Source organism: Babylonia areolata, chromosome 8 (genome assembly GCF_041734735.1).
Source record: "Babylonia areolata isolate BAREFJ2019XMU chromosome 8, ASM4173473v1, whole genome shotgun sequence".
Classification (NCBI taxonomy): Eukaryota; Metazoa; Mollusca; class Gastropoda; order Neogastropoda; family Buccinidae; genus Babylonia; species Babylonia areolata.
This window is the reverse complement of record NC_134883.1, coordinates 4,109,200-4,166,699: the sequence shown is the minus strand read 5'-3', so window position 1 is coordinate 4,166,699 and position 57,500 is coordinate 4,109,200. Positions and strand designations below refer to the sequence as shown.

Genomic DNA, 57,500 nt, shown 5'->3' with positions numbered 1-57,500 from the left:
AACTGGAGAAATTTAGTCAGGTGCATTATCACAACATAGACAAGTAAACAACATGGGGACCATAACTGTAAAAGCCAACAACAGCCCCAACAAATATTACGAAGATACAAATGTAAAAAATATCACGTACATCGTTTCATACATACATCCACACACTGCAGGTAATAACTAGTATTCTTAATGTAAAAACAGAAAGAATTAAGAAACATTATTTGAATATAATTATAAACATAGCCTACTATACTGCACATTGATTATAATAGACAGATAAGATAAGAATAAAGATGAATTGCGGAAAACCACAACCAGATAATCAGCACACACCCGCACCGCACCCCCCCTCCCCCCCCCCCCCCCCCCACACACACACACACGCGAATAACTTGATCAAACAAGAGTAATAAACATATGTTCTCAAATAAAAGCATTTCACATATTCGCTTTTAAAAACATTGCAATTAATTATTACATCGTAATTATTAAACAGAAATATATTTAGAATATGGACGTTAGCATTAGACATATTCATTGTACATTCATCCTGCATATTGCACATTATTCTTCCTACATATTGCACATTCATTATAACCAATTGTCACGTTTTAAGCTCAATAAACACACACACACACACACACACACACACACACACACACACACACACACACACCACAACTAGAACAAGGTACAGCCTATCATGCACGGACTTTCACACGTCTCACATGAGAGTGCGCGCGCGCACACACACACACACACACAGTTCTCAAGAATTTAAAAGGTGGATTGAACGTGGAATAAAAGTCTTCAGAGCTCTGGATTTCAACTTAAAAGTTCTGTAGCGTCGTCCTGATGGCAACAGCTCATAATACTTTGCTAAAATATGGGTGTCGTCAGTTGCTATCTGCCTGCTTTTTTTAACCACTCGACTTTCATACAGCTCTTGCATACTAGCTTGTTTCACTCCCACAATTTTACTGCATACACTCATGACATCGTTCAAAACACGCTTACTCCTCACTCCCAAACTTCCATACCAGCACATAAATGAAACTGTAAGCACACTCGATACAACATCGATAATAACTTTGAAGAATATTTGAATTTATACCAACATTTCTAAGCTTCTGTAAACAAAAAATTATAGATTGACATTTCTTATGAATGGAATCAACATGTATGTGGTCTGGGTTGTTTTTTGTTTGTTTGTTTGTTTGTTTGTTTTTTTTGTCTTGTTGTATCGATGTTTGTTTTTGTTTGAGCAACCAGAGGTAGATTAAGGAACATAGGTGCATAGACAAATGTACCAGGAAATAAATAGTAAATCGTAGACAAACAAACAAAATAAAACGTTTAAATTAATAAACTGATTCACAAATACAGACCGTCGATAGATCAGTCAGTATGCAAGTGAGTGAGTCAGCCAGGCCGTCAATAGGTCATTCAGGTAACCCATTTTCTCAGATTCACCACACCCCTTCAGGTACACTCTTGAAACGATCCCTCCACCATTTAAAACTTCTTAAGTCTAATCAGCTAATTCCCCATATTTTTTGTTTTTTGTTTGCTTTGTTTTGTTTAATTTTTAGCAAACGCAAACTAAGATTTGAACGCAGCCATCAAACGGAACAGAAATTGTTTAATGTAGGATCAGCTCCACCGACTCGGCAAAGCAAGTACAAACCAAGAGCTGTCCGTGATCCTACATCGTTATTATCATACCAGCAGGCCCACCGGGTTGCGGTTCTTGATCCTGGCCTGTTTGGATGTACTCACTTAGTAACCAGTAAATCTATGAATGAAGACATGTACACACAACAACGAAAACACACACACACACACACACACACACACACACACACACACACACACACACACACACACACACACACACACACACATCTGAAAACCGACTAAGTGCCGAAGGATAACTCATTTTGAATAACACAGATTTAGCAATTAGAATGAAATAACCAGATAGACAATATTATCTTTTTAACAGATATTTCAAAGACCCTTTTTATTGGCGAAATCCATTTTTTTGTGTATTATAGATGGGTGATTTTTTTCGTTTGCTTAATTATCTTTCATTGCTTTATACAAAAAGGGAAGGAGACACACACACACACACACACACACACACACACACACACACACACACACACACACACACACACACACACACACAGAGAGAGAGAGAGAGAGAGAGAGAGAGAGAGAGAGAGAGAGAGAGAGAGAATTCGGTTTTTGTTTGTTTGTTGTTGTTGTTTGTTAGGGTTTTTTGGTTTGGTTTTTTGGGGGGTGGGGTACAATTTGGTATTGGAGTAGGAGTATTTTCAGTTCAGGAAGATAGCGTTTAAAAGCGGGAGTATCAAGATTTGGCATCCGCATGGGCAAAATCAGCTACGTTGGAAATATATGAGATTAAATGATACAGTGGCGATTACTTTGCGAGACGGGATGGTGGTAGAATAGATTAATAGAAATGATAATCATAGTCGGCATGTGATATAAGACGGTAGATCTTATCACAGCCTCTCCCGTCTCCTCAACTTGCGAAGCATGAATATTGAAAGGCCTTTGCCAGAAAGTTCCACCGAGATCGATAACGGGTAGGACCTGATCACTCAGCACATTGCATTCAATGTCTCGCTGCAACAGAGCCTTGACTGTACCCTGCTCACTCGCATTCTTTTGCTGGCCTGTTTCTTTTCTCCTGTATCCAAGAACTGGCCCCAATAATGTAAGCACTCTCAGCTTCCTTGTTCTCCAACACCATCCATGTCAGCTCACTTTGGATGTGTGTAGAGTGGGAGGGGGAGAGTGTGAGGTGGAGGGGTTTTTGAAAAAGAGTGGTCATGAATGTTTTATGTAACTTGTAATATTTTTCTTTCATGTAAAGCGCCCTGAGCTCTTAGAGAGAAAGGGCACTGTATAAATGTGCATTATTATTATTATTATTAAGTATAGGTCCGGTCTGTAGTGTGTGCTTGTATGTGAGAAAGAGAGACAGAGAGAATTAAAAACATTAAAACAAGAAAAATATGCTGATGTTAGGATGAGACTTTGGTCACCCCCTTCCCCCTCTCTGTGCTTGAACCTGGGATCCGAATACCGTCTGTGCGACGAAGCGAAAAGAGACACACTTTGTGCGCATCGTTGGGCACTGGGGTCCAGAGGACGCCTCCGACGGTCCGGTCCGCGCAGTCAGTGCCGGGACGGCGAGATGAACATTGGGGTAGAGGTGGCCGCGGGGAAACCAAGTGGGCGTCCAGCTCAGAGGTGTAACATTTGGAACTTCTTATCTCCGTGTCTAATTCACTACTGTGGGCACTTTCAGTCAGGCTGTTTTAAATGGCACGAGGCCAAGTTCAACTGTCTGGCCACCATGGGATTGAAAATTGAACAGATACATTATTATACAGAGAAAGAAAAGGGCTTTAATGTGAAATATATTTGATTCTTTTCTTAAATTAATATGCAGAGGGGTCGTGGTTTGACGCGGCTGTCATTTTATTATCATTATTATTATTGCTTGTGTGTGTGTGTGTGTGTGTGTGTGTGTGTGTGTGTGTGTGTTATGGTGGTAAGCTCTGAAGCTCTGATATAGCATGGTGCGGTGGGCTAGGCTGTATACAGAATTATTATCCGCCAAATATGCTTTTTATACAAGCATTAAGTTGTTCAAGGATATTCATTTAACGAGTAGTCGGAAAGTTATTTTATTTTGCTTCGTGCGAAGCAACAGCAAAGTCTGTAAATCAAGCACATGGAATTCCCCCCCACACCACTTCACAAAATAAAAACATAATATATACAGTTTCCCTTTTTGTGGACGTAGCTTTCGTTCAGCATAACTTGGAAAGATCACAGCTGAGACATTACTGGTGTCCTTGATATTGTGTCTCAGGATCCGTGGGCTGGCTTCTCAGAACACGAGCACAGCTGTCAAACAAATGCTCTGTGTTCTTGGCACACAGAATTTAATTTTCTTCTTTTTATCTTTAATCATTCCGGGTCAACATTAACCTTGTTATCTTCAGAATAGTTTTCAGGTCAGCAATCCCCTGCCCAGCCACAACACCACAAAACACTCCTCACACACACATTACATCACATCACATCTCCATGCACCCATAACGTGCGCGTGCATAGTAACAGGCGTGTCAGACAGAGAGAGGATGGGGTTGGAGGGCAAAAACAGAGTGAGTGAAACAGACAGAGACAGAAAAGACAGGGGTGTAAACGGACGGGTGAAGAGCAAATTAGACGGCCGACTGACCGGAGGAGCATTTTTGCCGTGCTCCGGACTAATCGCGTCACCACGGTCCGCCGCACCCTGTGACGTCACCCTCATACGGGTCTTTGAAACTGTGCTTCCAAGCAGACGACAAAACAGCTGTGCAGTGACCCTCCCTTATTCCCTGTCTTTCCTCGCCCTGGTAGATGGGTGAAGAACAAGACACTGGAAAAACAGACAGTAATACCTGACGCCCGAGTGACAATGATCTCCGTCGAGGCAGTTCAGCTCACTGCGTTGATTTCCAAGGTGACTAACGCATTAAATCAGGTTGAGCACTTTGGCGCGAAAGAATACGCCTAATTCTGCTTTGCAGGGTCCTTTGCTTCAAAGGATTGGTAAAGTGGCCATCAGAACTGTTTACGAAAGGTAGCTTTACACCTGTCTAAACGGTGGTTTGAAGGATGGTAAATGAAGTGTGGCCTTTGGGAGGGACGAGATGACGTGTCGTGCAGCGGTATGCCATGCAGTGCTTTGTCATGAATTGTCAGTGCAGAGCGATGCAAACATCATCAACGTACATAATAATGCGCAAGTAGGCCGGGTAACTTAGAATGAAGACTTCACACACACACACAAATTGAACAGTTCGTATTCGGTGTTAAGGTGTATAAGCGTCTTAACAGCCTTGGATTCGAACACCATCAGAGGAAGAAATACCGTTATTGGTCTTTTCAAACCCGGTCAGTACCACACATAGTCGAGTGTTCCATGGGCCCAGCGAGGAAAACTGCATGGACAACACCACCGGGGTGTCTTCCACTTCACGAATTTGTCCTTAAGAGGTTGATTAATTTTCCTTACCGCCACTGCAGGTGAATGAACTTCTGCGGCCTGTTTGACGCCATGATAAATTATGACAGGACCTGTGGAATACAAACCAGAACGGATTACCAAGGCATCACGATCATCATTATTGATTACCACCACCTAAAAAAAAAAAAAAAAAAAAAAAAAAGTTATGTGGCCCTTCTTGCGATGACTCTTTGGTTTCAATTTCTCCAGTCCACTACTTCCAAGCCTGTTGTGACTCCGTTTTGAAGTCTGCAGAGTTAGCGGATTAGTTGGGACTGTCGTTGAAGGGACCTGGCAGCAACGGTCTCAGACTCCAGAGGGGCACTAGCTCAGTCTGGCTCCGTGACAAAGCAATAACGACTGGCAGATGTTCCGCGTAAACTGCCTCAGAACAAGCGCCTCTAGATATTAATGAAATGACTGAGCAGCAGTGCCGAGTCTCTTCTAATGGGTGACCTTTTGGCGACAGAACATGCCTGTGCATGATGGAGTGGACGTGGGCATCGTGGGCGTCAGGACATTCAGAGGGAACGGGAGGCGGGGCAAGAGAAAGTGAAGTAGATAACCCATTTTTCTCATATCACTAATAGAATTCTGAGAAGAAACGAACAGAAAATGCCGTTCCCGAAATAATTTGAGTTGGCCTATTATGCTTGAGTTTTGTCAAAGGTTCTTTTCCAGCATTACCTCTAGAATCACAGTTGTGTCTTATCATGACGTAATAAAAAAGGCCTGAAAAAAAGAGACTAATTAAGAACATTTGTAACGTTATTGCTCTCTCTGTGTGTGTGTGCGTGTGTGTGTGTGTGTGTGTGTGGACTTTTGTAAAAATACTTTCTCAAGGTCAAGATACAAAGCACAGTATAATGTCACTTGACATAGACCACCACCCAGTCATGGAATGGTTTGCAGTCCGGGTTACACAAGACCGTCTCAGTGTGAACCCCAGTTGACAACACATGCAATTTAGTAATCAAGTGCTCACTTAAAGCATCTAAAATTATAGCCTTGCGTAAAATCGACTCCACATCAGTGAGCCAGACTTCTATGTAATTTCAGGTTCGTTTCTTTCTGTCTTGTCTCCCAAGTTGGTGTGTGTGTGTGTGTGTGTGTGTGTGTGTGTGTGTGTGTGTGTGTTCTAATACGTTTCTGACAGCCAAATTTTAAACGATTTTTAACATGATTCACTTCCTAATGAGTACATGAGAGTACGTGCATAGTGTATATTTGTATGTGCGTGAAGTGTGTGTGAGAGAGAGAGAGCAGGAAGGGATTTGGGGCGGGGGGAAGGAAGAAGTGAGGAGCAGGGCAGGGGGAAGAGGGGGGTGTGCGCGCTATTATGTAGAGTCATATAAGTGTGTTTTCACGACTGATTCAGGTCAAATAAAGGGCATACCGCTGATTCTCTGAAAACACAAACTCGTGATTGTACCTTGACAATGTATAAATAACCATAATCTTCCAAGACTGAAACCATTTACAGTGGTGGCGAATACGCCCGATATTGACGTATGCCAATCACGAACATAAACATTGTCATTGTGCTTGTGAAGAATACTAGAGCACCCAGAGTCCAGAGCGCTAACAATAACTTTTTATTCCTACCACTCCTGCTTCCTCTCTTTTCTTTGCCCGATCCAGATTCTCCCTCTCTCTCATTCGTTTGCTCGTTCGTTCGTTCTCACTTTCAAACGCACTAGTACACATAATGAGGAAACATATTTATTTTGGGAAAAAGGAAGGGGTTTAAGAATTTCAGTACGTGAGCGTACACATGCCTTCTAATCGTTTGTGAATGCGTTCGTGTGTGTGTGTGTGTGTGTGTGTGTGTGTGTGTGTGTGTGTGTGCACCTGACTGCGTCTCAGTGCTTCAACATTCCCTGTTCAGGCTCATTCTGTTGATTACAAGGCACATCTGTTTATTTGGTGTAAAAAAAGACCACACAGCTTCTGCGTAACATGCATTATAATAATCTGAAACATAGAAATTAAACATGAAAATATCAAAAACTTGTCCACAGTCCGCCAAAACAGTACAAAGCATGTTTTGTTTATGGCAATTTATCTCTGATTATGCACTTTTACGATTATTCGAAAATATGAAATATTTCTAAAAAACAAAAAACTAAAACAGCTTCTGCGTAACATGCATTATAATAATCTGAAACATAGAAATTAAACATGAAAATATCAAAAACTTGTCCACAGTCCGCCAAAACAGTACAAAGCATGTTTTGTTTATGGCAATTTATCTCTGATTATGCACTTTTACGATTATTCGAAAATATGAAATATTTCTAAAAAACAAAAAACTAAAAAACCCCAAAATCAGCAGTACAAGCAAGGCACAAAGACGTGCAAACTGCAGAAACTTTGACTTCAAACAATGATCAAAGGAATGGAAAAAAGACACACCATCCGTGGCAAAGTTATCAAAATAGTAAAAACAAAAGTTGGACGATTAAGTCCACTCACATACATCAATTTAAAACCAGTGAATATATAATTTGGATTTGTTTCTCTATCTGTTGGTGATAACATGTCAATTCAACTTTCATCACTTCACACAGAAGTTATGCACGACTTAAAGAATTCATAATTGTGCCTTGTATGAAACACTGTTTTGCTTTCATGTTTGATAACTATGCCACACACTGCAGCAATATCCTAAATGTTGCAGTGTCGGAAATGTGATGGTTTCAGTTTCTCAAGGAGGCGCGCTGCGTTCGGACAACACCATATAGGCTACGCCACATCTGCTACGCAGATATCTGACCAGGAACAAAACCTAATGCACTTAGACAAGCCTAAGTGGATTTCTTCGTCACAATATTTCTCAGAGGACAACACTTTTGTTGTCATGGGTTCATTTTCAGTGCGCTAAAAGGCTAAAAGCGTACTGCACACGGGGCCTCTGTTAATCATCTCATCCGGATGACTTGATGTCCAGTTTGATTTTCCAGCTAAACTTAGGAGAAAGGGCGAGAGCGGGAATCGAACCCAGGCCCTAACGAACACTGTAATGGCGGATAAACATCTTAACCAGTCTGCCACCTTCCTCTTAATGTGATGTTTCATGAAAAAAAAACCCACACATGAACCTTCACTGCAGAAAAAAACAACAACAGCAGTACAGTCCAGATGTTGTACTCATCAATATCCTTATCATTCTGCACAAACATACTGTCAGAAATAGATTCACAGAGCTTGAAAAATATTGATGAAAAATAAAACTTTAAAAAAAAGAGAAGAAATCAAAATGTCATGTGAAGTAGTATGTTAAGGGGGAAAAAAATCGGTATTGTGACCGAGCACTTGCAGAGCAAATGCATTGGCACAGAACGCCTTCATCCAGAACTTTTCTGATTTCCATGAGGAATATGACGTCAAGGAATATGACGTCAATCCAAAGCGCTGAGCAAAATGGCGTCATCACGAACACCAATGACGACTATGCGGCAGTGACGTTGGCCAGAGCGGGAATGATCTGCTGGTAGATCTGGATGCCTCGAAGGAAGACCTTTTCGTTGAGGAACTCGTTGTGGTCGTGCAGCAGGATTGGGGTGTTGTTCATGGGCGAAAACCCATACACTGGGATCCCCAGCTGGCAGTGAAAACATAACGATCAGGTGGATAGGGAGGGGTATGTGGTGGGAACAGTTCTCACGTAAATTTCAGCGTTCTCAGTCCAGCGTTGGCCAGCACACACACACTTACACACACACGTTCATATCAACATTCCTTTCCTTCAAAAAAACAACAAAAAACAAAAACAAAAAAACAACTGTTCATCAGAACGTTCGACTTGGAAGCAGATTCTGAACTCCTTTATGAAATTCTAAAAGTACATGAAATGTACACTTAACAATATGTGGACCTAACGAAACCATTTCCACATAAACACATTTCATCTTTTGTGGAAAGAAAATTAATGTTTTTCGACCAGTTATACTACAAATTATATCATGTATTTATAAGCATTGTTAAACTGAAAAACACACATCCCATTCAATAGACCCCACCACCACCACCCCAGCCCCCGCACCCAACTCTCTTCCCTTAACTATTATTCATTGTCTAAAGTACAAAGGCATGCTATCATCACACACACACACACACACACACACAGGGGAAGTGCGTGTGTGTGCATATGCTTGCTCAAGAAATACAACATGTGACATCCAGTTCAAAATGACATGCATTAAAACCGTTCCCTCCTCTTCCCCACTCCCCACACCTACCTTTCGAACGAAGCGACCGTCAGTGCCGGCAGGGAAGATTTCCTTCTTCACCGTGAGTCCTCTGTTCAGACATAGCACAGAGCAATCTTCTGTCAGAGTAACCAACATTTCTAAATATGCACACTAGAATGAACGATGCATTCACAAAGGATGTTTATACTTCCCTCACAACCCTCTCTCTGTTTCTGCCGCTCTCTCTTTCTCTTCCTAACACACACAAACACACACACACGCGCGTACGAATACACACACACGTGTACACACACACACACACACACACACACAAGCAAGCACATGCACACGCATACACACACATACACAGACACACACACATACACACACACACATGGACCATATCTGAAATGTTCACACAGAAACTAGAATGCATACTGCATGCAGGCAAGCACACACAAATAATTCAAAAGAACAAGTACACACAACAAAGGAAAAATACTCTCCCAGAGTTTGTTGTAGCAAATCTCAGCAGACTCTGCCGATGGTTAGATTTTTGTTCTGTTCTTGACTTTGGCGTAGGCATAGAAGGGAAACACAATCAGGTTTTAGCTTTATGTATTTGCTGCATTCACCGCTTTATTTCCCTTCGGTTTAATGATACTTACAGTTTCTGCACTGCAGAGTCAAAGGCGACCCACCAGGGTGAGCTGCTGTCCACAGGAGACTGGTCTGAAGTGTTACTTTTCTGTGACAACACATCATAAGATAAAGGATTGACAACAAAAGCGTTAACTTGAAAAAAAAGTGTACTCATGCACAAACACATACACACACAAACGGGCGCTCGCTCGCACACACACACACACACACACACACACACACACTAAAACATAGCAAACTGAATCTAGCCATTTTTCAGAGCTTGATTAGAATCAGAAAAAAACCAAAAAGCAAAAAAAAACAGCACAGATGTATATATATAAAAAAAAAAATTACACACACTGGAGCAGTCTAAATCGAATGACTGCGCTCATTCTCTCTCTCTCTCTCTCTCTGGGGAAGACCGAGGGAGAGAGAAACAGTACTATTCAAGGAAATAAGCAACCCCCACCCTTACAATAAAAACAACGAATACATGTCTAACATACAGGTGATATAGAGGTAACTTTATAAGCAGACGTTCGGAACACACACACACACACATACACATACACACACACCCGCGCGCATGCCCCATCACCTGATGAAACTCCATGGTGTAGCCGTCATCAGGGCTGGCCTCCGTGCACCATTGACGTATCATCTCCTCAAACTTCACCAGGTCCTCGTCCACAGCAATGCGAACGTCAAAAGCTGCACAACACTTCAGGTTAAAATAGGATACACTAGGATCAGATAAAAATAAAAACAGGAACAGGAATTTACGTCAAAAGCTGCAAAACTCTTCTGGTTAAGATAAGATAAGCTGGGATCAGAAAAAAAAATTACATCTAAAGCTGCACAACTCTTCGGGTTACGATAAGATACACAAGGATAATAAATTTAAATCTTTTTATAGACAACAGTTTACATCAAAAACTGCACAACACTTTAGGTTAAGATAAAATGCACAAGGTCAGAAGAAAAATAAGTTATAGACAGCAATTTACGTAAAAAGCTGCACAGCACTTCAGGTTGATGTAAAATACACTAGGATCAGAAAAAAATGTATTAGAAAGCAATTTTCGTCAAAAGCTGTACAGCACTTCAGGTTAATATAAGATACACTGGGATCATTTAAACATTTTATTGACAGAAACGTACGTCAAAAGCTTCACAACACTCCAGGCTGATATAAGACACACTAGGATAAAAAAACAAAAAAAACAACCAAAAAAAACAACAAAAAACAAAAAAAGACCCCAAAAAAAACAAAAAACGTTACAGACAGAAATTTACGTCACAAGCTGCACAGCATTTCACGTTAATATAAGATACATAGGATCAGTAAAAGAAAATGTAGTCGACAGCAGTTTATATCAAAAGCTGCACAACACTTCAGGTTAGTTTAAGATACACTAAGATCAGAAAAAAAACCCACTATAGACAGCAGTTTAGGTCAAAAGCTGCACAACACTTCATGTTAATGATTATAAGATACACAAGGATCAGAAAAAATGTTACAGACAGGAATTTACGTAAAAAGCTGCACAAAACTTCATGTCAATTTAAGAGACACTAGAATTAAAAACAACAACAACAACAAAAAAAACAAACAACAACAACAGAAATTGACGTCAAAAGCTGCACAACACTTCATGTCAACATAAGATACACCAAAATCAGAAAAAAAATGCTATAGACAGCAATTTACGTCAAAAGCTGCAGAACACTTCAGGTTGATAAAAGATAAATTAGAATCAGAAAAAAAGTGTTATGACAGAAATTTACGTCAAAAGCTGCACATTTCAGGTCAGTTTTAAATACACTAAGATCAGACAAAAAATGTTACAGACAGAAATTTACGTCAAAAGCTGTTGAACATTTCAGGTTAATATAAGATAAACAGGTTAAAACAGGATACACTGGGGTGAGAAAAAAAATGTTAGAGACAGAAATTTACATCAAAAGCTGCACAACTCTTAATGTTAAGATACGCCACGATAAGTAAAAAATGTTATAGACAGAAATTTACGTCAAAAAGCTGCACAACACTTCAGGTAAAGATAAGATTTCTAGAATAGGATCAGAAAACAAAAATGCTAAACTCATACATAGAGAGAAATAACTTATTACGGTGAGTAGATGTCCATTGACATTACACTACCTTCAACTCCAGTCTCCAGTTTTTGTAGTTGCCGTTGTGTGGATGACGAGCGCGGGAAAGAACTTAGGCCAGAGGGTGGGGGGAGGGTCGTGTGGGGAAGGAGAGGGAAAAGTGAAGTTGGACGAGAGCCTAAAACCACGATTTTTCGGGAGGGGGTGGGGGTGGGGGGACATCTTTATCTGTCGGTCTTTTCCCTACTCTTTCTCCCTCCCTCTTTATTTCTCTGTCAGAGTCTCTGTGTGTAAACATCTAAAGATCATCAATCATTAATACATTATTGATTAGTTATTTTCATACCCCCATGTGTCTCTCCGTCTTACTTTTGTCGCAGTTCTGATAATTATGATTATGAAGGTTGTGAGCGCCACAAAATTGTAAGAGGTGTCTGTCGATCAGGAACCATGGAGGAGGGGGGGGGGGTAGAAGAAGGGGAATGGGGGATGGAAATGGTCACACTGCCGTTGAAACATTTGATGTATCTCTCAGACGAAAGTGAGTCATGTCAGGCAAAGCACGTGTCTTTTCCCCTCGGGGAGGATCTGTGGATCCTAGGTTGCCGTCGAGTAAGGGTCTTCTTCTTCTTCTTCGTCCGTGAACTGCAACTCCCACGTTCACTCCATGTTCACGAGACGGAGTGGGCTTTTACGTGTATGACCGTTTTTACCTCGCCATGTAGGCAGCCATACTCTGTTTTCGGGGGTGTACATGCTGGGTATGTTCTTGTTTCCATAACCCACCAAACGCTGACATGGATTACAGGATCTTTAATGTGCGTATTTGATCTTCTGCTTGCGTATACGCACGAAGGGGATTCAGGCACTAGCAGGTCTGCACATATGTTGACCTGGGAGATCGGAAAAATCTCCACCCTTTACCCACCAGGCGCTGCCACCGAGATTCGAACCTGGGACCCTCAGATTGAAAGTCCAACGCTTTAACCACTCGGCTATTGCGCCCGTCGAGTAAGGGTCTGACGTTCATGCTGTCCTGTTCCTCCTCACCATACCTCACTTTCTTTTTAAGCATCTTTGCAGAGCCGTTTACATTGAGACGGAAAGGTGATTTGCCTGCGCTTTTCCTCTCAAACTCTCTCTCTCTGCGTCTCTGTCTGCCTGTCTGTCTCTGTTTCACCTCCCTCTCTCTCTCTACCCCCACCTTCTCTCTCTATTCAAAGTCTATTTTGGAGGGTCACTGTATTTTTTCCACATTGTGTATCTCCGCAATTGATTTTCTCCATGTTTCCTTTTCGTTATAATCTCTCTGGTGTCATAAAAAAAAAAAATCAACGTCTGTTCATAATACATGAAACGCTTTGCACGACACGTACCAGATTCAAATTTGACATGCGATTCGTGATAACACACAAATTCCTCTTCAGAGAGGTGGCTAATTGTACGCATAAAAAAGAGATGGTAAAATTGGGGAACTCGGTGTGAATAGGGAGGGAGGGAATAAGACAGAAGGAAGACAGAGGGAGAGAAAAACAGCACCGCCCCCCCGGGGGTGGGGGTTAAGCAGACTAAAAAAAACGGGAAAAGAGAAAAAGAGAGAGAGAGAGGGGGGGGGGGGGGGGCGTGGGGGCGTGAAGGGGAGCAGGGGAGGATAAGAAGACTAAAAATCAGGAAGAGAGAGAAGGGGAGGGGGGGCAAGAAGGGAGCAAAGGGGGGGGGGGTGTATAAGTAGACTAAAAATAGTAAAAGAGGAGGAAGAGGGGCAGGGAAAGACAGGTATTCCAATGTGAGAGAAAACAAATCACATCATAATTAAAACTGGCAACGAAACTGTGACAGACATCACTCACTTGCTGACATTTCACTGGGCACGACGTTATGCTGAACTCCTCCCTGACAACACACACACACACACACACACACACACACACACACACACACACACACACATCTGGATTGTACTCATATCGTAACATGTTTGAAATGAAATTACTGTTCAAGAAAAAAAATCACGCATAGAAAACCAAACAATCCAAACACTTCACAGTTGGTTGCGATCAATCATTCTTTGGCAATCAAAACTGTGATCATTTGGAACAGAACAACGCTCTCGTTATGCATCGATTTCCCTTGTCCACTGATGAGCAAGAGGTGTGACATGCCCCATAGTAGTCAGAGCGTTCTCGCTTCCCTCACGATTTCCCCCACCTGGAGGGCTATGGCTGGAGATTTTTCCGATCTCCGAGGTCAACATATGTGCCGACCTGCCCGTGCTTTGACTCCATTCACTAGTGAATATACACACGCAGAAGATCAAATACGCGGTAATGATCCCTTACCCTATGTCAAGGGTTGAGAGGTTATGGAAACATGAACATACCCAGCATGCACACCCCAAAGAACGATGTATGCCTGCTTATATGGCGGGGTAAAAACGGCCACACGCGTTATAGCCAACTCATAGATCCAGATACGGATGATTGCGGGAGCTTCAGCATATGAACGCAGAATGAAGAAAGAAAGATATATAATGGTATGGACACACAGGGCTCAAGTTCAAGCACCTAAGGGTCAGATTCTACACGTTCTTGTGCAGTTCGTTATCATGGCGACCGGTGTCAAACACTGGAAAACTTGAAAATTGGCCAAAATCTTGGTGCACTAAAAAAAATACATTGAATAAGATGACTTTGACCACCCGCTCTCTCTTGCTCACTTCCTCATTCACATACACTTGCAAGCATGCACACATAACGTGGATTTGCATGCATACTTAAAGAAAATTCTTGTAACGTTTCTTTCTTACATATAAGATATTCATTTAATGACTATCCTATCCTAAAAAAAAACAAAAAACAAAAACAAAGCAAACAAAACCGAAACAACCCCATCCCCCAAAACAAAAATAAACTGCACATAAAGAAAATGAAACTTAGAAGACAAGAAACACCACCACACCCAACCCTCCATATGCTGTAAAAGCCTCACATGTTAACTTAATAATTCAAAGAAGATGAATACTAACCTTCAGAATATTGATGTTCAATGTCGTGACATCCCCGAGTTTCATAGTCTGTGAAGAATTCAGTCTGCAAACAACACACCAACATTCTTTAGAGGTTTCTAAATAATAATAATAAAACTATTTGATTAAAACGTTAAAAACGTGATGATTTTTATTTCATTATGTCTCTTTCACTCACACACACACACACACACATCTCTCTCTCTATGTGTATATGTATGTGTGTATATATATATATATATATATATATATATATATAGAGAGAGAGAGAGAGAGAGAGAGAGAGAGAGAAGCGTGCACACACATACATATACAGGGAAAGTGGAAGGTATTTTGAAAAAGAGGAAGGTGGGGAAGGTGGGAAGAGAAGGGGGAAAAAGAAGACACACACCTTTTTTCTTGTTCGTCACGGTACTGTAGTGCCTTGTTCATCAGTTTGTTCTGCACACACACACACACACACACACACACACACACACACACACACACACCGCACAATGTTTTGTGTTGCTTATGTTTATGTGTGTATGCACATGTGTGTGCGAGCGTCTGACACGGAGAGAGAGAGAGAGAGGGCTGGGGGGTGGGAGAGGGGGAGAGTGACTGTGAGCATAAAAGTGTTTCCTCCTTTCAAGCTTTGTCATTTGGCCAAGAGAAAGTGTTGGACTTGACATTAACTTAATGCGGAAGGTGAAATCTGTAGGGCTTTCTTTACTGAAAGCCATGTTACGCACGTGTGCTTGCACCACACGATATCTGTAAGCAAATCAGACTAAACGCTTTTTTCCGCAAGAGTCTGAGATTGACAAAGAACTCATCTGAAGGATATTTCATCTCCAGACCTTTGACTTTCCTGATCAATGCATCAGTATCAGGGGCGACCACCCACAACTCAGCGGGTCGCAGGTTGCGGATAGCGGACGGCCTCTCAATCAGGTAGCCCCGAATAAGCTGGCTTGCTAGTGAATAAGGGGTCCCGGACAAACTGGCAGTGTTGTCTACCAGGACGGTGTGAGGCTTCAGGTGGCACTGTCCCCTTTATAAAAAGCCCAATATGTCCTTCGTACATAAGTCACAGCTTCAACTTGTAATCAGGGGGCAGACTGTGGCTTCTTGATTAGTAACAGGTCACTGCTTCTACCATGACCAACTAGTTCATTAAATTTGCAGCTGTGGTTTCCATTACGAGACATGACAATGAATTAACGCTCAAAGCTACAAAGCTGGTCACCTGTGTCACTGATGAACGACTGACATCAAGATCCACCAAGAGGAAAGGTCTAAAACTGTGACTGTAGCATTAATGTATAGGTCATTTTGTGTTATTATTATCAGATTCTGCACACAGGAAATGGAGAAATAGTATGGCCCATGCTTCTTACGAAACAACGCAATCTGACAAACTTATGTTGCGCTATGGGACACAAACAACACACACACACACACACACACACACACACACACAGTGACACAGCTGCACATGTTCGAACATACATTCTGTCCATCTCTCTCTCTCTCTCTCTCTCTCTCTCTCACCCACATACACACAGACACACACACATTGATGCACATGTTTTAACTTACATTCTCTCCATCTGTCAGTGCAGCGCGCTCACACACACACGCGCGCGCGCGCGCACACACACACACGCACACAGACGTGCACGCGCGCACATGGAAATCACACAAATACTCGTTCACTCATTGCCTCACCAGTTTCGCCACGGCAGTATTCTCTATGAAGGCCGAGCCATGGCCTGGTTTGCCAGGGAAAGTGACAGTGAACCCTGCGAGTTCCACATGACGATGGTTAGGACAAGTGAGGGAAGGAAAGACCATTATGCAGAAACGAAAATGTAATGATTCTGTTGCTAATAAGCACAAAACACACACACACACACACACACACACACACACACACACACACACAAATGGGCTTCAGCCGCGGTAATAATTAAACGTCATTGATACCCATTTCGATGACAAGTTTTAACTCACTCAGTACGGCCAGTCCTCTCTTCTCCTCTACACAGACCCCTCGGATGTCCAGTGGGTGTCTGAATGACCCAACCTTTAGCTTCCGTCGTCAGAATTGTGGTATTCTTTGTCAACATTCACCTCTTCAGTATAAGAGCCTTCCGCTTGCAATATTTTGATGATGGTAACTGGGGTGAAACGCTGTTAACGTCGTCTCTTTCGCCGTTCGTATGGAGAGAGTTAAACTTAACAAATTCGTTGTCTAGCTGTTGTCAGGTTTCATTGCAGTTAATGGAAAGAATTGCTAGAGGAAAAAAAAGGATACAGAAAGAAAGAAAGAATGGGATAAAGAAAGAAAAAAAGGGATCAAGAAAGAAAGAAAAAGAAGGAAAATACAGCATTAACAGGAACTCAAGACCAATATTTTTTTTCTTTTTCTTCTTCTTTTTTTCCTAACAAAAACAAAAAAAAAAACCCCAAAAAACGTGAAGCAGAATCAAGGTCCATTTGTATTTGTATTTGTATTTCTCTTTTTCTCAAAACAGATCTCTGTGTGTGAAATTCGGGCTGCTCTCCCCAGGGAGAGCGTGTCACTACACTACAGCGCCACCGCCACACACACCCCCCCCCCCCGCTACCCCCACCCCCCTCGCTACCTTTCCCCCCTTTTTTTTCCTGCGTGCAGTTTTATTTGTTTTTCCTATCGAATTGGATTTTTCTACAGAATTGTGCTAGGAACAACCCTTTTGCTGCCGTGGGTTCTTTTACGTGCGCTAAGTGCATGCTCCACACGGGACCTCGGTTTGTCGTCTCATCTGAATGACTAGCGTCCAGACCACCACTCAAGGTCTAGTGGAGGGGAAAAAATATCGGCGGCTGAGCCGTGATTTGAACCAGCGTGCTCAGATTCTGTCGCATCCTATGCGGACGCGTTACCTCCACGACATCACTCCACACTAATGGAGGGTCATATGACAAAGCTTATGCTCTGTCATGCCGATAATTATGCAAGAAATTACAATCAGGCTAGAAAAACAGACTGTTAGTATCATAATTCACGTGTCTATGACCTTTTTTTGTATTTGAACAAAACTAAAAATGTGATCTTTAATGAAAGTGAAGCTAAAAGCAACCCATAATTTCTACTACTTTGAAATTAATTTGGTTAAGACTGGGCTGAGACCGGTTGAAAATTTTTTTTGTTCGAGATTTTTTTTTTTTTTTTTTTTTTTGACATAAACTCAATCACACACATGCACGCGCGTATACATATCTGTATCATTCCAACACATTTCTCTCGGCTGTATCCTATTTTCCAGAATCGAAACAACTGGAGTAACAAAGTGTGCATAAATACAGAGACCGTTTTGCATGTTCACACACACACACACACACACACACACACACACACACACACACATACACACGAGACAGAGGGATGGGGAGGGGCAGAAGAAAGAAAGAACCACAAAACTTACACCAGCATGATCGCTCTCCGTTGAAGAGTCGGAATTCTTCAGTGGGGCTGGCTAGCCCTGTAAATGTGCATGTCCAAAAACAACAACAATGTAATTTCAACTGGCAGTTTGAATATGTATTCTGAACTATGATAATACAAACAATGAGGTTCTACAGTTCAGGTTATGGGGTAACAACACTGAAGGATGACCAACGGAGACTAATCAGAGAATGATCTTAATACGAGGAACATTACCAAAAGGCCACCATGTTGACATTCGTTTTTACTTGAATGTTTGTTTGGTGAGAATATGATAAGAATATATATAATATACAGACATATAGTTGCACACACACACACCCACGCGCGCGCACACACACACACACACACACATATATACACCCACACCCACACACAAAATCTCATTAAGAACATACATGAAACCTACCGAACAAGCTACATTCTGAATCCTGTTGCAGGAAGCAAACACACAGAGACTATGAGTTCAAACCTCATCAGAAGCCGATCAGTCTGGGTCTGTAGGGTTCCAGCTGACAGCTCTAGGCCAGAGATGAGTAGGCCGTGTGACCAAATCTGAAGGCAAAGCCTGTGCAAAACCCTCTCCCATGTAGGCCTACGTCTTTGAGAGTATTGTTAAAATGCCCTGATCAGAACAACTGTCTGGATCTCTCAGAACAAGTTCATGTCAGAACTGTACATAATGAAAAACCTCAAATAACAATAATTATCCATCGATTACATCGTTATTATTCTCGTCCTCATTGATTTTTGTGCTAAAAGACGAAAACGTCTAAACTATGTGGCTCTGCGTGTACTGGTATATCGGTCGTGGCAAGAAAAAACCCAACCAAGGTCATGCATGGATCAGTCCTTTCACCATGTCCTGTTCAAAGGATGACAGCAACGATGATGATAATGACATACAAATATTTATTTATCTATTTTAAATTTGTTTTTAAATTACTGTTTTCTAAGCAAAAAACAAAAGTGGGAGTACTTCATTTCTCTCTCTCTCTCTCTCTCTCTCTCTCACTCTCACCAACATGCACATAGTGTCCTGTACCTTCGTCCATGGCAAATCCGACGTTGAGGTCTTTGAACTCTTGATGATGGACAAAACGCATCATGCCATCTACCGCTCCGATTTCTTCATCTGAAAATGGACATCTTTGAATTCTTTTCACTGATGCATGGAATCATAGCCAGAATGGGATCATTTTAGGATGTACCCAAGAGTATCACAGAAGTGTGGGTAAACGTGAGCATAAATGTGTGTGTTCACTGGTATTTGCACATGTGTGTGTGTGTGTGTGTGTGTGTGTGTGTGTCGGAGCATGTGTGCATATGCCAGTAGCTGTGTGTGTTTGTGATTGTATGTACGCACGCGGGCGTGTGTGTGTGTGTGTGTGTGTGTGTGTGTATGTGTGTGTGTGTGTGTGTGTGCGCGTGCGTATCGTGAAGAATCTCACACATGTCACCTGTCTTTCGTAAGACGGCCGCGGTCGGTGCACTGACGATAAGCTTAAAAAACCACTTGCTGATTATCTGTAGCCACGTCACATCGTGTCAAGATTCCGTTAAAGGGGATTTCCGAGTAATTAGCTGAACCTGGAAGAAAGGAGACGGTTGGAAGAGGTTGGGGGTGGGGGAGGTGCGGGGGTGGTGGGGTGGTGGTGGTAGAGGGAAGTGTCTCCTAAACAGCCAATGCACAACGTTCCGAATCTCACATTATTATGTTTGTTTGTCAGTGTTTTTCTTCAAAGTCGGTCACGACAAGGTTTCTAAGAAATAAGCGGAACTCTCTCTCATTCTTCCTGTCTTCGTTTCTCTCCACCTCCCCTTTGCGCGCCCTCACCCCACCTCCCACCCAGGTCCCTCTCTCTCGCTCTCTCAAGCAGGTAACTTTCTTTCCACACGGAACACTGACCTGGTCCAAAAACAACGTGCACGTTTCTCTTCAGCTTGACGCCCTCTTTCTTCAGACGTCGGATGGCCTCCAGGTATCTGCAGGGGTCAGACAGATCACCAACAATTAACACATGTGGAGAAGGGGCACTGCATCCCAATAGCCACCAATCCTTTTCACTCGAGATAACTAGTACCAAGTGCAAAAGGGACCAGTTACTTTACACACACACACACACACACACACACACTACTTGCATAACAACATCGGCGTAATGATCAGGACTACCACCAACTCCCGCACACACCAACAGTAGTAATCTCATCAACAACCAGCCAATCTGCCAGTCAATCGATCCCGTGCATTCTTTAATATATCGAAAGAAACACAATGTAGTAAACAAAATAATGCCTCCTGGCTGGTCATTAAGCGGAAAGGGTAAACTAACATGCACACGCGCACGCACGGACAAGCACGCACATACTCAGGCACACACATGCACGTGCATGTATATAATATTATCTATATTAGTCTAACACATGTATCTCATTTGTATGCTTTTTTTTCAAATTCGAAACAACTGGAGTAACAAAGTGTGAATAAATAAAGAGCCAATTTTGAACGTTACACACACACACACACACACACACACACACACACACACACACACATACATGGGCGGCATGTACAGTCGAACATATACCTATGTAGTAAATGGGATATATATATCTTTCCACACACGCATGCGTCCTTGAATCAAAATCAGTCCTAATATCTCTGAATGTCACCATGACGAACACACATATTCAATAAAACGAACACAGCATTCTACAGGGGAAATTAATGCTGATGAAAACAAGCAAGCAGACACAAAGGTAAATATTGTATTTGTATTTCTTTTATCACAACATATTTCTCTGTGTGAAATTTGGGCTGCTCTCCCCAGGGAGAGCGCATTGCTACACTACAGTACCACCCATTTTTGTGTGTGTTTTTTTCCTGCGTGCAGTTTTATTTGTTTTTCTTATCGAAGTGGATTCTTCTACAGAATTTTGCCAGAAACAACCCGTTTGTTGCCACGGGTTCTTTTACGTGCGCTGAGTGCATGCTGCACACGAGACCTCGGTTTATCGTCTCATCCGAATGACTAGCGTCCAGACTACCACTCAAGGTCTTGTGGTGGGGGGAGAGAATACCGGCAGCTGAGCCGTACACACACACACACACACACACACACACACACACACACACACACACACACAGTGGGACACACAAAGGTGCGCACTGTCACAAGACCACGATTCTCTCTCTCTGATCACACTCATGTTCAAAGTGTGGAAAGAACAAAGTGATGAGGTATCAGTGACAAAAACAACAACTAATTACACCCAAAATATGTACAAAAAAGCAATTATCTAACGTGCACAGTTCAGTTGTATTTGCATCTGCAGCTGTTTCCAATAGTATGTGCACGCACACCCACACAAATATTTCCATAAAAACCATCTCCATCCCACATACAAAGCATACAGAAATTAACATACAATCTCTGTGAAAGCTTTTGGTAAGCACAGTAGAAAAGAGGATGTCTATGTTGAAACTGAATTCAATACTTACTGGATTCCAACACATTTCATGTCCTGCACAGACAGACAGACTGGTAAGCAAAATATATATATATATTATATATATATATATATATATATATATATGTATTATGTACATGTATAATATCTCTCTCTCCCTCTCCCTCTATATATATGTATTATACATACATACATGGTGGTGGTGGTTCGTCCGTCGGGATCGACGAGGACCATCTAGTCATCCTGGGGGTGGGTGGGTTGGACTCTGTGGGTGCGCAGATGACTGGTCAGGCCAATTCGCGCCAGGAAGGTTCTGACGCAGTTTGGACAGGGGATGGTGGCGGCTGTCGGGGACATGCTGGCCCTGCTTTTCCTGGCCTGTCTGCGTTGCTCTGCTGCAGCGATTCTGTTGGCCTCACAGGATTTGGCGCCTTTGTGGACAGCTGAACGCCACTTTGGTCTGTCCATTGCATTCAGCTCCCACGTGTCGTGGCTGATATTGAAGGCCTTCAGAGAAGCTCTCAGAGTGTCGAACTACATGGCCTGCCCAGCGCAGCTGGGCCTGCATCAAGATGGTGTAGATGCTGGGCAAGTTTGCACGAGTGAGCACCTCTGTGTCAGGGATCTTCTCTTGCCACTTTATGCCGAGAAGTTTTCTGAGGCTGGTGGTGAGGAAGTGGTTCAGCGTTTTGGCGTGGCGTTTGTAGACCGTCCATGATTCACATCCATATAGAAGTGTGGTGAGAACTATGGCCTTGTATACTTTGAGCTTCGTCTCCAGGGCGATGCCTCCCCTGTTCCAAACGTTCTTATGGAGTCTGCCGAAGGCAGCGCTGGCTTTGGCGAGTCTGGCATTCACCTCGTCGTCGATGACAACTGTGCGAGAGAGTGTACTGCCCAGGTATGTGAACTTGTCCACCGCGTTCAGTCGTTGCCCGTTGATGAAGATGTTTGGTTCAACGTAAGGTTTTCCTGGAGCTGGCTGGTGCATCACCTCAGTCTTCTTTGTGCTGATTGTGAGGCCAAAGTTGTCACTGTGTTGCATGTCAGCTTCGGAGGCAGCGTTGAGAGCGCAGTCATCAGTAAACAGGAAGTCGTTGACGGTGTCTGTCCTCACCTTGGTTTTTGCTTGAAGCCTCCTGAGGTTGAAGAGTGAGCCATCTGTGCGGTACCTGATGCCAATGCCTACGTCAGCGTCTCTGAAGGCATCTGTCAGCATGGCTGAAAACATGAGACTGAACAGGGTTGGGGGAAGAACACACCCTTGCTTGACTCCGTTGGAGACAGGGAATGGTTCTGAAGTCTCTCCGTTGTCTTGGACTCGGGCCAGCATCACATCGTGTAGTTGCCGTATGATGGTGATGAACTTTCTGGACATCCGTACTTCGCCATGATTCTCCAAAGGCCAGTATCGAAGGCCTTGGTCAGATCGACATAGGTGGAGTAAAGGTCGGCGTTCTGTTCCTGACACTTCTCCTGGAGCTGCCTGGCAGCAAACACCATGTTGATAGTCCCGCGTTCTTTCCGGAAGCCACACTCGCTCTCTGGTAGGAGACCTTGCTCAAGATGCGCTATGCGACGGTTGAGTAGCACACTGGCCAGAGTCTTGCCTGCGACGGACAGCAGGGATATTCCACGATGGTTGTCACAGGCCTGACGATTTCCTTTGCGCTTGTACAGGTGTATGATGAAAGCGTCTTTTAAGTTCTGTGAAACTGCCTCATGCTGCCAGATGAGCTGGAACAGCTGATAAGCTTCTCAGTCAGCGCCATACCACCTTCTTTGCAGACCTCAGCTGGAATGGAGTCTGAGCCAGGGGCTTTGCCATTGGATAGCAGACGGATAGCTTTCTGGGTCTCCTCCAAAGTTGGAATGGCATCCAACGACTTACTGACTGGCACCTGGGGGAGTCGGTCGATGGCTTTATCATTGATGGTGGAAGGGCGCTTCAGTACGCTGTCAAAGTGTTCAGCCCATCTCTCAAGGATCCCGTCCTTGTCAGTGATTAGGGTGGAACCATCAGCACTGAGGAGTGGAGCAGATCTGGAGGTGGTGGGACCGTAGACTTCTTTCAGGCCGTTATGGAAGTTCTTCATGTCGTTCCTGTCTGCAAAGCCCTGGATCTCATCAGCTTTGTTGCTCAACCAGGAATCCTGCATCTGCCGCAACTTCAGCTGGATGGTGCTGCGTGCGCTCTTCAGTATGTCTTTCTTTGACTGTGACTTGGGATCTTCAATGTGGGCTCTGTAGGCTTGGTGTTTGTCTTCCAGCAGCTGCTTGATCTCAGTTTAGTTCTCATCAAACCAGTCTTTGTGCTTCCTGGCAGAAGGCCCCAGGCACTCCATGGCAGTGTTGTACACCGTCTCATGCAGTGCGCCCCATGCTGCTTCCACATTCTGGTTGTCCAGCACGGTGGACTCAAGGCGTTCCTCCAGGGTGTCAGCAAAGCTCTGCTTGATGTTGCCTAGCTCCAGCTTGTTGACATTCAGGCGCTTGGGTGCTTTCATGCCCTGAGGCCGTCTCTTGGGCTGGATGCGGAGGTTGAGTTTGGAGACGATAAGGCGGTGGTCTGTCCAGCACTCGGCGCCGCACATGGCCCTCGTGACTCGTACGTCCTGCCTGTCCCTCTTCCTGACGATGACAAAGTCGATGAGATGCCAATTCCCAGAGCGAGGATGCATCCATGACGTCCTGTTACGGGTAGGGAGGCAGAAGACAGTGTTTGTGATAAGAAGGTTGTGCTCGGCACATGTCTGGAGAAGTAGTTGACCATTGCTGTTACAGGTACCAACCCCATGCTTCCCAATCACGCCTTCCCAGGAGGTGCTGTCACAGCCAACTCTCGCGTTAAAGTCACCAAGAATGATGAGCTTTTCTGCGTTGGGAACAGTGGTGATGACAGCGTTCAGGTCCTCGTAGAACTTGTCCTTGATCTCATCCGGGTTGGTCATGGTGGGCGCGTAGGCGCTGACAATGGTGGTAAACTTCTTCCCGTTGCATAAAGGGAGTTTCATCGTCATCAGGCGATCGTTCACTCCTTTCGGGGGGCCAGCCAGCTTGCCAACAAGGGTTGTCTTCACTGCAAAGCCAACTCCAGCCTCACGTCTCTCTTCAGGTCTGCGACCACTCCAAAAGAAAGTGTAGCCTGCGCCTCGCTCACAGAGTTTGCCTTCTTCTGCCAGTCTGGTCTCACATAAGGCAGCGATGTCGATGTTGTACCTGGCTAGTTCACTCACGAGTGCTGTGCGTCTCTGTGGTCTGTCTGAGTCGCCTCTGTCCAGAAGCGTACGCACGTTCCATGTGGCAATGGTCAATGGGGTGCTCCTTGTTTTCTTCTTTGTTTCCTTTGTGTGTCGACCGCTTGAGTAGGGTCCCCGTCAGCCGCGGTATGCTGACTAGGGTGGTGTGGAGCAGGCAATGTTTAGGGCACCTTTTCTAGACCCTTCCTCATGCCATGGAGGTGAGCAGTGCTGTCCTGAAGAGGGCTGCTCAGTCGCTCAGGGGGCTGCCGATCTCCACCGCTGCTCCAGTCGGTGAAAAACGACCCTATGGCCTGAGCCGCCTGTGCGCAGGTCCGCGGCTACGACTGCCAGTGTACCCACACATGTCGCTTCGTCGCTCGCCTGTCGCCACAGGGCTTGAGGAAAATGATGGTATGGGATGAAGGATGACTGATGACTTGCGCGATGACTTTGTTTATAGTGAGGAGGAGTTGCGCACCGTCGACCTCACTCTCTTGTTCGAGACCGTTTGTATCCAGTGGCAAGACGAGATCAAGACGACTGGAGATGGAAACGGATGCAGTGGATGACCAGGATGTCCTATGTGCCTCATCCTGCCCTCAGCACTCCACAGTGCTCTGCTGCAACCGCCTTCCTCTCCGTTGAACCATGAAGGTTTCTTCCGTAGAGTCCGCCGGATCCAGTCTTCACATGCTTGGGTAGACAAGCCCTAACTCACCGTGGGTTTGAAACACGTCAGCTACCCTCACCTAGTTTAGCCAGACTGTCAAAGCCGTTGCCCGGGGGTTGGGCGCTGCCGCATGCTAGCAGCTTCTAGAACCCTTAGGTGAGAGCTGGGTGCCGGTGGGGACCAATAGAGTACGAACCACTCCCGGAAGAGCGTGACAAACCCCCCTCAAGAGGTACTACCCCTCCCGTGCACCCCCTAACCCCCATACACACACACACACATATATATATCATTATATATACACATATATAAAATATTATATATATATTTATAGTTTATATGTATCTATATATATCTACATATCTGCATGTATTGTGTGTGTATGTGTGTGTGTGTGTTAAGTCAGATTTAATCTTTTTAAATCATTTCAACAAGAGAGAGAGAGAGAGAGCGGGCTGCGGGAGAAATGACATAACTATAAAAGAGAGACAGACAGATGCAGACACAAGCTGGAGGAACTATGACATGGGGTCGGGAGGGGGTGGGGGGCGTCAGGGTACAATAAGCAAAAAGGAAGTATAGAAGAAAAAAGTCTGGAGAGAGAGAGAGAGAGATGAAGGTTGGAGGTATAGGGGCTGACAGAAAGAATGGCCACTGCAAAAGACATATTGTTCACACATGTTTTTTTGATTGTGTTTCTTTTTTTTTAATGTAGGATAAGGGGATCTATATGTTGACAATCTCTCTCTCTCTCTCTATATATATACATATATATATATGTTATATATATATACATATATATATACATATATGTATATATTCATATATATCAGTTAGGGAAAACACACCTGAGAACCTCTGGCATAAATGTTGCCTTGTTCATCTTTGTGAGCGCTGAATGGAGGGTACTTCCAATGTTCCTGGAATGGCAGATACAATGAAATGTATATCAGTTTGCCTCCTTAAAAATAAACTGTTAGCAACAAAATTAATGAATGGAACCATACAGAGCAATGTGCTAAAATAAAATGTCTACTCAAAAATAATCATGATGCAACATGGAAACAAGACTGAAAGACTTATCATTTCCAAAATGGAACACACATATACATACACCATGCCTGCACGTGCACTCGCACAGACATGTTCAGTGTTCCGGTGTGCGCACACAAATGTGAGCAGACCCACACTGATCTGACACACACTCACACCAACCAGTACATGGACACAGACAGCAAGTGAGCATTCCAAAATGAAAGTAACACTTAAATTTCTCTACTGCGATAATTAAGGTATTCTGATTCTGATATGCACATGGACATATGTACATGTATACATACACATTTTACATACATATGTGAAAACATGTGCACACAAGCACAGATATGCACACATGCATAAGTTACATATCTATGCATACACACACACATATATATATATATATACACACCCTCGCCTAAAATCACAATTGTGGGTAGACATTAAACAAAACAAAACAAAACAAAACAAAAAAAAAACAACAAAAAAAAACACAAACAAATACACATTCATAGCACTGAACCACATTCCCCAACCACACACACAACTAGCAGTAGCCCTCCTCCCAAACTCCCCAGCCACACCCTTCCACATCCCTGTAAACAATACCCACAGGCTTTGGACACTGGTACAACTCACAGGGAAGACAGGAACCACATCAGTGTGTGAATACAGCATCACCGAGGGAAGGCTGGGGTCTTCCCCCTTCCATGTCAGGATACCAAATGGCTTCCCTTGCACTACCTGGCAAAACGTTTGTTAGTTCACTTGTATTTCCATCCAGTCTTTCCTTTATACAACAGCATGAAATTGTGACCAAAATTTGGGACTCACTAACTGCATACTGTAACAAAACCATTCAGTACATTCTTAACATACATGGATTTTATAGAATATGTGATGTTGTGAGGCAAGAACAATTAATGTTGCTTCAGCCCCTTTGCTAATAAAAGAATTAAAGAAAGTGTAAACTGTAACTGTGAAGACTAGTATAAGAGTTGAGAAAAATGCAACAAGCTGGTGAACACATGAATCATCTCTCTCTTTGTTTATCAAGGGTAACATATATAAAAATGTCATGTATGTGTCATTGTGTGCGTGCAAGCTGTTAGCACAAGGATAGATATCAACACAGGTTGCGTTCAGACAAATATTCAGAACTAAATGTCTGTTCCAAGGTTGTGTCTGTTGGTATGTCACATACACTGTGTTTGGCACTTTCACTAAGTCAAAACTATTCCAATGTTCATTAACAAATAGTAAAGAGTGGTAACTCTTTCCATTCACAAGGTACACAACTTCAAGTCAGTGCTGCTTAGACTACCGATTCAGAGGAAGTGTCTGGGTTTGTTCCAATGTACCTTTTATTTACCTGTGTGCTATCTGAATCGGTAGCATAAGCAGCACTGACCTGAAGTTGTGTACCTTGTGAATGGAGAGAGTTACCACTCTTTACTATTTGTTAATTATTTCATCTCCTGGTCTCATTGTTTGTTATATTCCAATGTTCAACTGAACTTTCCTCAACATTCTCCTGACAATTACAGAAGAAAAAAAAAACACCCATGAAATCATTCATTCATTCACTCATTCAGCCATTCAATCCAATTCCTTTATTCCTTCGGTGAGCCATTCATCATTTTTCTTGCTTTATTACCCAGTATCTAATGCATGCTTTGAATGTTTTTACGTCATGTTTCCTATTAAACAACTTTGCTGTTGCCTGTAAACATGAACAAACAAAAAAAGTCTTTGATTTTGTTGTTTCCATGGAAGAACAAGAACTATGCTTCATAATGAATGATAATTGGGAAAGATTATTACTTAATATATCAATAATTTATATAGTATTAATATACATAAAAAGCAGTCTCTTTGAAAAGAAAGAAACAGACAGACACACACACACACACACACATATATAATGATATATATAGATTTTTTTTTTCCCCACTGCAGAGATTGGATTCCTTCACAGCCTTGAAAGAAGACAACTGAACTAATTTGATGAGTTTGATTCAACCTGGATTGAACCTGGATTTGTCTTTCATGTGTTTAGGTTTGGTTTGACTTGAGAATATCTTACTGAAGTAGTTTGGACTGGATCTGTGGTATACTTGATGTAACTTAATCACCGGCATGAAAGAGTGTAACTTCACTGGTTCAAGTTAATTATGTGATCTTGTGCAGGGCTGAAGGGTGGGATTTTTTTAAATTTTTTTTAAAAATTTTTTTAATGACCAAATTTGATCTGATAGGATTATATGTTTTTTGAGAATACTCTTTTTAATTTCATTTTTAACATTCATTTAAACTTTTTGTTCTGGCTCATTACTTGCCATGTCAGTGGCATTACCCACTAAGTGCTTAACCCAAACCAAAAGTTATACCATTGATTTTTACTGTTCTATGACTTTCAGTTTCTCATGTGAAAATGAAATATAAAAAAAAAAAAAAAAAAAAAAAGAGCAAAGAAACCAATACAACATGACTGCCAATGAAAATAACAATAGCAGTGGCATGAAGAAGGAAAGAATGAAATAGAACAATTAATCAACAGGAAAGAAAGTGGATAAACTGAGAGCACTACCTGATAATCAAGTATGTAAATAAACTCACAATCAGTAAAAACAAACAACTTCAAAAATGAACAAACAAAAAAACAGACAAACAAAAATCATACCTCAGCTGATCTGAAATCCAAACCAATTTCTTTCGCTTGAGCTTGGTAGAAGGAATCAGCTTCTCCTGCATAATATCAATGAAATAATATATCTACTTCAGTCATAATACAATATCTTTTATTTTTACTAACTTTGTAATTACCCCCCTTTTCATTCTGTTTCTATTTTCTGACCTATTTGTTTACTTGGTATCTATTTGATTTTAGTTTTTATTTTTCTTTGCTGTGTAGTTATTTCAATTCTTTTCTTTAGATTTTGGTTGACTCTCATTTTCTAAAGTTTTTTTTCCCCCCAGTTTAAGGACTGACTAAATGCAAAGGCCCAAACACAACAATACACCTCCTTGTGTACAGGTTTCAGCTAGTGATACTGATTTTCCTCACAACCTTGTTCAAAACAGGGTTGTTGTCCTTTTAATCATTAACATAGCACAGCTAAATAAAAAAAGATCCTTATAACCAATATCCACACTGCCAGTATCTCTACCCCCCCCCCCCTCCCTTCTGTCACACATCCACATCATTGGATGCATGGATACACACACTCCAACACATACACATGCACACATATAAAATTATAAAAACAATCACACACTCACACACACACACCACACCACATAAAATACATGAACATATATCTATGTAGATTATTTGTTTTAATAATAAGTATGTGGTGTGTGTGTGTGTGTGTGTGTGTTGTGGGTGTGAAATACATATGTATATGTCGATACATGTTTATGAGTGAACAGATGTAACAACATTTGCCAATTCTTCACATCATATGCATTGTATTGTATTGTATTGCACTTTTGTCATACTAGACTTCTCTGTGTGAAATTAGAGTTGCTCTCCCCAGAGAGAGTGCATCTCTACAATTTGAGTGCCATTTTAAAATTATTTTTTCTCTGCCTGCAAGTGTATTTGTATCCTATCAAAGTGGATTTTTCTACAAAATTTTGCCAGGGACAACCCTTTGGTTGCTGTGGGTTCTTTTACTTGCATTGAGCACTTGGTGCACACAGGACCTTGGTTTATTGCTTCGTCTGAATGACTGTTTACTCAGTTCTAAGTTAACATAGATTTCTTTAAAAAAAATTGTTTATAAAATTTGCCAGCTCTTCTCGAATAAGAAGAGTCTTTCTATTACTTTTGTTACTTGAAAGAATTTATTTCATGCAAAAGTTTGTTTACAGCTACATGGGTATGCATGTCTTTTGAAATATGTTCTGATTATTGCAAGCGCATCACAAGATATTACTGCTTCCCAAGGCATAATCTTTTCTTTGCTTTTTTTAAATTTAATAGAAAATGAATAAGTGTTAGAAATGTGTAACATACAGTACATAATTTACCAAATGAGGGAGGAAATAAGTATGATGGCAAACAGTGTGTTTGTGTGTGTATGCTTTGATTTGTGTGTGTATGCTTTGATGTGTGTGTGTGTGTGTGTGTGTGTGCGTGTGTGTGTGTGTGCTTGAGTGTGTTTGTGTGTGTATGCTTTGATGTGTGTGTGTGTGTGTGTGTGTGTGTGTGTGTGTGTGTACAAATGATTGAGCATGCACACATTTAATGCAAACAAATTAAGTGCAACTTAGAAAAAATGAGTTGATAATAATAAACTATCAGTAAATCCCTGAATACCTAATCTTTGATTGTCCAAACAAAACACAGCTGATAAGACAGAAATATATCAAATCTCTCAATCTGAAACAATGAACATAAGTTGGTGATAAATCTCTCTCTCTCTCTCTCTCTCTCTCTCTCTCTATCTGTGTGTGTGTGTGTGTGTGTGTGTGTGTGTGTGTGTGTGTGTGTGTGTGTGTGTGTGTGTGTACAAGTACGTGAGGATATGCACACTATTCTGTGTATACATCTGGTATAGTGTGTACATCACTGATGTGTTGACCACTTACAATTCTTTCTGGTATAAATGTGTTATCTGCATCAAATCCACTTGTGCTCTTAGGCACACATATGCTATTAAGCACCCCCACCCCCACCCCTCAAACCCCACCTACACACCCAGCTATATATTGGAACTAGCATTGGAGACACTGGTTTCATTTATAAATTAAAAAAGAAAAACAAACAAACAATAAACAAACAAACAACAACAACAACCTTATAACATTCATCTGTTTTTGATATACCATCCTTCCAAAGTTCCATGTGTGAACCAAAATACTATGCGGTCACAGTTAAAATATATCGGAGTATATATGATAACTGATCATTGCTTGGGTTCTTACACACATCTTTGAAACAAGCACAATCAGACCTATACACTTAACTCAGAAAAATGCTGCATACAATATCTTTTTTAAGCATAACAAATCTTTTTTAAACACCATGTGCCAGGTATGGTTGAAACTGGATATTGTGGTCCATACTACTGTTCCAAAAAACTGTTCGTGACAGGATGAAACAACCATTGCCAATCATATTCACTTTTGTTGTGATACAACCAAAATATTCCATTTCCATTGCACATATGAAACACCTGTCTAAACCAAGCACAGAATGGCCCATAAAAGAACTGATAAATGCTGTGAGGAACAGATGCATGATCACGCAAGCCATGAACTGTCCCTTGTTATTAAAGATGTCTCATTGAAACATGCGCTACCAACAGCTTTTGTCTGTAAAAAGTAATAACTATTACATAGCTGTATCTGTAGATTAATGTCGCAGAATCCTAATGACTGGCGTTAGTAGCTGCTAACCGACATTGGTGATGAACTTTGAACCTGCTGGGGCAAGAACAAAGGATCGAAAGTAGGACGCCGGACAACTGCATGTGCACGATTAGTACAACGGAAACTTAATTAAGCAAAGGATTTTTGGTGTTTCACATACCGTAACATGGATTAGGCTGAACAGTGTTGATTCGCAGATACGTTCTGAAATTTGTCACTGCGGGGTCTTCGTTTTTGTCGTCGACGCATTTGGTTTTACTTTCCATGTCTGCGTGTAGGCGTCTGTTGATAACACAGAACTTGAGTCGAAGTGAACACACTTTTTGCTGATTCAGTGCAGTGGAAAGTCTCCGAAGGGAGTTAACTCCCTCCTCTGTCTATGAGTGTGTCTGTCTGTCTGTCTCTCTCTGTCAGTCTGTTTGATATGACTGTGCCGCTTGAAGCAGATGATGCTATACGGCCTATGCCCACGATTGTTTGATAAATTACTTCCATGGCTGCTTGCCAGGTAAAAGTTGAGTTGAATGCGCGCATGCACAGAGAGAGGGAGGGGGGTAGGGGGTGGGGGTGGGGGGGGTGGGGGGGGGGGTGCTGGGGAGAGAGGGAGACGGGGGAGGGGGGGGGGAACAGAAAAGGTAGAAACCTACTAAAAAATGACTAACATGCAAATTACATCTAATAATAATAGTTCAAGAATGATAACAATAATTAGAAACCACAAGTTAACGCAATTTCGAAGTACGCCAGTTAAAGGAATGTATAGAAATAGGGCTATGAACTAATGGCTGTGAAAGTTCGACCATAGGAACCTCGTCAGAAATAACTTTCCAAAAATGATCTGCAGAATAGTTATTCTCTTTGAAATACTTGGTAAGAAGGTATGTAACGTCTTACAGTGAAACAAACATTGATGCAAGCTGAACTGCTTACCAGATGCATGTAACATTTTTCGTACTATACTTTGTCTTCAGTGCATCAAGTTTTATACGGAAGAAAGTAGAGGTTATTAATCTCTTATAGTAAGCTGATGGATTCGGTATAGGCTTTTCTTTAATAACATTCTCGGGGAATAATGTCCCTGTATGTTTTGAAAACTTTTTCTTCCATCGGTTATGAAATCGACCCAATGCTGATTTTTCTAACAAAGTGTATGCCTCTTTTACGGAAAGACGGACATGTATTTTTGTCGATTTTCTGAATCTTGTGCTCCTCTTTTTGCTGCTTTATCAGCAGTTTCATTGCCATTAATGCCCACATGAGAAGGCACCCAACAAAAACTGACCTAAGTCCCTTTAATCCTCAAACAATGTACTAAATGATTTGCCTCAATAACTAATTCAGGTCTTGTTTCAAGGCTAAATAATTCCAGAGCACAAAGTACTGATTTGGAATCAACAAAGAATGCTATTTTCGAGAAAACTATTTGATGGCTCACCAAGTAGTTCAGAGGTTGTATACTAGCAATTAGCTCAGCCGTGAATATGGAAAGATGTTTTCCAATAAAGTAAGATTTTTCAACTTTAAAAGCAGGAATATAGAAAGCGGCACCAGCATTTTTGTCATCAAGAACAGATCCATCTGTAAATATATGGAGATGATTCTGATATTTTTCTGCTATATGAATTCTGGCAGTACTTGTCATGATATTGATGTTTTCTTCTTTTTTTGTTTCAGAATAAGTGATATCAAAATCTGCTTTCAATATTTCCCAAAAAGGAACAGGAGTATGATGTGGTTTTGCAGCTAACTCTTTCATGTTAACATAAGATTCCTTTAACAAATTTGAAACGTAATTTGCAACTGTTTCTTGTGCTGAAACGGCTTTAGCTCTTTTAGGAAAATCAGTGTCAGATCTTACTGTCAGTTCATCAGCAATGAATTTTTTTTGTCATTGAAGTGTATCTCACAGCGAAGTTTGCTGTTGCTAACTCACGATGTTCATTTAAAGGAAGAATTCCGGCTGTTTTGTATGTTTCCTGGTTGGATGCATGAGAGGGCACCCCGACGGCAATTTTGATATCCTTACAGTCTACACTTTGAATCTTTTGTAATAGATATTTAGGTGCACTGAAAAATATTTCTTGTGCATAGGCTATCTTAGATCTTACAAGGGCCACGGAAAGATCAATCAATGTTTTTGTATCCATTTCCCCAAGGTAAGCGGCTTATAATTTTCATCAAATTGATACTTTTCCTTGCCTTTGTTAAGATGTAATCAAAGTGAATGTTCCATGTCAGCTTTGAAGTAAGATAAACACCTAAAAACTTCACCACCTGTTTATAATCAATGACGTCACCAAGTAATTTAAAAATGGGTATGCTAGATGGGTTACCACGGGAATTAAACAACGTCATACATGTTTTTTTCATTCGACAAAGCTAGACCTTTTTCAAACATACAGTTACCAAGGTTATCAAGATCAGATTGATACAAACGACGTATGTAATTCTGTGCTCTTTGTGGGGTTTACTTTTTTTTTTTACATTGACACCCATCCACATACAGATATCATCAGCATACTGTATTAAAACTACAGGATTTGACAATACCTTTGGGAGATCCTGAATAAGAATATGAAAGAGAATAGGGGCTATAACTGACCCATGTGGAATTCCCATGTCAAGTTTATGTGGGAAAGAATAATGTGTTCTCACCCTTGCTCGAATAATTCTATTAGACAAAAAGTTTTTTATATACCCATAGAGATTACCAGATATTCCAACTGATTTCAGTTTGTATAACAGACGTTTGTGCCAAACCTGATCATAGGCTTTTTTTTACGTCAAAAAACGTTGCCAGGACACTTTTTCTGCAGGCAAACTGATGTTTTATTGAGTTGTAATCTTTACTAGGTGTTCGACCGTTGATCTTCCTTTTCTAAAGCCTGCCTGGTTCACTGGAATGATATTGTATTTTTCACAGTAAGTTAGTATTCTCAACAGGACTGTTTTTTCCATTAATTTACTGACATGCGAGGTCAAAGCAATAGGCCTATAACTATTTTTATTTTATTTTTATATATTATTACGTTTAGGTTTTCCTGCTTTTAGAACTGGTACAACTATTGATGTTTTCGATATCTGTGGTACAGTTCCAGATATCCAACATTTCTGATATATTTTGTATAGGAAAACGATACATTTTTTTTTTCGGAATGTGTTTTAGCATCTCTCATTAGGTAGTGCATCGATGCCAACTGAACTTTTTTTTTTATTGCTAGGGAAGCTATAGCGGTTTGTAACTCCTCATATGTAATAGGTAATTAAACCACAAGTCATTTTGCGGAATGGGATCACTGTATAAAGTACTATTTTCTTCTCTGTCTCTGTGTGTTTTACACGCAGGTGATAAGTCTTCGTATTTGCTATTTTTCGCAAACATTTTAACAAAGATTTCTGCCTTTTCCTGATCTGATAGAAACTTGTTTTGTGAGTCATTTGATATTGGGCAACTTGGTAACTTTATTCCATTTTTCATTTTTGTCCAAACTTTATTTAAGTCTATATGATCTGAAATTTCTTGTGAACAAAATGATGACCCATTATCTTTTTTAGCTTGGGCTACAGTCATATTACTTTGAGTGTTTACGTTTGCTTTCTTCATTTCTTTGTGGTTTTTGGGCTCACTGCCCGCGAGATAGTTCTTAAATGTTACTTTCTTGTAATTTACTGCCTTTTCACATGCATCATTCCACTAGACATTGCCTGAACGGTCACCTGACTTCACAGCCTTTACTTTTGGGATCGACAGCTGCTGATAACACTGCTTCTGTAAAATTTGAATACATTACATCTTCACTCTCATTCTCAAGTTTTTCAAAATCGTGAAAGTACGCTGAGTACTAGCTTGTTGCTGAATTTATTGTAGCTGCACAAGAGTGTATGTCAAAGGTTTAAAAGATTTTTAAACAGAAGACTCACATGGATTATACTGTAATTCTCTAAGTATATAAATAGCAGTACTTATCTTCTTGCCCTCGTTCCCAGTTTCGTACAGTGGTGGAAAATAATAATTTGGAAGTTTGGGAAGCTTGCATGCACTGATATTAAGTGAATGCAAAATTAAAACGTCACATTTACTTGATGCTAGAAAATGTTTCAAATAGGCCAGGTTAGATAGAATAAATCTGCAGTTCCACTGGAGTAGCCTAATTTGTAATCGCGTTTGCTTTTTCATTACTGACGATCTTTCCTATCAAACAGGAATATAATGTTATTTATACTATATGAATAAATCAAGGACCGTAGTTTATAAACTATTGCTTTTTTCTACTAGATGAATGATCAGAGAGGAAAACAACAACAACAACAACAAAACCATGATTTTAAAATTTGACACTAAGATTTAAACTTTTTGGGGGGTGGGTGGGTGAGTGGAGGGATTACAAAACCTTAAATCTTAAGACTTAACATGGGCTGGAGTTTACAAGTATGAAATTACACTAGATAAAATAGTATTCAAGATGAATGTAATATTCACAACTAGAAATAGTCAGATCTTTAATTTGCTGAAATTGTGGGCAAATCTACAAGTCATTGTCACATTTCCGACGGGCGCAATAGCCGAATGGTTAAAGCGTTGGACTTTCAATCTGAGTGTCCCGGGTTCGAATCTCGGTGACGGCGCCTGGTGGGTAAAGGGTGGAGATTTTTCCGATCTCCCAGGTCAGCATATGTGCAGACCTGCTAGTGCCTGAACCCCCTTCGTGTGTACACGCAAGCAAAAGATCAAATACGCACGTTAAAGATCCTGTAATCCATGTCAGCGTTCGGTGGGTTACGGAAACAAGTACATACCCAGCATGCACACCCCCGAAAGCGGAGAATGGCTGCCTACATGGCGGGGTAAAAACGGTCATACACGTAAAAGCCCACTCGTGTATATACGAGTGAACGTGGGAGTTGCAGCCCACGAACAAAGAAGAAGAAGAAGAAGAAGAAGTCACATTTCTGAAGAGATCTAACTCCAGTCATTCAAAATATTATGTGGGTTCAGCCATGCACGCTCCTGGTGAAACAGGGGTATACAGTGCAGGCAGGGAATCTCCATGGACGATGGTTGACAGGTGGATGACGTCTGCCGGGTCTCCTTGGCTTTTCCCAGAAAAGCTGGCGGACTTGTCAGCCCACGTTCCCTGCAAGCACACTTGCTCCTCTGACAGTCGGAGGTATGCCGTCTTTGAGTGACCTGGTGTTTATGTTATTGTGGTCAACAAAGGACACGTTTCTGCATTTGAATACTTCTGTGGAGGTAAGTGCATTGAATAAATTTCTTTTCACTTCCATTTCGGGGTTTCTAATAGGTGTGATCTTGCTGGTGATTATCTTTGTTTTTGGATGTTCAGCAGATAATATTTGAATGGATTTTACGAATGATTTGCTGCTGTCTCTTGGGTCAGGTGTTTTGATGTCGTTCATCCCGCAGTGGACCACAACAGCGTCCACAGATTTCTCTGTCTTTGAGGTTGCTTTTAGTGTCGGTTCTAGGTCGTCGATTGTATGGGTTTTGCGTCAGATTGCATGAAAGCCGTAAAAACGGCCAAGCCTCTTTGTGTTTACCCCGCTCATAACCGAGTCATGTAGAAATACAACTTCAGGAAGATCTTGATATATTTCGTCTTCTTCATGGACCTTTTTTTTAAAACTATTTTTCGAAGAGTGCAGTTTGACGTCTTGACGAAAAGTGACGTCATTGTTTTGTTCCTTTTTTGTTTATTTTCTTTTGCGTTATCTTTTTGATTTGTTGTGCCTGTTTGATGCGCACTTGCAGCTTGTGTATGAGTCTTGACTGGAGTGACAGGAGCAGGTTTGGTGGTTTTAGCAATGTCAGCAAAGGTCTTCGTGTTGTTTGAAATGGAACTGTCTGTCTGTGTGGAACTGTCAACGGTGTCATTTTTGTACTGATAATTTTTTAGGGTGTAAATTATTTCTTTTTGGTCATTGACCGCTTTTTCTAAATCAGTGATCCTTCTGCATAAATCTTCGATTGTGTCAGTGAGATGATGCAGATCACTTACTGTCTTGCTGGCCTCAGTTCTATTTTCATTGTCAGCTGCGTTGACGTTGACATTTTCTTTTGTGTTGCCCACTTGGGCAGAAACTTCTGCAGCAGTTCTGTTCAAAGCTGATGGTTTTGAACTTTCTTTTGGAGGTTTGTTTTTCTCTTTTGGTGCCGGAATGTCCAGTCTGCCTCCCAAGCTCCTTGTTCTCGTCATGCTTGTAGAGGTGCTACGATTTCAGCAGTTCTGAATTTCAGCTGTTGACTGTTTCCGCCATCTTGAATCGGCGCGTGTGTGTGTGTGTGTGTGTGTGTGTGTGTGTGTGTGTGTGTGTGCGCGCGCGCATGTGTGTGGCGTGTCAGTGTGTGTGTGTGTGTAGTGTCAGTGCGTGCGTGTAGTGCGCGCGCGCGCGCGTTTGTGTATGTGTGTGTGTGTAGGCGCGCGCGCGCGCGTGTGTGTGTGTGCGCGCGCTCATGTGTGTGGAGAGTCATGCGCGTGTTTGTGTGTGTGTCTGTGTGTGTGTTGAGTGGCAGTGCGTGTGTGTGTGTCAGTGTATGTGTGTGTGTGTGTAATTCGTTGTCTGCGTGTGTCTGTAATTCAGTGTCTGTCGATATGTGTGTCTACGTGTGCATCAGTGAAAGTTTAATAAGTTTGCGTCATTTATTTATGACTATCAATTATTTCAGCTATTTATTACGGCTCGGCATTTTGTTAACTCAAACTTGATTCATTTTTTTCTTTTTTTTCCGATCATGGTTTCTTACTAAACTCTGACGGGATATGAATGCAATCGTGACTGATCCGCAATTTGCTGTCAGCCGCGTGTTGATTCACCACTTGATGCCTTGTTCTGGCACCATCTGGCACCGTCTGTGATGGTTGTGGCTGTCAACTTGAGTGCCAGATGTCTGTGGTATTTTGTGCCGGAAAACGTGAGTCGCTGTGAACGAAGTGTATGGATGAAGTGTCTACTTCAAGAGTAGGTGGTGGGGGTGAAGGGGGAGGGGTAGGATGGGCGGGTGTGTGTGTGTGTGTGTGTGTGTGTAGGTGTGGGGTGGGCGGCGGCGGGTTTGCAGTGGTGATGAATGAGTGTGTTGGGGAAGGGGACTCAGGCGAGACGTGTGTGTGTGTGTGTGTGTGTGTGTGTGTGTGTGTGCGTGCGTGCGTGCGTGCACGTCTGTATGTGTGTGTGTGTGTGTGTGTGTGTGAGAGACAGACAGAGGCAGACAGACAGACAGACAGATGTACAAACATCAAGACATAAGTAACCCCTTTGCCCCACCCACTATCCCCACAGGAAAAAAAGGAGAGAAAACTGAACTGAAATGCAGATATGAGGGGGAAAGGTTGCGGGGGTGAGGGGCGTCTGGGGAAAGTGTGGCACCTTAGTTTGGTGGCGTCGGACAGTGGCCTGAATTTCAAGTATCACCGACTACTATGTTGTGACAAAAGAGCAACACACACACACACGCGCAGACACACACACGCGCGCGCGCAGAGGCACACACACACACGCGCGCGCGCAGACACACACACACACACACATACACGTACCACACACACACACACACACACACACACACACACACATGACAGTGGAAGAAAACGAGAGCACCTCTTTCGTAAAATTGCAGTAGAAAGCTGCTATGTGATCTTATATAGAAACAAACAAAGAAGGGGGTTGAAAGGAACATACATGCATGCATATATACAATACATACAGAATTCTTTTGTACAAGTACATATCTACATACATCACCCAAGGTGCCCCGCTGCACGTGCTCCCAAAACTGACCGAGACAAGCCCGTGTCATACAATCATACAGCAATTCTGTGCACTGTGCTGTCAGCCTGTTTGTTGATTCACCACTCCATGCGTTGCCCTGACACCATCTGGCACTGCTGACCCGCCTGCCTGCAGTCAGGACCATTGGCGTTGTGGTCCTGAGTGAGTGGGCTACTATTAGACAGAGAGGAGGACCCACATGTCTCTGTTTTGTTCATATTTCAACTCTCTCTCTCTCTCTCTCTCTCTCTCTCTCTCTGTGTGTGTGTGTGTGTGTGTGTGTGTGTGTGTGCGTGCATATGTGGGTGTGGATGTGTGACAGAGAGAGAGAGAGAGAGAGAGAGAGAGTCGAACAAAATTTGCTATTTTACTTTTAGTTTACTTTTATTCATGTTCATATTTCTTATTTATCCAAGCATCTCTTGACATGGACATTGTCTGATTGAATGATTTATCTGTCTACTTATTATCTACCCACAAATTTATCAATCAATCAGTCAGTCAGGCCAGACTTCCTATGTATGTATGTATGTATGTATGTATGTATCTATTGATCTATGTGTATATCTGTCTATCTGTCTGTCTGTCTTTTATCAGTCAACTTGCCAGTCAACCACCCCACCAGTTACTCAGTCCATCTGTCAATCCATGCGTGTCTGCCTGCCGACATGCCTGTCCGTTTTTCAAAATCTATCCCCTTTTTCTATCTATCTATCTGAAGCATCATTCCAGCTGTAAGTTCACTCAGTTCAGAAGAGCCGTCCCTGACAAGGCAAACACACACAACATATGTGGGAAACTGCCATGCGAATTTGCCACGCACGATTTGTCCTTTGCTGCACAGAATGGATTTTTCTTTTTTGATCATGGAAATATGATTACCGTCCAAGCTGACGTCACTGCTTGTAAGTGAACAAAGCCAGCCGACAACCAGTTTTTGGATGGCGAGAATGATGATGGGGATACATAGTTATATAGAGGATAGTGTTTTTCCTTTATGGAATTCTTTGGTTTTCCTTGACATTTTCTGAAATTTGAATGCCGAAATTATTCCTCGATGTTTTGTAACACACACACACACACACACACACACACACACACACACACACACATGTGCACCCTCTGCTCTCGTGGACCGAAAGACTCCATCAAGTGTCACGTGCAATATTGAACGAGACAAAGCAAACAGGTCTCCTTCGACTCACACGCCCTACCGCCATTTGCTTACGGGAAAGAATAATACGGCCACGTCGGGTTTCTTCACGATACCCATCCGTCATGATAGGAGAGTGACAAACGATTTGGTGTGGGGAGGGGGCGTGGGGGAAGAATGCCGGAAGGGGTAGGGGGCGTAAAGATAGATGCGGTGGAACGAGAGCGGTGCGTTTTCGATTCCTAACGTGGTCTTCGATCATGTTAAGGTCCAGGAATGAATTCTGATAGTGTAAAGCTGGAATACAACGCCCGCAGCCGCCATTGAGCCTCATGCTGCCCAGAAGCTAAAACCGTGGAGTTGATGAAAGTCTCATGTAATGTATATGTCATTTCAATGATGTTCGGCCAGCCTCTTATAACACCACAGAACAGAATCGAACAGAGCAATCATAATCACTACAACACTGTGGTACGACTCTTCCGTCGTTATACGATGACCTTACACTTACGACTGTCTTTGTTGCTGGTGTCCTTAGTGTCACCAGTACTTTCCACCGGTGTCATTCGTTTTCCACCTGGGCTTCCTCGCTTAACTTCTGACCCTCTTCACATCCCCACTTCTCCATCCACAGCGGCAGTCGTACGGGCATAATCATTATCCATTCATCCCGACATTTACCAGACGCGAGAGAGAGAGAGAGGGAGGGGGGGGGGGGGGGGGGGCGGAGAACAGAGTGCAGGAGGACAGAGAATCGACGGAGGCAGAAAGATTGCAATGGGAGGTCTGGAAGAGGGGGGGGAGGGGGGGGGGGGGGGTGCTGTTTGACATGCTTCACCCCGGGTGCTGCCGCCAGCCACACTCTTTGATTCCCTCTTGTACATCTATCAGAGCCATTATCGTCCGCACCCTCACTACCTACCCCACTGCCCAGCCCCCTCCGCTCTCCACTGGTCTCCCCTCCTCCCATCCCCCAGAGGCAGCAAACAGTGTTGGTAGCCTGGGTCACCTCGGGACGGGACAACATTCGCCACTCTGAAGGTAAATTGGTAATGACAGGCACAGCAGGTCGGGTATTGGGGTCCGGCAGAGAGGGTGGAATAGGGTAAGGGTGGGTTGTGGGAGTGGGGGTGGGGGGGTGAGGTTGGGAAATACTACATATGTGTGTGAGAGAGAGAGAGAAAGAGAGGATGGGCAGATGTGTTTACCGCCAGAATGATATGTTACTTGTGGTGGTTTGGTGAGACGGTGGTGGTGACTGCTTTGTGTGTGTGTGTGTGTGTGTGTGTGTGTGTGTGTGTGTGTGTGTGTGTGTGTGTGTGTGTGTGTGTGTGTGTGTGTGTGTGTGTGTGTGTGTGTGTGTGTGTGTGTGTGTGTGTGTGTGTGTGTCAGACAGATAGAGAGAGAGAGAGAGAACATACAGTGACTGCTGTTGATGTGGTTGCTGTTACCGTAGCAGCTGGTGGAAGCTGGTGTTGCCACAGCTGATTAAAACCCTGTCGGGCGTGTGTCTGTTCGCCAGCTGGTTCGTGAACGTGTGTGTGTGTGTGTGTGTGTGTGTGTGTGTGTGTGTGTGTGTTCGAGTACTAACATGTGTGAGTGCGACTATGGATTTGATAACGTTAGTCGCTCATCTGCCAATGCATCTGTCAGTGAGGGTCTGGGTTTGACTGGAGAATCGAACTGAGCGTCTCGTCATTCGGAGACGATGAACTGAGGTCCCGTGTGCAGCAGGCACTTGGCGCACTGAAAAAGAACCCATGGCAACAAAAGTATTGTCCTTTTGGAAAATTCTGTGGAAGAACACACACACACACACAAAAAAAAAACAACAAAAAACAAAAAACAAACAAACACATATTTCGTATTTCTCTTTTTTTTGGTCACAACAGATCTCTGTATGTGAAATTCGGGCTGCTCACCTCAGGGAGAGCGCGTCGCTACGCTGAGAGAGCCACCCATATATATATATATATATATATATATATATATATATATATATATATATATATATATATATATATATATATGTGTGTGTGTGTGTGTGTGTGTGTGTAAGGATGTATGTATGAATGCATATGTATATATAGAGAGATAGATAGATATATGCATGTACTAAAGGCCTGACTAAGCGCGTTGGGTTATGCTGTTGGTCAGGCATCTGCCTAGCAGATGTGGTGTATATGGATTTGTCCCAAGACGGTGACGCCTCTTTGAGTAACTGAAACTGATGCAGTAAACATTTGTATGATTCTTTTAAGAATCGTACCTGAATACTGCAGGGAAGGAGTGCACTTTTTCCAAATGGTTTCACCACTTTCGTGTCCAGCTAGCTACCCAGTCGTCATGAACAGCTGCTGGACCGTGTTTGGTTATCTTGGATGATCGCGATCATCAGTGTGTGTTGGAGTGGCAGGGTGGATGGGCGCTGGACGTCAGAAAGGAGACTGAGAAGTGGTAGTGGTGTGTGTTTGTGTGTGTGTGTGTGTGTGTGTGTGTGTGTGCGCGCGCGCGCGCGCGTGTGTGTGTGAGAGAGGGAGAGAGAGAGTGTGTATGTGTGTGTGTGTGTGTGTGTGTGTGTGTGTGTGAGAGAGAGAGAGAGAGAGAGAGAGAGTATTTTCTATGCAAAAAGCCAGAATCAAAACAAAATCCGTTCTCTCTCATTCTCTTTCATTTTCTCCATGATTGATGGATTTAGAAATAGAGCAAGTTTGCCTGTGGAATGTGGTGCTTCCAATTCCATCTTACCCCTCCCCCCCTCCCCATCTCTTTCACTCTCTCTCACATACACGCACACACGCATGTATGTGTGTGTACGTTGGAAGACCGACCGTTAGACACGGATTATGTTCACGAACAGGTGCGCCAGACCATGGAGGTGATGGTAAATTTTTGATGTTGCCTGGCAGGCCCTTCTCATGTGAGGGTAGACCGATAAGTCCGCTGCCCAGTGCTCTTTGGTTCTGCTGACACATGAGCACACATATCTCCTCCAACAGATCCTGGTGTGTTTTAGATTGCAACAGTCCCCATGCCCTTTCTCTCTCCCTCCCGCTCTCCGTCTCTTCCCCCCTCTCTCCCCTTCACTATCTCCCTCCCTCTCTCCCTTTACCTCTCCCTCTCTCTCCTGGACTTAAAAACGCACTCAGCATGTCTGCCTCATAGGGTTAAGGTTTTTCGAGTTTTTAAAGAAAAGTGTCATACCGGCCTTTCCTTTCTCCGCCTCTCTTTTCTCCACGCTACTCTCCACACTCTCCTCTCGCTCTGTCACCTTTCTGTCTGCCGGACTGCATGAAGGTATACCCGTCTATCCTCTCCCACTCTGTCTCTATGCCTGCCTGTCTGTCCCCTCCCCACTGTCACGCACGTGCTAGCCGACGACGGCATGCAGATTCACCGATATGATAATGCACGCATGCTCATGCATACGTCCTCTGAGGTGAGATGAGCATGCACATTCCTTTCGTTGATCTTGCCATTTTGTGGTGGTGGTCACATCCTGTTCCTTGGTGCTTACTTTTCCTATCAGTCCCAGTATCGCGTGTGTGTGTGTGTGTGTGTGTGTGTGTGTGTGTGTGCGTGCGTGCCTATGTGTGGAGTGTTTCTGCGTTCACGTCCATACGTCGGAATGTTTTTTTTTTGTTGTTGTGGTGGTTGCATACGTGAACCATTTTTTAGGATGGGGATAGGAGGTGGTGGGGGAGCAGTGGAAATGTGGTGCGGGTGATGGGAGGTTGAGCAGGTGGAGGGGATGATAACATCACGTGATTCCAGGTGCTGTTCGCCTGCCTGTTGGTGTGAACGTGGTGTTTTCCGCGCTTGTATCCTTAGCGTGGTGACGACAGCTCTTGTTGCATCACGTTGTTTCGCAATCCCACGTTTTTGTTTGTGTGTCAGGTGAGTGCAGTTGTAGGCATGTGGATGTGTCATGCGAGCTGAATTCGATGACTGTGTCTGTCACACACACACACACACACACACACACACACACACACGCACAGTTTGGTGGGTTTAAAATTTTAAAACTGCACCAGTGTTAATCTGCTTGTCTGCTCAGTGGTCTCCATTTGCTGTCGTTCGGATGAGTTGATAAACCAAGAGAGTCCCGTATACAGCACGCACTTGGCGCACTTAAAAAGAACCCATTGCAACTGAACGAGAGTTGCCCTCTGGCAACATTCTGCAGAAGAAATCCACTCGGATAGGTACACAAACATAATCATATGCATGCACTCAAGGCCTGACTAAGCGCGCTGGATTATGCTGCTGGTCAGGCATCTGCCTTGCAGATGTACTGTAGTGTATGTCCAAATATGGATTTGTCCGAACTCAGTGACGCCTCCTTGAGAAACTGAAACTGTCGATCTATTAAATGTTTTCTATCTCCAAGTAGATTTCATTTCTACTTGTCTCCATGACAGCACCCAGCCTTGGAAAGAGGGGTATAGTGCCTCTTAGTTTGAGGAGTATAGTGCCCAAACACACAAGTAATGACAAAGTCTAGTTTCTTCCATTCGCACAAACCCCCTACTGAAGTACCCAGAATAATCTGTTAACGGACGTAGAATGGGACACAGTGGCAGGATGTAGCGTGGTGAGAGTGAGTGGTGATGGATGGTACTGGTATTATCTGTGTTGGCTGTCTGCACAATGGACTTATCCCTCGATGAGAGGCATCGTTTTTGTGTGTGTGTTTTTCTGATGGGGTGCTCTCTAGGGAACTTTTGCCCTATTAGCACATAAATTAAAAGTAAATATGTAGATTGTATTATCTCTATGCTCCTCTGTGTGTGTGTGTGTGTGTGTGTGTGTGTGTGTGTGTGTGTGTGTGTGTGTGTGTGCGCGCGCGCGCGCGCTTCATGCCGATGAAAGTTAGAGGAGATAATTATCAGTATACAGCAAGCGAAATAAGTATACTTGAAATAGATTTGAATAGATTTTATTTGAAGAACTAGATCCTGTTGGGAGTGGATAACATCATTAGTAAAACTGCTGATTAAAAGATGCAGGACTGGATACATCATGTGTGATTCATCTTTCAACTTGGCAGTCTTGAGGACCATACAAATGTTCGTGTGCATAATGATTGTAGCATTATTACACAGAATGTTTATAATTCACGGCAGTTTCCTCATATCCGAAATTCATATGATTTTTATTTTAACCACTCATGTGGAACAGAATCGAAGTATTTCTGAAAGTTAACGAAACAATCCAACAATTTCATTGCAGATCGATTAATTTTTGTTGGATTTGTCCTTTGGGCTGTGTGTGTGTGTGTGTGTGTGTGTGTGTGTGTGTGTGTGTGTGTGTGTTTGCATACATGTGTGTGTGCGCGCGCATGTGTGCATGCCTACATGCATTCGTACGTATACGTTCAAGCATAAGCGTATGTCTCAGTGTCTGTGTGTGTTCTCTGATAGACATCCCAGCTCACTGTCACATGCCTCTGCGGTGTCGTCCACACACTGCAATTGTGATCAAACATCAAAACTCTGAAGTCATTTCCGACTATTGAACTGTTTGCAGTCACAGTCGTTACCCACTGCATCCTCAATCAACTCGGCCATTGTAAACACTGTCCGCCCACCGTCCATGAATCATCCACACCTGGGACGGCGGTAGCAGCATGCAAAATCTCCGTTTTCTCTCTGCAACCAAAACTGAAGCAGCAATCTCTCTTGTCAAACAAAGACTGTTTTTGACCAGCCTGTGAACTGAAAACCTATAGGGACCCATTACCATGCAAAACAGACTTCAAAGAGGAAAGGGAAAAATACTTGCCTGACCACACAAAAGTTAACCTTTTCGAAACGCCTCACCTATTCTTTTTTTCTTTTTTTTTCTTCTTTTTTTTCACAGGCGTTTTGGGTGAGGTTAGCGAGGAATAAAGGTAGGAATTAGTTCTGAAAATGCGTATGTGTATATTCCATAAATACAATTTGTTATTGTCATTGTCTGTTCACCGTGATATCTGTGAACAAAAGATCATATTCACTTTCGGTTCGTTTGTGAATGTATGTCTATCTGTTTGTGATTGAAATGACTGTCTGTCTGTCGTTTAACGTGAAGTACGCCCATACTTCTTCACCAGTATTGAAATGACTGTGTGTCGTTTAACGTGAAGTACGCCCATACTTCTTCACCAGTATTGAAATGACTGTCTGTCTGTCGTTTAACGTGAAGTACGCCCATACTTCTTCACCAGTATTGAAATGACTGTCTGTCGTTTAACGTGAAGTACGCCCATACTTCTTCACCAGTATTGAAATGACTGTCTGTCGTTTAACGTGAAGTACGCCCATACTTCTTCACCAGTATTGAAATGACTGTGTCGTTTAACGTGAAGTACGCCCATACTTCTTCACCAGTATTGAAATGACTGTCTGTCTGTCGTTTAACGTGAAGTACGCCCATACTTCTTCACCAGTATTGAAATGACTGTCGTTTAACGTGAAGTACGCCCATACTTCTTCACCAGTATTGAAATGACTGTCTGTCTGTCGTTTAACGTGAAGTACGCCCATACTTCTTCACCAGTAAAGTTAAGATCTGACACGAGAGCTGCATTCGATCTCCACTGCTGTGTTCAAAACAAACTGGGAATGGCTCTGTTGTTTACGTAAGGCATTGCAGCCAACGGCAGTTACAAAGCAGTTGTGGAAGGAAGCAGGAAGACCTGAACACACTGTGCATGGTTTGAATTGATCCAGGAAGAATAGAGAAAAAAAATCAGATAACGAAGACCCGGTGATTGTTGGGTCAGTGCCCCTCGTTCAGTCAGTTTAATCCCGAACTAAAGTTTCAGCCAAATGCCTTCACGTTTTTTTTTTTATGGTCAACATTCGGGAAAGCTTCTACCAGCAACTGTCAGAAGAAAATCACCATGGTGTTGTCCATTGAGATTATCGCCATACGCCGTTGGTTCTGGCACGCTACCTTGTGGTGCGTTCCCAGGTCAGTGTGTACCGCCACGCTAGGTGACGTCATTGACGCCTCTGAGCAAAGCTGGCAGCATTGACCTGCTGATGGAGAAGCAGTGTCGCGCTAACTGCCTCTGATGTCCACGTAATTGCATCCCAGCTATTAATTACACTTTTTTTTTTTAAAGGTGGAATATTGGGAAAGTGTGAGTGAGTGAGTGAGAGAGAGAGAGAGAGAGAGAGAGAGAGAGTGTGTGTGTTTGCGTGCATGCGTGTGTGGTGTGTGTGTGTGGTGTGTGTGTGGTGTTTATGTGTGTGTGTGTGTGTGTGTGTTTAAGACCGGCATCTCTCTCTCTCTCTCTCTCTCTCTCTCTCTCTCTCTCTCTCTCTCTCTCTCTCCTTGTCTGGATTGATAGCATGTGAACATAAAGGTTCCCAGATGTCTTCTTGGTCAACTTCGTCAAGTTAGGATTATGATTTTTTTTCTCTTTCCGGTCTGGTACTGTATTGATGAGCTGTCAACAAACGATTATCTTTAGATAACTGCATTGCCCATGCATGTGTGCTTCCTCATTATCTATGGCGTCATTTTGTGCATTGTCAGGTCTTATTGCGTCATTCTGTACCTTGTCAGTATTTATGACGTCAGTCTGTACATTGTCAGTAGTCATAGCGTCAGTCTGCATCTTCTAATCAATTATGACATCAGCCTGTGCCTTGTCAGTAGTCATGGCGTCAGTCTGCCTCTTCTAATCAATTATGACATCAGTCTGTGCCTTGTCAGTAGTCATAGCGTCAGTCTGCATCTTCTAATCAATTATGACATCAGCCTGTGCCTTGTCAGTAGTCATGGCGTCAGTCTGCCTCTTCTAATCAATTATGACATCAGTCTGTGCCTTGTCAGTAGTTATGGCGTCAGTCTGCATCTTACCGCTATTTATGGTGTCAATATGTGACAGTGTATGGCGTTAATGTGTGCCTTGCCAGTGTTTAGGCCTAAAAAAGATTCAAAGAATTTAATCCTTTTGCCCCTTTTGGGGTGTGGAGGATACAATAACAATACCTACTCATTGAATCACAACTTCAGTCCAACAGTGTCTCCGAAACACGCAAAAACGCTCATCTACGCAAGCACACACAGACGCGCTAACGATGATTTGCAACAAAACAAATCAAACTTAAACATACTGACAAGTATGTTTTAGATGTAACAAAAGTTACACAACCTTTCCAAGTTTTATGAATTTACTTTGATTAAGTTGTGTTTTCTTCCCAGCACTGAATAAATTGCATAAACCGAACATTGACATATGTGATTTATATAGTATCAGTTTATTTCGAATTACAGTATTTTGGGGACCTTCTTAAACAAAATGAAATTCATCCCCGACAGTACCCATATTACATTCCTTGCAGATTCTGTTTTCTCTGTTTTCGCCTTCTCTTCTTATTTCGATCTGCAGTTTATGGTTACTGCAACGAAACTTCAGTATCAGAGGATATATGTAAGTATCTGGAAGTTGTGAGATATATTTTTCTTGACAAAATTGGGTTTAGTAGTGTCTTCGAGCGATTTTCTCCATGACTGAATGTACGTATCTTTTAGACTTTGCATGATATTTAGACAAAAGAAATCCTTACTATGGAATGTATGTGAAAACCAAACACAGTCTAAACCGCTGTTAATCAAAATATTCTTGATGAAGTTTAGCCACTTTGATGGGAAATCTTTATATGAAAATAATCTGTATAAAGGAGAATATGCTTTACATGATAATTTATCAGTTGCATCGTCAATTAATCCTGACCAAAACGCGCCATTCTACACTTTACAAGAACTGAAATGGGAACTATACCTGTTTCACCAAGCAGCATGTTTGACATTGTGTTTCGGTGCAGATAAAAAAGTGTTTTCAGGAACTTCATTTGCAGTTTTTCTAACACATTAAGATTCACATATCCCCATATTTCAATCCATATAACAGGACTGGTATAACCATTTTCTGATACATGTCTAAAACAACATGTAAGGATAGTTCATGCTTTCTTGCAGTTTGTTACAACGAAAACATTGCCCTATGTGCATGGTCATATGCTCTCTTTTTAGCTAGAAAGAATGTTCCTGTTGAATTCTGTTCCAAGGTGTGTAAATGAATTGACAACGTCTATTCTTTCTAAACCGAATTTAAACAGATCTTGTGTGTTCTGTTTAGAATTGAAGATTACAGTTTTAGTTTTTGAGACATTGACTTCAAGTTTCCATTCAACACAATACTTTAATAAGGCATCTAATGCTTACTGTAAACCCAGCTTCGAATCTGATAAAAAGAATCGTGTCATCTGCATGCAAGAGAACTAATAAACGTATATATACCGAAGAACTGTTTTCACCATCAAACGTATTATTGTTTTTAGTGTGAATTGTAACAGGATGGCAAACGTATGTTAGCAAAAATGTTTCCAAATCATTCACATATAAAGAAAAAAGCAATGGAGAGAGATTTTCTCCTTGACGTGCTCCTCTAAAACTTCTGAAAAATCCGGATCTGTTATCATCATTGAACACACACGACTTAATGCGATCGTACATTTTCATAACAACATTCAAAATCTTACCATTGACATTCTCCGTTATCAGTTTTATCCATAGTCCATACCGCCACACAGAATCAAAGGCTTTTCTACAGTCAACAATGTTTTCTTATTATTCTTTACTTGCCTCTTCAAGCCTTATTCCATGTGGTACTGTATCTAATTGTTTAACACTTCCCTTAGCTCGAAAATATTCAGATCTTTCTCGACGACAAGCTTCATTAAACCAAGGTTGTTTCTTCTTTTTCGGCTTCGAAACAGAAGACCTAATTTTAACAGTCCCCATCGATTTTGTAGCAGCTTCACAAAGCACTGTGGTTATCTTTTTATTAGCCTCCTGAACTGTAGAATAGTCAACGGACTCGTTCAAAGACTTTATATCGTAACTACGCAATACTTCTTTGAACACATTGCATTTAGTGTTACCCCATTTCTTCGTTTTCTCAGAGTAATTATTCGGCGTGTGTTTCCTCGACAACACTCACTTTTACTACTTGTGGGTTATCTGATACAACCAATGTCACAAGATTATGTACATCAGAAAATAGTGCATCAAATGGTTCTACCTGTAGATCTCGTACACTGCGTAGTAAAACATATGAACCAATAAAGTAGTCAATGAGAAAGCATGTATTACTAGTCACAGCACCAATATTTTCACCACGGCCAACTCTCCCATTATATATAAGTAAAGAATGTGACTTGCAAAATTCCAATAACCGATATCCGCAATGATTCATTTTATGTTCACCCTCTGAATGTCTTTTGGTGGGCTTATAGTTATCATCAGGAGATGATTCTAGCAGTTCAGTCACGTCAGTATACAAATCATCTTCTAAGAAATCATCGTTTCTGTTAGTGTATGCATTAAAATCACCGATCAGTAGTATATGACAGTCTTCACAGTAAGCATCCTTCACGTTAACAACAGAATTATCAAGCTCAGTAAAAAGATTAACGCTGCTGTGTCTGCTTCCTTCAGGTGGAATGTACACAGCCCCAGCAAGAATGTCTTTGTCAAGACCACACTTTTTTTTTTTTAATCTATTCTAAACCACAATGAACACTTGTTTACATCATCACCATAGTTACAGATAGTAACGTAGTTATCTGTTGACTTCTTATACAAGATCGCTATGCCACCAGATCGATGAAACGATAATTTGCGTCTGTTGGAAAATTTGCGTCTCAAATTGTGCCTTGTCAGTACTCACGGCATCAATTTGTGTCTGTAGTAATGATGAGTTTAACTCTCTCCATACGAACGGCGAAAGAGACGAAGTTAACAGCGTTTCACCCCAATTACCATCATCAAAATATTGCAAGAGGAAGGCTCTTATACTGAAGAGGTGAATGTTGACAAAGAATACCACAATTCTGACGACGGAAGCTAAAGGTTGGGTCATTGAGACACCCACTGGACATCCGAGAGGTCTGTGTAGAGGAGAAGAGAGGACTGGCCGTACTGAGTGAGTTAAGCCCGTAGAGTCAAGTTGTTCGTGGCTGTGGTCTTTCTCCGTGAAGGTTTGTGTTGTCGAGGCGTTGGCCCTGAGCTTGTACCCCGGCAGTAGGTTACTGTAAGGGTGTCGTCTCAATTCGCCTTTTCCCGATTCACTTACCAGTAAACAGGTGATCATCATTTCGCTTATTCCCAGTTCGCCTATGTACTCAGTTGCTCTATGTGTGCGCGAGCGCGCGCTTGAGTCTGTGTTTTCAAAAACAATCAGAAAGCAAGCATTCTTCTTTGATGGCCCGGTCTTTTATGTTGATGTTCTGTTTCTGTGTCGGTAATTTTAAATCGCAAAATATGTCTGCCTCTTGCTTTGGACACTGACAAAGCTTCGCTCGAAAGTCACTGCCGTGAAAGCACTAATAATATAAGCTGAACATGGTAGCCGGACGCAAACATTTGCGTGTGTTTTTTGTATGTTTGAGTGAGTGAGAGAGATAGAGAGGCTGAGTAGGCGAAACGGGACAGAGTTATGCGGCACTATCAAAGAGTATGCGAAACGGGACAGAGTTATGCGGCACTATCAAAGAGTATGCGAAACGGGACAGAGTTATGCGGCACTATCAAAGAGTATGCGAAACGGGACAGAGTTATGCGGCACTATCAAAGAGTATGCGAAACGGGACAGAGTTATGCGGCACTATCAAAGAGTAGGCGAAACGGGACAGAGTTATGCGGCACTATCAAAGAGTATGCGAAACGGGACAGAGTTATGCGGCACTATCAAAGAGTATGCGAAACGGGACAGAGTTATGCGGCACTATCAAAGAGTATGCGAAACGGGACAGAGTTATGCGGCACTATCAAAGAGTATGCGAAACGGGACAGAGTTATGCGGCACTATCAAAGAGTATGCGAAACGGGACAGAGTTATGCGGCACTATCAAAGAGTATGCGAAACGGGACAGAGTTATGCGGCACTATCAAAGAGTATGCGAAACGGGACAGAGTTATGCGGCACTATCAAAGAGTATGCGAAACGGGACAGAGTTATGCGGCACTATCAAAGAGTAGGCGAAACGGGACAGAGTTATGCGGCACTATCAAAGAGTATGCGAAACGGGACAGAGTTATGCGGCACTATCAAAGAGTATGCGAAACGGGACAGAGTTATGCGGCACTATCAAAGAGTAGGCGAAACGGGACAGAGTTATGCGGCACTATCAAAGAGTAGGCGAAACGGGACAGAGTTATGCGGCACTATCAAAGAGTAGGCGAAACGGGACAGAGTTATGCGGCACTATCAAAGAGTAGGCGAAACGGGACAGAGTTATGCGGCACTATCAAAGAGTAGGCGAAACGGGACAGAGTTATGCGGCACTATCAAAGAGTAGGCGAAACGGGAACAGGCGAATCGGACCAACACCCTTGTATGACGTCAGTCCGTGCCTTACCCGTATTGTACCTTCCCAGTACTTGTGGTATTAATCATGCGCAAGTCGCACAACACTCTCTTTTACTCTCTTACTTGCTGCTATAACACTGCCTATGGCAGCCTCTGAAGCTGTTGGAATAAAGGGAATGATTTAGGAGACTATAGCAATAGCCAGAAACACTTTTCCGTCGTGTGACTCTACTGTCAATGTGTTGGTTTATGGAACGGCATGTTTTCGTCTGGTCTGTCTCCTGGTTATTTTTCGCCGCTAATATTGTTGATCAATGTAGTAATACACACAACACACACGCCCACTGCATCTGTAAATGTGGCGACAGAAGCTTCTTATCTGGCGAGACAAAAATTACTAGTCACTGCGACTGGCTTATTTTGGTCCTGGACATGCTCGTTATGTGTGTTGTTCCACGCCGGTATTTCTGCGACGCGGTGAAGTCATTTCCCGTCTGGAGCATGCGATCAGATCAGGTGGCAGGAGATTAACAAAGGACTGAGACACATTAATTTAGTGTTCCTGTCGTCTGATTTGTATTTCCATTTGTTAGAAAAATGTTGGGGGATGGGGTGGCAATGTGGTGAAAGAAAAATATCTTTAACGACCCCCCCCCCCCACCCACCCCCACCCCCGCCCCCTCGTCCTTCCATTGCCCTTTCCAAAAATGTATTCTTTCTGCTCCACATTAACGTTCAATCTATATGGCTACAGTTCCAGTTGTATCGAGAAAGTTCTAAATGAGCTAAGAGAACGCGATCTTTCTATTTATTTTTTATTTTGTACATAAATAATTGAACCTGGGTCCAATCTGGATGACTTGTCCAAAGAAACCATAACACTGGCCGTGTTATCGACTCCACTTTACTTTATTATGGGATGCGAAAACTGTTCTGCGTTTGGAGTGAAGGGTGCGGGGGGTAGGGGTGGGGGATTTCACAAAAGCCAGGCCCAGATAGCATGCAAACGGTTTTAAAACGTTTTATTTTGTTTCACTTGGTATTAAGTAGATTACTGGTTCTGGGTAAATATTTTTTAAAAAAACGTTTTTAAAATGTGTGCATGCTGTCTGGGGGTAAGCATACAAGTCGAACATTTCTTGTCATTCTTCTTTAGATTTTAACAGAAAGAAGGAAGTGCTGAAAGTGGAACAGCGTGGATAGGGACCCCGTTGCTGACCAAAACGACGATCGCCAGTAGGTAGTTGTAATGCAGGCGTGACTTGAAAGGGGAGAGGGATGGGCTGAGAAAGAAATCATGCTCATTACCTTTTCAGGAAGCATTCACATCGGTTGAGCACTTAAAAAAAAACCCCAATAAAACAAACAAAAAAACCCAACAACAAGTACGAACTGACATTGCGTGTGCTCACGTACACATGTTTTCCAGCAAGAAACAGGGTTTATTCTTGGAATTTTTATTATTATTTTTATTCATGCACGTACTGGCGTGTATATTCAACGCGCGCACGCGCGCACACACACACACACACAAACACACACACACACACACACACACACACACACATACACACACACACACACACGTACCCCAGCCATCCAGTCAGACAGAATCTAACGACAATCCCCATGTTTGGAAACACGAAACACATTGATAGTCCCGAGGTGCTCGTGTTCTTCAACAACCGATTCGGGTAGCAGCAGATCGGTGAAAGGGTTAGCTGATCGGGTAGTCGGGGTTCGGGAACGAGTGGCGGAAGGGGAGGGAAGCGGGTGTCAGTGACGGGTGGTCTCAAGGGACAGCCCGGGGAGATGGGCAAAGGCCATCATCATCAGCGGGGCCAGGGTAAACAGTCCATTGACCCTGTCTGACGTGTTCATCGAAAATGGATCAGCTGAGTGGGAAGAATATTGGTGTCCGAGGGACTGACGAGTGGTTTAAAAAAAAAATTTTTTTCACGTGTTATTTCAGTGGGTTTTTTTCAGTTCTAAACTTTATTTTCTTTTATTCTTTTTTTTCATTTATGCTTGTATGATTTTATTTTGTGTATCAGTAGGCCTGAGGAGGCAGGAGCATGATTCTGCTGGATTATTTGGAGTGGATACAGTTCAGTGTTGTTGTTTTGCATTTTAAAAAGACTACATTGAGCCAGATGTAATAACCATTTAGTTTTCAACGAAATGCAATGGTTTTCATTAACACATACACACAAAACAAAACATTAAGTTAGAAAGTCTAACAAAACTGTGAAAGCAGTTTTCGGAGCTAACCATTCTGTGAATTTTGAATGCAGATGCAAAATATTGTCAAGCGTACGCCTCATTCTGGAGATGCGACAGTTTGAAAACCAACTGAAATTGCTAAAGAAGAAATAAAAAAAGATATGTGGCACACGTCAACAAAGCAATAAATAAACAGTTTGCATAATTTGGTATAGCTTCTCTCTCTCCCTCCCTCTCTCTCTCTCCCTCTCTCTCTCTCTCCCTTTCTCTCTCTCTCTCTCTCTCTCTCTCAACAGTAAAATATATTATGATAATATCAAACACGTGGCACACAACAAACATAGCCAGATTTAGACTAAGAGCACTTGGCTTTAATGCCAGTAAAGAAGGTTTGAAACTGGCACATCAACGCAGACTCCTTGTCCAACGTGTAACTTAGCTATCGACGAGGGAAACCATTTGTGTTTGAGTATAAATCTTATGAGTTTATTCGTAAAAAATGTATTCTTTTTGAGAAAGAGGTTGTAGAAAGAGGAGACATAGTAATGTTGCTTAGGTCGAATGATAAAAAATATCATAAAATCATTGGCTAAACATATTTCTGAAGGATGGGATTTTCGAAAGAAAAAGACAAATTGTAGTTCAGATGCCCAAACATGAAAAATACAAAATCACATTGTGACTGTTATCACTCACTCTCAGAACCCTCCGCCCCCCCCCCACGCCCCCCCCCCAACTATTGCAGGATATGTCATTTGTTGACAATTTGATACATACGCATGGATGTGTATTTGTGTATTTAAGAAAGTTCGTTTTGGATGGTCGAGCTGACAGATGTTATCAGCTGTTTCATGTTGGTCTAATTTTCTGTAATTGCGCTAATAGGCCATGTGTTCAAAATATTAATTTACATTTTGTTTGTTTGTTTGATCTTATATCCCTTGAAATTGAATTTGCATCCCCCTGTTACATGACCAGTCAATGACAGTAAAACAAAACATCAAAGCGTCTCTCTCTCTCTCTCTCTCTCTCTCTCTCACTGTATGTGTGTGTGTGTGTGTGTGTGTGTCTGTGTCTGTGTCTGTGTCTGTGTGTCTGTGTGTTTCTGTGTGTGTGACGGAGAGAGAGAGAGAGAGATTTAAACGACACAGAATAAACGAATCCACAATGTGCTCTCTGTCTTATGTCCGTCTGTGTCTCTGTTCTGTTGTCTGTTACTGCCTGAAGGTCTGTCAGCCTCTCATTCTCCATCAGACATTCTCTCTGTGTGTGTGTGTTTCTCTCACTGTCTGTCTTTCTCTCACTCTGTCTGTCTGTTTCATTCTGCCCCATCCTATTTCACGGCTTCCCAAGTTTTCGCGTGCAGATATTGACATCCTGTTATCTATATTTGTACAAAACGTCTACCTCTCATAATTGTTTAAAATACATATAATTGCAAGCGGGAGCTCGTGAATGGAAATGACAGAAAAGGCAGCAATTTGTAATGCAACGGAAGTTCCATTTATGCCCTGTATTTCTTCTCAATTCCGACAAGATTGCGACTTGTCCATGATGCGTGGTGGGACATTTTCCCTCTGGAAGGGTTCCGCTATCATCATTGTTGTTAATGTTTTGTTTTGAT

At 42.4% G+C, this 57,500-nt stretch overlaps 1 protein-coding gene across 1 annotated transcript; it reads right to left on the bottom strand.

The window, feature by feature from the left end:
• Nucleotides 1-6,795: 6,795 nt before the first annotated feature.
• LOC143284464 (aminoacylase-1-like) lies at nt 6,796-32,685 on the bottom strand. Its single transcript, XM_076591119.1, has 16 exons — nt 32,506-32,685; nt 29,650-29,714; nt 27,606-27,710; nt 26,777-26,848; nt 22,048-22,070; nt 20,452-20,528; nt 19,588-19,677; nt 18,523-18,579; nt 16,781-16,854; nt 15,459-15,508; nt 15,068-15,131; nt 13,893-13,935; nt 10,526-10,638; nt 9,951-10,030; nt 9,331-9,391; nt 6,796-8,693 (listed from the first exon to the last, which is right to left on the bottom strand). Exons 1-16 carry the CDS (start codon nt 32,609-32,611, stop codon nt 8,541-8,543), a joined length of 1,233 nt encoding a protein of 410 aa, XP_076447234.1. The 5' UTR covers nt 32,612-32,685; the 3' UTR covers nt 6,796-8,540.
• Nucleotides 32,686-57,500: the final 24,815 nt, after the last annotated feature.

Bases quoted from the DNA above. Each gene is read 5' to 3' on its own strand.
- LOC143284464 (XM_076591119.1), bottom strand. From the start codon at position 32,611: ATGGAAAGTAAAACCAAATGCGTCGACGACAAAAACGAAGACCCCGCA. The intron at 26,849-27,605 runs GTGAGTTGTACC...CTGCCATTCCAG, and splicing joins ATGTGGTTCCTGTCTTCCCT to GAACATTGGAAGTACCCTCC. The intron at 15,509-16,780 runs GTGAGGCAATGA...GTGTGTGTGCAG, and splicing joins ATACTGCCGTGGCGAAACTG to AACAAACTGATGAACAAGGC.